Source organism: Aethalodelphis obliquidens, unplaced genomic scaffold, assembly GCF_003676395.1.
Source record: "Aethalodelphis obliquidens isolate GAN/ISIS:26980383/991018 unplaced genomic scaffold, ASM367639v1 scaffold4, whole genome shotgun sequence".
Taxonomy (NCBI): Eukaryota; Metazoa; Chordata; class Mammalia; order Artiodactyla; family Delphinidae; genus Aethalodelphis; species Aethalodelphis obliquidens.
Window position 1 is genome coordinate 68,996,689 of NW_020837948.1, and position 72,089 is coordinate 69,068,777.

Consider the following 72,089-nt stretch of genomic DNA (forward strand, 5'->3'; position numbering starts at 1 on the left):
TTGACTCAGGTGTGCGGGGCACGGGGGGAAAAAGAGGTGAAGGCCCTGCAGCTGGACCGCCTCAGAGCTGCAGAGATCAGGAAAGGCCATAAGTAATTTACTAAAAGAGCAAATTTTAAGAGGGGAAATTTGAGACAGTAATAGCAGCAGCATCTGGGGGAACCGCAGGGGGGGGAAAAAGTTGTGAATCAGACTTTTGCACAGGGACTCAGATTTTGCAATAGGCGCTTAATTAAAAATAAAATATATTGACGCGGTAGGCAAGTCGTGTTCCCGGGAAGGTAAAAATACAGTTGACTCGCCCCACACCCCAGATGCTCCACCTGCCTGCTGTAATTACAGGGCTTCAGAGAGGAGGGGAATAAAACACGAACAGAGAGAAATCTGCTTGCATATTTTTCTTCTATTGTGGTGGACTCATTTGAATTATAATGTGTTGCAGGCCACAGTAGGAAATTTTGTGCCTTGAATAATGAATCCCCCTGGAGCCCACGGTACCTGTACTTCTCTTTAGTGTCCTCTGAGAATAACGTGTTCGACATTCAAGTGACAACAGTGGAAAGGATTTCAAAGCCCTGGAGCCCCAGAACGCTGTACACCCTGACGGCTCTTCTGCCTGCCCTGTCTTTGGCTTCCAAATACAGCAGGTTCTTTCTTTACTTTAAATATGTTCATCTTTTACACGGGTCTTGGCTGTCCACAGAAATACAGTCCAGATGAGTAGGCTCTTCTAAATCTGAGCTAGCCCTGCCTGTACAAAGCTTCGAAGGTGCTAAGGCCCCAGGATACTGCCTAGATTTTTTTTAATGGAAAAACTGGGGACCAGAGAGGTACAATGTCTTGTCCCAAGCCAAAACAGGCTTTTCTGATGTTGATATTATTTGACTGGCTCAAGCTGGCTTTCCATAAGAAAAAAATAGTAAACATTCAGTACTTTAATAAGACAGACGCAGTTTAGGTTGCAAGCAGTATCCAAACCTTTGGGACACTCCATGGTTCTGAATAACTATTTTATAGAGGTTTGAAGTTAACGGGCAAATGCAGGGAAAAAATACAAAAATCTCAGTAAGATGAGAGAATAAAAGCTTTACAAAATGATAGAAGCGAATGCCTAAACTTTCAGTTTTGTTTTGTTTTTGTTTTTAGTTGAGCATTCTTTCTGGTTTTAGATTGAGAAGCCTTTTTAAAAACAAGTTATTTTTGACCAAATAATATTAAGTATATCCATATGATAACATGGAACCAATTGTTTAAAAGTTCTTAAATGATATGGAAGGATTTCTAACATACATTACTGAGTAGAAAGCAAATATACTACTATTTGAATGGGATGAAAAGATCAAAGGAAAGTGTATATGCGTTATTTGTTTATAGAGCAATAGACTATCTCTGGACCGATATTGCTTTTTGGGATGGGGTGGGAGGACAGGGAGAGGGGACTGTGGCCTCTGTATCTAAATCCTCTTGTCAGTTTGTTTTTAAACAATGTAAACGGATTGCTTGTTTAAAAAATAAATAAAATTTGATAAATATTAAAGTCGTTCAAGCTGTAATACAGCCTGGTCAAGACATGGTGATGGAGGGAGGGATGGGTAATTGTTAATCCTGATTTTTGTGGGGTTTTTTTTTTGTTTTTTTTTTTTGCGTTACGCGGGCCTCTTGCTGTTGTGGCCTCTCCCGTAGCGGAGCACAGGCTCCGGACGCGCAGGCTCAGCAGCCATGGCTCACGGGCCCAGCCACTCCGCGGCATGTGGGATCTTCCCGGACCGAGGCACAAACCCGTGTCCCCTGCATCGGCAGGCGGACTCTCAACCACTGCGCCACCAGGGAAGCCCCTGATTTTTTAAAGGTAATTTTATTCATTACTTCCTCAAGTTTTCATCGAGTTTCTTAATAACTTGCCAAAGAAAGCTGATACGGAGTTTTCTTCTCTGCCTGCTGCTTCTCTCTAACCAAGGCACAGACAGGCAAGGAAATAACCTGAAAATGGGATATAGGAAGGAAGAGAATAAAGAAGCAAAGACCAGGTTTAATCAGCAAGTTAACAAAGGACAGCTGACTACACTCGCTTACTTTCTGAGCTAGGACATTTCCTCTGTGTCCTGAGAACTATTTCAGGACTTTGTAAGTCCCCACTTATTAACATTCTAAGAGCTTTGAGCTGAAAAGCAGAGAACCCCAAAGCCTGGAAAAGGCAAAAACTCTGCCAGACCTTTGGGTCTGGCTGAACCATCTTGAAATAGCTCTTTAGAGTCTGCTGTACCACTTCCAGCAGCCGCAAAGAGCAGAGAAACTCAGAGGGCATCCCCATGGTGTGAGATGTTCCCCCAAAGAGCTCTCAGTCCTACTTGTAGATGTTTGACCCTGCAGTCCAGCTGATTCTCAGGATGCAGAGAGTGAGCCCAGTTGCACCCCAACATGGGAACATCCTCCCCAAAGACAAAAGTGGAAACTTCCTCTGTGATAGGTTCTTCCTATTCAAACAAAACAAGCAAACCAAAACAAACACGCACAAAAACCCTTCTCTTTTCTACCTGCTCTCTGATTCCCTTTCTCAGAGCCCAAATCCTCCTTTCTCCACGTAAAGCAGGGTTTCTAAACCTTGGCACTATTGACATTTTGCACCAGATAATTCTTAGTTATCAGAGGGCTGCACTGTGCATTGCAAGATGTTGAGCAGCAATCCTGCCCTCTGTCTACTGTCTAGCGCCATTCCCCAGGTGAGGGTATACGTATATATACATATTTGTTAGGAGTCAGAGAGAAGGTAGAAGGCAGGTGACATTAAGATGTTGTGCTAGATACTTTCCATTTACCTCTCCAAATCCACTCTCCACCCTTTTCCACCCTGCTCTGTGCCTCAGGGTGTTGACTCTTACAGAAGGCACTGATAACTTCATCAACATGCTGTCTCTCTGGCTTTTGCTTGGGTTTGGCCATTGGGGGGAACTGGCCAGTGGGGGTGTGGGAAGAGTGTGAGATTGATTAGATTGATTACTCTGAATCCCCCTTGGCTAGATCATGGTTGGTTGACTGCTTCCCTCTTCCACAGGCCAAAGCTCTGTCAGGAGGCTGTCTCAAAGAGCTACAGCTCTCTCTGGCATGCAGTAACTGCTCGCTCCCCTCGGCCTTCAGGCCTAAAAGTGGTAACAGTTTCCTGCTGTTGCTAGCTCCAGGGTAATGCACCATCCCTCAGTGGTTTCCCTCAACCTTGCCCACATTTTTATAAGTCATCCCTTTATTAAAATCTCCTCAAATTAGTTTGAGTACGCCATCTGTTTCCTGCTGGACCCTGACGGATACAGATGATATGGGAAAGCATTGGATGGTGGGGTTATTGGTCTGAGACAGGATTTAGAAATTCCTGGATTCTTTGACCAAACACCCAATAGGTTCAAGTGCCTTGAACCAAAGTGATCGTGGTACCCTTTCTTTATATATTTCTCCCCCAATAACCAAACCCGGGCCTGAGATCTCCCGTTTGCAGCATGAGGAAGCATTTGCCCTCATACCAAGAGTAGAAGCTGTCCAGGTCACACGTGGCCTTCTCAGAACAGACATGATTGAGGACTGAAAAACAGCAACGAGAGAGAAGAGATAGCAAGCTCTTCCCCCAAGAGAGCAAGCTCTGTCCCTTTTATCACTTAAGCCACACGAAAGGAAGAGGAAAACATTGACACGTTAACCCCTTTGTAAGTGCATTATCTGGAAAATGAGAGCAAATGAGTGTCTTCCAATTTAACATGGGACTTTCTTCATAGTCATTGAATGTCTCCATCTTAATTCTAATGTATCCAGGAGAAGTAAAATATGTAGGCCATGTGGGAGAAGGGGCATCCTCTTCACTGGCCCCTGGGCTGTCTGGGTTGGACAGAGGGAGGTTGTCCCGGGCCTCAGCTGCCAGGAGGTGGGAAGGAACAGAGCTCCTGTATGGCTCTGACCCACGAGCACCCAATGATAAGGAGGGCAGGTGCGGCAAGGATGAGCCCAGGGAGCCAGCTCTGCATCTGGCAGTGGTGCCTCTGGGCCAGGCCAGGACAACAACCTCGATTGTCCCTCCCAACAGTAGCCCTGCTGATCCCGGAGAAAAGAAAGCCATGGGGCCATTTGGATCAGGCCTCCACAGGAAGAATGCTGCCCTTTCTCTACAGCTCTGGGTCCCAGAGTCATGGAATCAACAGCTCAGAAGCTGGCAGCCCCCTCGGAGGCCTGGGCAGCCTCCCCCATGATCACATGGCCCAAGACACTCTGTTCTTTGTGACAGCAGCTTGGCTGGGTGGGCTGAGGACCTCTGCAGGAAAAGATGCTTCAGGTGCCCCCTGAAATCCCTGGAAATTGATGAAAGAGCCTCTCTCCTCTGGTCTGTGCCCCCAGCCTGCCCAGCTCACCTGGTCTCTGAGCGCCCGCACAACCAGATGCTTGACTTATTCACAGCAGAAACAGCTCCTCAGCCAGTGCCAGAAACAGCCTCAGACTCAGAGAGCACAAGGGCAGCACAGACACCTTCAGGGCCTTTGCCTCATGCGGCTAACGTCAGAGATGTTTTATTAAATGAGATTTGAGGTCACATTGCTTCCTGGATAAAAGGAATTTTGCTTCAAAGAAATTTACTTGCTAAACAACGCTAGGAAAATTGCCAGACTATCAGTAGGCACAGCCAGCCACTTTTGAGCTGCCCAGTGTTTCCAGAACTGCCAAGCAAACCACTCACATTAGGTCGAGGCTCCAGAGAGCTAATCACGGAACCTTGTGGACCCTCAGTTTCCCCCTCTGTAAGAACACAGCGGCTGGACTAAATGAACCTCTAAGCTATTTCCAGCTCTACACTCCATTCATACTTGGGAACATCCTGTCTCTTGGCACCTACTAAGGAGAAGTTAGCCAAGAAGGAAAAGGAGGCGGCACAACTCCGGAGCCAGACCGCCTAGGTTCAAATCCCAGCTCTACTACTACCATCTGGATAACGCTGGGAAAGTTGTTTCATCTCTCTCTCCCTCAGCTTCCTTATCTGAAAAGTGGGGATAACTTTAGCACCTGCTTCATGGGGTTGTCATGAGGCTTAAATATAATAACATCTGCAATGCACAGAACACACCTAGTACAGAGTAGGCACACTGTAAGCATTTGCTATTTTCATTGCTCTCTTTACTTTCACAGAATGCCATCTGAGTCTTTTCCTGTCACTAGTTCAGCCTTGCTAAAAGCAATTTGGCAAATGGGCTCTCAGAGGGCAGAGAATGGTATTTTTCTGGGGGAACTGAAAATAATGCCAACTTTATTCCCTCCGCAGCTAGCATTCTCTTGAGCTGGGAAGGAGGCTTGGTGAGGGGGCTGCAGTGCCTTACAAACTTTGGCAGGATGCCATTTCTTCCAGATTGGAGACAAAAGTGAAGCACAGAGAGGGGCCCCGTCCAGAGCCTCCATGCAGCTCACGGAGAAGCTCTGAGCCTTCTGTCTGATCCTGAGCCTGCAGCAGCCTCCTTAGCCCACCACCCACTCCGCAGCTCCTACTTAGAGGGATTCCCGCCAAGTCCCAGGTCTGTGCTCAGGGCACTCCCTACACAGCTGATCAGCTGGGCCATGCCAGTGAGTCATCTTGTACCATTTCCAGAGGCCCAGAAGCCTGCTGTAGGAGCCAAAATGCGGGGCAATGACTGCAGTTGGATGGAAGCTGAGGAATCCCTGGCCCCTTGGACCAGGAAAACCACCAGAGAAAGAAGGGCAAGTCTGCAGTTCCACCATGGTTAACTCCCAGGCAACACAGGGTAAGAATGGACCAAGACCTTGGAATTCCAGCCCACGCAGGGCCCAGGAGGCCCCATTAGCCAGCCAGTGCCTACACAGCCCATTAACAAATAGGCGTCAGATGAGGCACTGGGTATGTCCACTTCACTTCTCAAGATCCCACTTCCTTCCCTAGCCTGCTCTGCCCTTTGTAGAAAGTACCTCTGGCTTCTGGCTGGGTTTGGCTATAGGAGGCAGCACCAGGAGAATTGAGGGCAAAACTCAAGTGAGTTCATGGCATTCAGTTCTCTGGTCCCCACTCCCACTCCATCCTGGATCCCTTTACCTAAAGCCATAACTACCCCACTTAAGCATGCCCTCTGTGTCCTACAGGACCCTGATATAGGCCAAATGTTGGCCCAAGGGCCCTTCACCCCATCAGCTTTGTCTTCTTTTTCTTTTTCCATATTTGTACCATAAAAGAATACCTATGACATGTATGCAAGATATGAAGTCACAACCCAACTTAAAAATACGAGTATCAATGCTTTTAAAACGTTGTGTGTTTCACAGCCACAGTTCCATCACCAGACATGCACACATGAGCACACACGCATGCACACAGTTCACCATAGGAAAAGACTGGGGAAAACCAATTATGTTATTTTTCCACTTGTCAGCTCAGGGTTCACATCCCAGCTGGCACATCTGAGCCAAGAGACCATGTACTGGAAGTGTCATGGAGTGGGATAGCCACACAAAGTCAGATCCTCAATAGGTAGAACCCCAGGGAACACTGGAGTAAGTCCAACAGTCCCTTATGCTTCCTAATGGGGAAAGAGGACAGACTGCCACACAGCCAGGACTTTGGGGCAGCCTTCCTTCCTTCCTGCCGCGATAATCATGACTGTATGCAGCCCAGCAATTCGGCGCCTCAGCAGCCAGACTCCGGGTAGGTGCCTGGGCCTGACCATTATGGGGGATATTATCATCATGATTACAGGATGGCTGAGCCGTCCAGCAAAGTGACCGGTAATTTGCAATCTAATGGCCATTCGGTGGTGGGTAATATTATGGACCTTACCCTGCAATTGTAAAACAACCATCCCTCTCTAATGTAGCAGTTGTCCCATCAAAAGCCCAGCCTTTGCTTTTGATTTCTGGCTAATCAGTAGCTGTGCCAGCTTTGGTTTTAGCTTTGGAGAAGCTAAACAAGGGAGCGTGAAATGATACACTTCTCTGAGGGCCCCTGCATGAGAAGTTTAGGCAGCTCTGTCAAGTGGAGGAAAAACAAGTGAAAGACGCATCTGGAAGGCAATTTCATTTCTTAAAAGAGCAACAGAAGCTGGCCCCCAAAGCTGTGCAGAATGTACCAAGTGTTGCCTGGGGATCTGGAAGACCAACACAGGCCCAGCTGGGTGCATACCCGCAGCCCATGCCCATGTGAGTGGGTAAACACCCACTCACGTACCTGCACACACAGGAGAATACAGTTCCTTCCACCCCAGGTGGCTTACTGATGACTCCCGAAATAGGCGTTGAGGGTCTCTCCTGCATGCTGTGCACAATTCTGCTTGTGGGCACAACTCAGTTCCATCTGCCTTGATGCCAGCGGGCACTGTTAGGAGAGAATGCCGTCTGATTAGAGGCCCAGGTCAAACGTGGGTCACAGTCCACTGGGACACTTCAATTTTATGCCACTCCTCAGGACTATATAGCACAGCAGGCGGGAACTGCTGGGCACTCATGAGTTCAAATCCATCACTAATGACCAGTGTAATGTTCAGCAGTCAGCTTAGCCAAGAATATTCTGCACGACAAGTTAATGGCTTGGTTTTACTGAAGCTCAGTTTCCTCAGCTATGAAACAGGGATGATATAGTACCTCCCCTATCTCACAGAGGATGTTCTGTGAACCAACTGATCTCTTGTCTGTGTAAGTGTTTTGAAAATAAACTAGGACTCACAGAAGCTAGGCAGCACTGAGTACTGGCCTGCTGGGGGAATTAACAGCCCGTTCTGCCTCAGCCCTTCCCCCTTATCCTGGCTCTTACGAGGAACCCCCTGGTTAGTGGTTTGGGAAACATCACCTGCATTCCATGGCGGCAGGTGCCTGCAGAGTGGCTCTCCAGCTGTGTATTGCCCATACTGTATAGCACCAACTGCCAGGAGAAGTCCAGAATGGAAGGAAGGGAGGGAGGGAGGGAGGGAGGGAGGAAGGGAGGAAGGGAGGAAGGAAGGAAGGGAGGAAGGAAGGAAGGAAACGGAGGGCAGGGGAGGGCAGGGGAGGGGAGAAAGGTAACAGGACTCATTTGTCTCAACCCATAGCCATGATATTAGAGGTGGAGAGTAGTGACTTTCCAACACACATAGTGGGGTCTTATCTTTCCAATTCCTGCCTTCTTCTCTTGACAGAAAGGACAATTTGCCATGTCCCCCATGATTGCAAGCCATTCCCAACAGAGCAAAGCTTCATGAGCACAGAATCTATACTTTTCTCTCTAGAACCTGCACCAGGTAACTCCCAGAGCAAGGAGGTAGTAGGAGCAGGCAGTTGACCAATTAGTACATAGTAGTGGGACTGGAAATGATGGTACCTTCCAGTTCTGGTTATAAGCAATCCATGTGGTCAGAATATAAAGGAAGGCAGAAAGGGATCATGACCTGTGAGCCCTCACCCGACCCTGAGATTCAGCCTGAGCCTGGTTCTGCCCCTCCTCTGACCTGCCTCACTGCTGCGTATCTCACCCAGGGACATGGGACAATAGTATGTCTACTCCAATGGAATGGGAACATGGGAACCAGAGTCCAGCAGGTAGATGGATCAGGCCAAGAGAGACAATGGGCGAGATGTGATTCCTATTGTCCCTGGCCTCGAGTCTAGATTTGGAGTGCCTACTTGCAATAAATTCAGAGGGGGCTTACCATGGAACTGGAGGGTGAAAAGAGAGGTAACTGATAAATAGCTAAATAGAAAGAGATTGAGCCAGCAAGAAAGCAGATAGATTGTACTACCAAGAAAGGAAATAGATTACACTAGAAACCATGGTGGACATTGGGTTGCCTCTTCCAAATCCATTCGACTATATGATTAATATAAGCCAATCTAGTAATCCCACTGAACAAGCAACTGAACTTGAGCCTATGAGACACAGGGTGAAATTTCCTCCCTCTTAAGAGAAAGCCCTAGAAAGGGAAAGTCCTTCTTCTTCCTTCAGATATTATCACATTCGCAATGTGATGTCTGGAACAGCTGTAACCACCTTGCTACCAGCAAGATGATGAAGTTAATATCAAAAATGGCAGAAGGGAGAAGCACAAAGAATATGGGTCCTTGATGACATCACTAATCTAAGAAACAGCCAAGCCTGGCATCTATCCAGCCTGGATCTTCAAGTCATATAAGATAATACATGTCCTTTATTTGAGCCAGCCTCAGTGGGGTTTTCTGTTAATTGCCTCTTAGACTAGCACCTTAATTGATATAAGAACGCAAGCCAGGGTAAACCGGGACACTAAGGCCACACTGGACCCACAGTCACACTCAACACTGAACTGACGAGGGCTCTTTGTAACCCCTCCCTGTAAACCCAGGATCAGTCCCAGCATAGCCTGGAGCCAGCTGACTCTACAGGTGTGGAATTCCCAGCTTCAGCTGCCAGTCAAAGAGCTGAGAGGGCACAGAGCCAGGCGGCCCATTATAAAAACCCACTCCAGGGCTTCTGGAACACAAATGTCCAGGCCAGTTGGGCACTTCCCCTTCCCTCTAGGGGCCCCCCTCAGCCTCCTGGTCAGTCAGGTCCCACAGGTGCCAAGCACAGATGCTGACTCTTAAGTGGGGAACAGTGCTCCACGAAGCCCCTCTCAAAACGGTATATCCCCTGAACAGCTGGGGCTTTGGGGGCACTTGTCCCCTGCGAAACTCCTCATTCCAGAGCAGTGGAAGCACACATTGAAAGGCATTCTCTCTCAGACCCTCTGCGTGGCGTACTGGGGTGGCAAGAAGGTTGAGTTGCACATGTTTCAGATGGAAATCAGTGTTTCTGACTCTTGGTGTAAACGCCTTCTGAGTTTTAATGCTGTTAGTGACTAGTTCTCTTCCAACAGGACAGGCAGGCCAGCGAACATCAGTGTTGACTTAATTATCCTTCAGAGATGCACAGGATGCCCAGAGTAGAAAAGCACATCAGAAAGTACATATCTCAGTTTTAGGATGAGGAAAACAGAGTATGGGTCCTTGATGAAGTCTAGAAAGTTGAGAGGCGTCCGTGGTACCACACAATCAGCAACTGAGGCAGGGCAAGGATCCAGGTCTTTTCACTCACGGTCCCTGTTTTTTCTCTCCTCAGCTGTGACAAAGGTCTAGGTGGGGGTATCCGGAACAGGTGGCTAATGCTTCCAAATTAACAGTGCCACTTCACAGGGCTCTCTGGGGATAAGGCGGCTTTTACACCGAACAATTTTTTTTATCATGAATCAGGAGCAACAGTGTTGGAGCAACATGCTGCTCAGTGGCCACAGAGAACAGATGCAAGTGCTGGTCACACCTCGTAACCTGAGAGAGAGGAAAGGGGTTGTTTGCCACGCGCATGGAATCCAGGCTGCATGAGTGCTGTGTCAGCAGATGATGTGGGCACAGAGCTAGTGAAGGGCATCCCAGTCTGCAGCAGTCCCCTAAGAACAGGCAGAGTCCCAGAGTTGACCCCATTCTGTTGTCTGGCCGCCCTGAGGGTACCCTTGTGTCACAGCCATGTTCACATCCATGGGGGGCTGGGCCAGCTCCTCAAAGTCTAGAAAGCTATAGCCCACCTTGCCCCCAAGAGGATCACAGCCCCCAGCGTAACCTCCTACCTCCTGTCCCCTAAGAGTGGGTGAAATTCGGACATTTGAATTTTTGTCATCCAGCGTGGTGTCACAGGACACCATGGGAGAAGGGGGAAGAAAGACCCACAAAATGGGGAGTTCACCCCTCGGTGCAGCCCCCCACTCTCCCCTTCCCCCAACCTTCTGCGGAGCTAACACAGAGGGCAGCATGGTTTGTAGACTATTCTGAATCCTCAGATTTTAGAACTGGAGAGGATCTCAAAGAAGACGCTGGTAGTTCCAGTGCAGGACTCAAGGGCAGGATACCTAAGTGTTAGGGACAATATTAAAAATTCAGGTTTTCAAGCCCAGGCTCCAGGGATTCTTATTCAGAAGGCCCAGAAATCTGCATGTTTCAGAAGCTCTCAGGTGATTTCCCAACCACTGTAGCGAGTCAGTCCTCCCTCTACAAGAAGAACCTGTGGTCCAGAGGTCCAGGTCACTCAGCTTGGGAGGGCACAGCATGGGAGAGGTGATAGACCACAGACACAAATCCTTCCAGTGGAGTGGAATATTAGCTCTGCAACCCACTGGCTGGGAGACACTGGCAAGTCTCTTAAACCCTCTGACCCAGAAATTCCACTATTAGAAATTCTCAAGAGGCCACGGGGTCCTGTCAGCATGATTTATAATAGTAAAAGACTGGAACCAATGTAATTTTCCATCAAGAAGAGACCAGTTGTATGAATTACAACACAACCGTGCTATGGAACACCATGAAGATTCTAAAAGGAAAATAGCAAAACAGCAGCTCTGTATGTGCTACTACTATAAGAAGTGATAAAAGCAAGGTGTGGTCCAAGGCTAATATCTTTACCTCTGTCCTCTCCTGCCCCCTCAATAGCCTCTTCCTTCTCCCTCAACCCTCACATCCAACAGAAGGACCTTAGTCTGGTGGATTCCATCTTACAAATGCCTCTAAATCCATGTACTTCCATCCGTGCCGCACCATCTCCCTGTGGATTCCTGCAACATGTTCCCAACCCAGCCTCCATGATGCATCCTTACATGCAGACTGACCACTCCACTCCCTTCAGTGTTCACATTGCCAACTCCTCAGCAGGGCCCAGAAATTCATTCCTGACCCCTGCTTCCTTCTCCAGCCCCATCTGTTGCAACTTCCAATTCTTCCACCATAAATTTTTAAGTCTTAAAATGCATCACATCTTCCCTCTTACCTCCATATCTGATGCACGCTTCCTCCCTGCTCCCCTACACACACTCCTTATTTAGCTAAGGTGTTGCCTCCTTCACAACTTTTCCTTGACCCCTGCCCCCGCCATACCAAGTCCAGGTGCTCCCATGATATCCCCTTGCCTCGCCCATCATAGCATGTTTCTTGCCACACTGTCACTGCATGATTCCTTCTCCATACATTTCAGGGCAACTTAAGCCCTGGGAGAGGAGAAACTGAGTCTGTTTCACTCCTATGTCTTCAGGGCTCAGCACCAACATGATGCAGATGGTTAATCTGATGAATAAATAATAGTACTCACCACAATATATTAAAAATTATCTGAGCTAATCAATGGTAAACTCTGTGTGGCAGGTGCTAAGGATAGAAAGATAAATTAGACAGTGTTTGAGACATAGGGTAATTTTTTTAATGCCAAATAAGTACAGGAAGGATCTTTTCCTCCTGTTGTACATTTGACCATCCCAAGTTCTAACCCGTACTGGAGAGACACAGAACATCACACAGTAGTAACTCAAAATCAGTGAAATGGGGTAGAGGAAACACATCATGGAGGTCAAAGAACTTCCTTAATAATCAAATTCTCCTTCAGAAATACACAGACCACTTTGAAAGTTGATTCATTTTTTTCAAGCTATGAAGAACATACCCTAAGAAAAATATTATTTGGAGAAGAATACTAACCTATGTATCATTTATTAGTGTTGAAGATCAGTGTTTTTCTAAACATATTTAGATTCCATACAAGAATATAAGCATCCTCCTTTTTTTACTTTTTTCTTCTTTTTTCCAGCTTTATTGAGATACAACTGACATATAACCTTGTATTAGTTTAAGGTGTAAAACATAATGACTTGACACAAGTGTATATTACAAAATGATTACCACAGTAAATGCAGTTAACATCCATCACCTCACATGGTTACAACTTTTTTTCTTGTGATGATTCATCTTTTTCTGTAGTGCACTCCTCACAATTTGCAAAAGTATATTTAGTTGAGCATTTATTTGTTGAATATTTAACTCTGCCGCTTGCCCTTAAGCTACGGTAAGGGTAAGAATAATGACTGTTTTATAACCCCAGAACCTAGCACAGTATCCTAGCACTTGTTAGGTGTTCAGTAAATATTTGTTGTCTGAATGAATGAATACATGACTGAATGCATGAATGAGTGAACAGAGAATACAGCATGGGATTTCACTCATCCTTGGAAAAATACTGAGCATGAGATAGGAAAAGGTCATCATGAAACCACTCTGATGAAAGACAAGAAAAATGAAGAGCGGGGATGAGCCAAGGTCACAAACCAATCAGTTTTTTTTAAATGGAGAAACAACCAAAAATATGGAACCAAGAAGAGAGACGCTATAATAAACCACTGACTGATACCTTCAGAGTATTGTTATACCACTGAGCTGTGAATAAAATCCTGCTTACCTAAACAGAGCTGGTGAGTTTATGCATTGTTTGTGTTTTGCTTAGATGAGAACACCACGACTGCCCCATCAGCCTCCATGTTCAACTGTCCCAATCAACTGCTGGCTGTAATTAGGGAGCGCTGGAGAAAGGGCATTGGAGAGGAATCAGCGTGCATATTTTGTCTTCCATTGTGGCTGGCTCATTTGAATGATAATGTATTGCAGTCTGGGGTGTAACACAGACAGTGTAGAGTAATGAGGCAGCTCTGGACTCCCGGTACCTGAGTGGCCGGTTAGTGGCCGGCGACAAGACAGGAATAGCATCTTTGGGCAATAAAAAGATGATCTCAGTGTGGCAGTAGACAGATGCTGGGAAATTCCCCATTGCAGGCACCATCAGGAGCTTCCATCATTGAGAGCTTCATTTATTTTATTCATAGCCATTTTTCCAGCCGAGAGACTTAAAAGCATCTGGCTGGTGGCATCCTGAGGTGATGAAACACGGTGGGTGGAAGGCCAGAGGAGGTGCAGAATCCCCATCCCCAGGGGATGCTTAACACCCATGAGCCTGTTCTTTGTTTTCAAGGAGTCAGAGGAAATCTTGGCTCAACTCAGGGGACAGAGTCAGATGACAGCTGGAAGGCCCTGCCAGTTTGGGGATTTTCAAATATCACTTTATTTTTGTTAACATGGATATCCCTTGTAATACGCCCACATGTGTGTAGACACCTGGTCCTGGAAACCTGAAGCTAGGTACCAGAAGCAACGTGGTAGATGATTAGGTGACAGGTGTGGTTTCTGGATCCAGACTGCCTGGGTTTGAAGCCTGGTCTGCCATTTATCAGCTCTGGGAGAGTTGTGTGCCTCAATTTCCCCATGTATGAAATGGAAAGATGGCAAAAATAGTATTTACCTCATACAAAAGTTTGCTGTAAGGTTTAATTGTGTAACTCAGTTAAAGCACTTAAAACAGTGCCTCGTACATATTCAATGCCTGATAAATGTTAGTTATTATCAGTATACCTCTGTGCAAATGCCAGGAGACACCTGACCTCCAGGTGACACAGCATGACTTAACAGGATTGGCACAGGCTCTGAATCAGACTGATCTGGGCACCACTCAACTACCTACGAGCTGGGTCACCTTGGAAAAGTTGCTTAACATCCTGAGCCTCAGCATCCTCATATGTAAATAAGAATCCTACTAGTAACTACTTCATAGTGTTGTTGTGAGGGACTGATTCATAATACACGCACTGAAAAGAGTGCCTGGCACACAGTACACACTCAATAAATGCTGGGTAGTAATAATGCTAGTATTATGCTGCTATCATTATCATCACCACCGCAAACCACCATAAGGAGTTTAGTTTTTAGCTAATAGGCAATGGGATGTCATGAAATGTTCATTTAAGGAATTATCTGTCCAAACCTGTGTGCTTGAAATCTCACTCTGGTGGCAAATTAGCAAGTGGACTAGAGAGGGTAAGTGCTGGGAGAAAGACCAGTTAAGCCTTCTGCAATGATCAAGGCAGAAGACGGTAATTGCAAAGTCAACCTTTGAAATTCCTTAACTAGGACCTACACACTGCAGTTAACTTTATTTCTGTTTGTTTTTGCTGTGCCATCCCTTTTCCTGCGGGGTACTGATGGACAAGGTCTAGTTGACTTGAAAAACAGGGATGAAGTAAGTGAATAAATCTCCTCTCTACACACACACACACACACACACACACACACACACACACACACAGCCGCCACATAAATTGTTTAATTTATCTCAACTTAAATATGCCGCCCAACTCTATTAATAATCAATATATCACACCAAGACTTCCTAAAACCTTTCTGGAACAAGACATGTTATTAATACACAGATAAATCATGTGTGGGACTTGGGGTTGGAGGAGTAGGGGAGGGAGTGACAAGGGGCAAAGATATTTTGAATCTGTACCTAGATACCTATGCTGATACAGGCACCCCGGGTACCAATCCCATAAGCCTTCTGGGTCCCGAGTCTCAGAAGACTCACAGGACACAATGAGACTGCAGGTGCTCCCCGCCCCCATCTTTGGTGCTCGCCCCCCCCCCCATTTTCATTCAGTCGACTGTCATTTCTAAACGCTCTTTCATACAGCAGTTGGGGCCCACCCCACTGGCTCCCTACCCTCCCAGTGACAGGACACACCTTCTCCCTCATCTCGCCAGGCTTGCCAGTTGAGCCCAGATACATAAGTGGCAAAGCATGCCGAACTGGAGCCCATCATCCTGTCACCAGGACAAAGGAAGGAAATTCCATTATGTCACCTTCCACAAGCGAGAGACAGTGACAATTTCCCCATAAACACTCCACTGACACTGTTATGATGTATCTCAAGCACTTCTAATCAGTATGGAAGTGGAGAGACTGAGGAAGCTCTTCAGTCTCAAAGACGCCATTCAGCTGGAATTGCAGTCTCCAATTGTTGTTATTGAAATGACCCGGCTAAGAGCATCTACCACTCTCTGTATCACATCAAATGTGAACATGTGTATATATATATACACGTGTGTGTGTGTGTATAGCATTTTCTATCTTTGCAAAGTACATTCACAAAGTTTTGTTACTCTGGGTGAGCACCAGATGTCAGGAATATTTAAATTCAGTCACCACATTTTCACCTGTGTTTACTCATTGCCCTCTCTGTATTACTCATTGCCCTCTCTGTATTTCTTCCTCTCCAAATTATCAAAAGGGACAAGGTTTATATTTCTCCAATTTTGAACAGGAAAAACTGCTTTTATTTTTCAAGTTTTGAAGAGAGAGAAGACTTTTCTTTTTATAGCTTCTTGCCAACAGCAGCAATGGGATTAAGTTTCTAAAGGTTTGGTCAATATTATCCAACAATAAAAATGTTTTTAGTTTAAAACTGGCTTGTTCTCTCTCTACGAATTGCTTATTAATTAAAGACCACCTTAACCATGTGATCAAACTTAACATCACCAATAATGGGACAAACTGATATCATGTACTTCCTAATATGATGTACTCAGAAAGACAGAACACCACTTATGCGATATTCCTGCCAAAACAGTCATAACCTGAGTTGAATCATGAGGAAATATAAGACAAACCCAAATTGAGGGAAATCTATAAGACAACTAGGCTCTACTCTTCAGAAATGTCTATGTCATGGAAAAAAGTACCCAGACTGAGGAATTGTTCTCGATTGAAGGAGACTAAAGAGAACTGTATGATAGATTGCAGTACTGGATCAATGTTAAATTTCAAAAATTTGATGATTGTATTATGGTTTTATAAGAGACTGTTTTTGTTCTTAGGAGATACATGCTGAAGTATTCGGGGAGTAAAGTCTGCAACTTACTCTCAAATGGTTTAGCAAATAGTAATAAAAATGTGTATATGTATATATAAGGACAGATACAGAGAGAGAGAGAAAACGAATGTGGCAAAATATTAACAGTCGATGGGCCCACCTGAAGGATAAATGAGTGTCTGCTGCACTATTCTTGCAACTTTTCTTTAAGTTTGAAATTTTCAAAATAACAGGCTGGGGGTGGGGGCATTATGAGAGTTTGTTGACCAAGTGAAGATAGACTATCAAAGAAAATACAGAAGAATATCTTTCTAACATTAAAGGTAGGAAAGCATTTCTTAACTAGATCACTAAACACACTAACCATAAAAGAAGTGTTAGTAAATTATATTACACTGTAATTAGGAATTTTTTCATCAAATGAAACTTTAAAAAGTGAAAAGTCAAGCAAAAATCCAGGAAAGATATTTGCAACATACAAAACCTACAATGTTATGGTATCCAGAATATGTAAAGAATACTTTTTATACTAAGTCAAGAGAAAACTGGGCAAAAGACATAAACAAGTATTTCAGATTAGAGGAAACACTCGGCTTATAAATATAAGAAAAACTGTTCAACCTCAATGGTGATCAGGGAGATGAAAATGAAGCCCAGAATAAGGTAACAATTTACACCAAGAATGGCAAAACTTTAGAGGTTAATAGTACATGGTGGAAAACATTTAGATCAACAAAACCATTATATCCTACTAAATAGGAGTGTAAATTAGTATGGTCACTTTGGAAAACAATTTGGCATTGTTGTTCACTAGCTACTCACCAAATCCACTTCGTATGCCTCCTTGATACATAGAAAGGCTACATTTCCCAGCCTTCATTGCACTTAGGTGTGGCTATGTGACTGAGTTCCGGCCAACGGAATGTAGGCAGAAATGACTGTAGGCCACTTCCCTGACTTGCCAATAAAACTTCCTTTGTGATCCTCCAGTGTCTCACTTCGCCATCTGTTAGCTATTTGCACACTCCCAGGATGATTTTGGACACCTCATTTTCAAGATGGGGAGATTTCATCATCCTGGATTCCTGAATGACCGGGTGGAATGGAGCACACCTCCACGCCCAGCTCCCATCCCATCTGCAGATAGACTTTACATGAGTAAGATTCCTTCTATTGTGTGAAGCCCCTGATATTTTATTTGCTTTCTGTGACAGCAGCTAGTGGTACTTTTTCAATAAATGCTTTAAGTTGAACATCTGCATATGTTACAACGCAGGAATTCAGTTCTAAGTAAATGCCCTAGAGAAATTCGTGCACATATACACAAAGAGACATATATAAGAATGTCCTTAGCAGCACAGGTTGATATAGAAATAAATTGGGAAAAAGTCCCATTGAAGTAGAATGGATAAGTAATTCAAGGTTTAAAAAATATCATGCAGGGCTTCCCTGGTGGCGCAGTGGTTGAGAATCTGCCTGCTAATGCAGGGGACACGGGTTCGAGCCCTGGTCTGGGAGGATCCCACCTGCCACGAAGCAACTAGGCCCATGAGCCACAACTACTGAGCCTGCGCGTCTGGAGCCTGTGCTCTGCAGCAAGAGAGGCCGCGATAGTGAGAGGCCCACGCACCGTGATGAAGAGTGGCCCCTGCCTGCCACAACTAGAGAAAGCCCTCGCACAGAAACGAAGACCCAACACAGCAAAAATTAATTAATTAATTAATAAACTCCTACCCCCAACATCTTCAAAAAGATAGATAGATAGATAGATAGATAGATAGATAGATATCATGCAATGGAATATTATACAGCAGTTAAAATAACCAAAGTTCAGGGCTTCCCTGGTGGCACAGTGGTTAAGAATCCACCTGCCAATGCAGGGGACACAACTACTGAGCCCATGTGCCACAACTACTGAAGCCCGCGCACCTAGAGCCTGTGCTCCGCAACAAGAGAAGCCACTGCAATGAGAAGACTGTGCACTGCAACGAAGGGTAGCCTCCTGTCGCAACTAGAGAAAGCCTGCGTGCAGCAATGAAGACCCAACGCAGCCAAAAATAAATTTTAAAAAATTTAAAGAAAAACAATGTTCAGCTACACACAACAATATGGACAAACTATAAAAATATAAACTTGAGGGGAAAAGATAAGCCCCAGAAGACTATATCAAAGCTGTCATACTGGATAAAAAGTTTAAAAACAAGCAAAACTAAACAATTATTGTCTAAGCATTCATTATTTGTATTAAAACCACTTTTTTTAAGATAGGGGAAAGATACACACAAAATTCAGGAGTGTGGTTACATCTAGATGTAGCTGATATTCAAAATGAAATTGTTGGCACCAACCAATCAAAATGGTCACAGCTGGAACCAGCTGTGCTGCCTGTACAGAGGGGAGGGGGCAGGCCAAGGAGGGGATGGGGAGACACATAAAAGAAGGTGCAAATGATTAGTAATTTTCTAGTTCCTGAAATGGGTGGTGGGTTTATGAACTCCATTCTATCACTCTTTAAAATGCCCATCAATGTTACATATATTTTTTTTAAATAAGTGGATTAATTAACCTTTGTCCTCACATATTCCCCTGCTCTTATCAAATTCCAGGCTCCCTTCTTAGCAGGAAGGGGAGCCGCCTATGGGTGACCGCACATGCACAGCACAAGGGAACTTCATCCAAGATGGCGCCACGGCAGCCATATATTCATTTATATGAGAGTGTGTGCGCGGCACGGAGATGTGGCTTTAGGGCAGGGAGGGCCCTGGAGCAGCCGGCACACCTCACCCTAACATCTCCCAACACCTCACCCCTTCATCCTTCAAACCACACTCAGGGAAGTGACCAGGCACACTTCCCTGGCACACACCCTCCACTCATTCCCTGTGTTATTTCTCTCACTTGCTAACCCATCTTGAAGATCTGCCCCTCCCCCTGCCAATTCTAAATGTCAAATGGAGGGGGGAAGGGGAGGGAATGGGAACTGATAATGGACACATTGCCACAGGCACAGGGACCCCGCCTCGGCAGATGGTGGGCAGGCAAGAGTGAGGTCCATGTGTGCACACAGCCAAGGACTAGAGTCCCTGGGCAGAGCCAGGGACAGGTCACTGCATATGATTAGTCAGCTTATGCAGTAATATTCTAACCTAATTTTTATGTTTGTTATTGTTTTGCTTGCTTGATTTTTCTTGAGACTAAGCACTGGAGCTACAAGGATAAGCAGAGAGCTCTAATCTTTCAAACCAAGTCCTTGACATCCTTAAAACATACGGTGGTGTGTGCCCTCCCCTCGGGCTTCTTGGTCTGATATTCCAAACTGCTCTGGTGTGTTCATAGGGGCCAAGGGCTTGATGCTTATTACTCTCAGAAAGTATTTCGACTAGAGGATTCTGAAAACAAGCCCTTTACTCAAGAGAACGTTGCAAATAGCAGGGATGCTGAGCAGCAGGGCCGGCCCACAACGGAGCTATTCCTTATCAGAGTTCCTTTGCAACCTTTCCTGGTTCACACACTTTAGAGGCAGGGGCCAGCTCTGCTCCTTCAAAAGATGGCCCTGGGGTTAGAAAGATTGGGCAAAGTTGTGAGATTCCCCAAAACTTCCCAATAATAATAAATGAGTCCTCTTACATCTCACGCACTCTCCCCTGAGATGGAGTAGGAAGCGTAAGTTTGCTCCTGGAGCTGCTGTTCCCTCTCTGCCTGTGACCTTGGGCAAATCGCTGGCCCTCTCTGCCACTCGTTTTCCTCTTCTGTCCAGTGGGGGTAATAACAGTGCGCTCCTCACAAAATTCTCTTGAGAATCAGATGAACATACTGTGCATAAATGGCTTACCACGTTTCCTGGCACGCACTAGACAATAAATAAATGCCGTCTACTTTTACCACCAACCTTAAATATAAAGCTCTCGATTTTTACATGGCAAAGAACTCATATTTGAATTCTTCATGGGGTGTCCCTGTTTCCTCATTCCTCCTACTCATCTTCCCATTTTCAGTCTCTTATCTAATGCAAAAGCCACCAAGCATCAAAGCAAGCTGGACTCCAGGGTTGGACTGCCAAGGTTCAAGTCTGAGCTCTGATACTCCCCAACTGGGTCACTTTGGGAAATATGCTTAACCTCTTGGTTCCTCAGTTTCCCCATCTGCACAAAGAAGGTAACAATAATATACAGCCCTTCGGAACGTCATGGAGATTAATTGAGATAATACATGGAAAGCATCTAGAACAGTGCCTTGTGCATAATAAAGGCTCAGTCATCTTGGGAGGACTAATTCTTACAAATAGAGGTTGGAGAATTACAACACTAATTGAAAGGAACTGTTTTTAGTTTTGATTGGCTTGAATGGAAAGACACCAATGATAAGATTTCTTAGAGTCCTCCCATCCCTTGTTTTGTGAAGCCTCGGATATATTCCTTAAAGTGAGATTCTGTCACCAGTTATTCCTGTGACCAGTTATTCATCTCACTATAAACTAGGTATAATTAAGTATAATCCATAAAACTAAGGTTGTGCCATGCTACCTGCATTACTCAGGGTTCTCCAGTGAAACAGAACCAACAGAAACCAATAAAAGTCTATATATATACAGTTGACCCTTGAACAATGTAGGGTTGGGGCACCAACCTGCAAGCAGTCAAAAATCCACGTATGGCGGCTTCCCTGGTGGCGCAGCGGTTAAGAATCCACCTGCCAATGCAGGGGACACAGGTTCGAGCCCTGGTCTGGGAAGATCCCACATGCCGCAGAGCAACTAAGCCTGTGTGCCACAACTACTGAGCCTGTGCTCTAGAGCCTGTATGCCACAACTACTGAAGCCCACGTGCCTAGAGCCCGTGCTCCACAACAAGAGAAGCCACCACAATGAGAAGCCCACGCACCGCCACAAAGAGTATCTCCCACTCACCTCACCTAGAGAAAGCCCGCATGCAGCAACGAAGACCCAACGCAGCCAAAAATAAATAAATTAAATAAAATTTTTTTTAAAATCCACGTATGACTATACAGTCAGCTTTTTGTACCCACAGTTCCTCCATATCTGTAGTTCCACATCCATAAATCCAATCAACGTTGGGTTGTGCAATATGGTAGTATGTATTTATTGAAAAACTCCTGTGTGTAAGTGGACCTATGCAATTTAAACTGATGTTGTTCAAGAGTCAACTGTATGGTATCCTGATTTAAATGTTAAACCCATCCAAAACATACCTTCACAGAAACATCTAGAATAGTGTTTGACCAAATATCTGGGTACTGTGGCCTAGCCAAGTTGACACATAAAACTAACCATCACAATATCAGACAACACACTACTCTTTATACCATCTATCCCAATGACCCTTGTTTCCACACAATTCATAACCCTGCCTCTACACCAGACCCTCAAGAAGGGCCAAGGACTTTGGCCCTCAAGCCTTCTCTCCCCTCTGCCTCCAGACTCTGATGTGGACCAAGGTCCCAGTGCCTTTTAGACCCACATCTAAGGAATGTCCAAGCACAGCCTGAATTGCTCTCACGCCACTTTTTGGTTAAGTTGCTAGCTCCACACACATTAATTCACAGATGTTCTTTAAGTTCTTACATTTTTTATTAAACGGATCATCAGTCTGAAGAATACTACTCAGCACCATTCTCAAGCAATCATTCTTTAAGCCAGAACTCTCATTCCCACTTGCCCTATGCATCAACAAACATCTATTTTCCCTCAGGATTCTGGTAAAGGGGAGCAAGAGAGGATGTCAACAAAGCCATTTGCCATGAAAGTTTCAGGGAGATCAGGAAAAATCCCCCAAGGAAAGGAGGGCCTAGCCTGAAGGCAAAGGGTGAGCTAGAATCCAGTAGATGAAAAGCAGCTGAGAGAAGAAGGGCCTTGTGAAGGGGAGGGGGCTCTATGCGGGCCTCACCTAAATCCCCTGGCCCACCCCAGAGGACACCTGCAGACCAGCCAGGGACACAGTGTTTTCCAGGTCCTCCACCTGAGGGTACTGTCTGGCTACTGCAGCACTAACAGGTGGGAGGTGGAGGCCTCTTGGACTAAGGTGGTGGCAGGCATGGAGAGAAATGGAGAGATACAGATATCTATACAGGGAAGATGGACAGAACTTCATGATGCATGTGGAGGAAGGAGATGGAGATGTGGGGATGGATTCATTATGATGAACCACATATTCATATGAACTCAACTCCAGAGGTGATTCCCTCTGCCTCTCAAGTAGTTCTCTCTGCCTACTCACCCAGAGACATCCTGACTGCCACATCTGGCCAACCCAGAAATGAGACAGCGACAGACACATGCCCAGGAGTACAGGGTCTCCCAACCACAAAGTCACCAAACAGATGCCACCGCGAGTCTGACCAAGAACCAAGCGTGGAATGGTTCTGAGACCCTCCAGGCAGCCTGGGGAGCCCATTCAGTTTGGTAAGAAGGATAGAGTCCACAGGGTTGGGCTCTTGGCTAAAAAGCCTCCTTTCAGAATTTTCTTTTTCTTTTGCCATCCCATAGAGGATTATAGATAGCTGAAGTTTGTGAGTTGGATTACTTCCATCCATAAAAGAAAGAGTATAAAGTCTTTTCACCCGAATCAGAAAAAAAGTATCCTTTTGTCCCACTGTATTCATCAATATGTCATGTTTAACTGTTACAATTATTGACAGGTACATAAAACGTTTGGTGACAGTGAAAATAGCTTCCTATAAAGTGTTTATTCTTTTTTATTGATAATAAGTTGGCTTCCCTAGCCCTAGCAAGAGAATAGAGACCACTAACAAGATATCAAATCCATTTATATGGCTTTCTACAATCTTCCCTTTTACTCTGGAGCTCTGTTCTAGGCCCTGTCTTTTAAATTTCAGCATCTGAGGGAGCCTGGAGCCCTAAAACAGGATATTACTTCTGTAATATAAACTGATGTATAATTCTAATAGCATCATTTACTACAGCCTTTCATTTTTCGTCTTCAAGGCACACTGTGCTCCTGTGTGCCTATGACTTGAATCTTTAAAACAGAAAACTTTCAACTGTAGAGAAATATTAATCAAAGGATCTGTCTGCATGCAGTGCCAGGTGGGCACCATGCACAACAACAATAATATTGTATTAATAATAATTATAAATATAATAGCTACCTTGATTTAATGACTGTGTACCAGGCATTTAAGCAAAGCCACAATTTCCAGTTGTGCTTTCCACAAAGGTGTCTGGCTGAGTGGCAAGCGGAAACTGAAATCCACTTGCCAAACCCTCTGTCCTTGTGCAGGCTGAATCTCCTGAAGCCAGGGGTACCTTTTCATAATGTGCTATCATGTGGGCCAGGAGATGTCCTGCTTATATGCTATTTCTGATTCCTAGGACACTGATGCATTTCACGACAAGGAAATCCAAGTCTCAAAAACCTACGTTTTTAGAGACTCCACTCTTGGAGGGCACACACAAAGTAGTGTGCGCATCAGGACCCGGCGGAAGGAGCAGTGACCCCATAGGAAACTGAACCAGACCTACCTGCTAGTGTTGGAGGGTCTCCTGCAGAGGCAGTGGGTGGCTGTGGCTCACTGCAGGGACAAGGACACTGGCAGCAGAAGTTCCAGGAAGTACTCCTTGGCATGAGCCCTCCCAGAGTCCACCATTAGCCCCACCAAAGAGCCCATAGCCTGCAGTGCTGGGTCACCTCAGGTCAAACAACCGACAGGGAGGAAACTCAGTCCCACACATCAGCAGACAAGTGGATTAAAGTTTTACTGAGCTCTGCCCACCAGAGCAACACCCAGCTCTACCCACCACCAGTTCCTCCCATCAGGAAGCTTGCACAACCCTCTTAGATAGCCTCATCCACCAGAGGGCAGACAGCAGAAGCAAGAACTATAATCCTGCAACCTGTGGAATGCAAACCACATTCACAGAAAGACAGACAAAATGAAAAAGCAGAGGACTATGTACCAGATGAAGGAACAAGATAAAACCCCAGAAAAACAACTCAATGAAGTGGAGATAAGCAACCTTCCAGAAAAAGAATTCAGAATAATGATAGTGAAGATGATCCAGGACCTCAGAAAAAGAATGGAGGCAAAGATTGAGAAGATGCAAGAAATGTTTAACAAAGACCTAGAAAAATTAAAGAACAAACAAACGGAGATGGACAAGAGAATAACTGAAATGAAAAATACACTACAAGGACTCAATAGCAGAATAACTGAGGCAGAAGAACGGATAAGTGGCCTGGAAGACAGAATGGTGAAATTCACTGCTGCGGAACAGAATAAAGAAAACAGAATGAAAAGAAATGAAGACAGCCTAAGAGACCTCTGGGACAACATTAAATGCACCAACATTCGCATTATAGGGGTCCCAGAAGGAGAAGACAGAGAGAAAGGACCAGAGAAAATAGTTGAAGAGATTATAGTCTAAAACTTCCCTAACATGGAAAAGGAAATAGCCACCCAAGTCCAGGAAGTGCAGAGAGTTCCAGGCAGGATAAACCTAAGGAGAAACACGCCGAAACACATAGTAATCAAATTGACAAAAATTAAAGACAAAGAAAAATTACTAAAAGCAACAAGGGAAAAACGACGAATAACATACAAGGGAACTCCCATAAGGTTAACAGCTGATTTCTCAGCAAAAACCCTGCAAGGAAGAAGGGAGTGGCATGACATATTTAAAGTGATGAAAGGGAAGAACCTACAACCAAGATTACTCTACACAGCAAGGATCTCATTCAGATTCAACAGAGAAATTAAAATCTTTACAGACAAGCAAAAACTAAAAGAATTCAGCACCACCAAACCAGCTCTACAACAAATGCTAAAGGAACTTCTCTAAGTGGGAAACACAAGAGAAGAAAAGGACCTACAAAAACAAACCCAAAACAATTAAGAAAATGGTAATAGGAACATACATATCCATAATTACCTTAAATGTGAATGGATTAAATGCTCCAACCAAAAGACACAGGCTCGCTGAATGGATACAAAAACAAGACCCATATATATGCTGTAAACAAGAGACCTGCTTCAGACCTAGGGACACATACAGACTGAAAGTGAGGGGATGGAAAAAGATATTCCATGCAAATGGAAATCAAAAGAAAGCTGGAGTAGCAATACTCATATCAGATAAAATAGACTTTAAAATAAAGAATGTTATAAGAGACAAGGAAGGACACTACATAATGATCAAGGGATCAATCCAAGAAGAAGATATAACAATTATAAACAGATATGCACCCAACATAGGAGCACCTCAATACTTAAGGCAAATGCCAACGGCTATAAAAGAGGATATCAACAGTAACACAATAATAGTGGGGGACTTAACATCTCACTTACACCAATGGACAGATCATCCAGACAGAAAATTAAGAAGGAAACATAAGCTTTAAATGACACAACAGACCAGACAGATTTCATTGAAATTTATAGGACATTCCATCCAAAAACAGCAGATTACACTTTCTTCTAAAGTGCACACAGCACCTTCTCCAGGATAGATCACATCTTGGGTCACAAATCAAGCTTCAGTAAATTTAAGAAAATTGAAATCATATCAAGTATCTTTTCCGACCACAATGCTATGAGATTAGAAATGAATGTAAAAACCACAAATACATGGAGGCTAAACAATACATTACTAAACAACCAAAAGATCACTGAAGAAATCAAAGAGGAAATCAAAAAATACCTAGAGAAAAATGACAACAAAAACACAACGATCCAAAACCTATGGGATGCAGCAAAAGCAGTTCTGAGAGGGAAGTTTATAGCTATACAAGCCTACCTCAAGAAACAAGAAAAATCTCAAGTAAACAATCTAACCTTACACTTAAAGGAACTAGAGAAAGAAGAACAAACAAAACCCAAAGTTAGTACAAGGAAAGAAATCATAAAGATCAGAGCAGAAATAAATGAAATAGAAACAAAGAAAACAATAGCAAAGATCAACAAAACAAAAAAACTGGTTCTTTGAGAAGATAAACAAAATTGATAAACCTTTAGCCAGACTCATCAAGAAAGAGGGAGAGGGGGCTTCCCTGGTGGCACAGTGGTTGAGAGATCGCCTGCAGATGCAGGGGACACGGGTTCGTGCCCCGGTCCGGGAAGATCCCACATGCTGTGGAGCGGCTGGGCCCGTGAGCCATGGCCGCTGAGCCTGCGCGTCCAGAGCCTGTGCTCCGCAACGGGAGAGGCCACAACAGTAAGAAACCAAAAACAGCAAAAAAAAAAAAAAAAAAAAAAAAAAATAAAGAGTGGGAGGTCTCAAATCAATAAATTTAGAAATGAAAAAGCAGAAGTTACAACAGACACCGCAGAAGTACAAGGCATTATAAGAGACTACTACAAGCAACTCTATGCCAATAAAATGACAACCTAGAAGAAATGGACAAATTCTTAGAAAGGTAAAACCTTCTAAGACTGAACCAGTAAGAAATAGAAAATATGAACAGACCAATCACAAGTAATGAAATTGAAACTGTGATTAAAAATCTTCCAACAAACAAAAGTGCCGGACCAGACGGCTTCACAGGTGAATTCTATCAAACATTTAGAGAAGAGCTAACACCCATCCTTCTGAAACTCTTCCAAAAAACTGCAGGGAAGGAACACTCCCAAACTGATTCTATGAGGCCACCATCACCCTGATACCAAAACCAGACAAAGACACTGCAGAAAAAAAAGAAAATTACAGACCAGTATCACTGATGAATATAGATGCAAAAATCCTCAACAAAATCCTAGCAAACAGAATCCAAGAACACATTAAAAGGATCAAGTAGGATTTATCCCAGGGATGCAAGGATTCTTCAATATATGCAAATCAATCAGTGTGATACACCATATTAACAAATTGAAGAATAAAAACCATATGATCATCTCAATACATGCAGGAAAAATTTTTGATGAAATTCAACACCCATTTATGATAAAAACTCTCCAGAAAGTGGGCATAGAGGGAAACTACCTCAACACAATAAAGGCCACATATGACAAACCTACAGCAAACATCATTCTCAATCGTGAAAAACTGAAAGTATTTCCTCTAAGATCAGGAACAAGACAAGGATGTCCACTCTCACCACTATTATTCAACAGAGTTTTGGAAGTCCTAGTTATTCAACAGCAATCAGAGAAGAAGAAGAAATAAAAGGAATCCAAATTGGAAAAGAAGAAGTAAAACTGTCACTGTTTGCAGATGACAGGATACTATATGTAGATAATCCTAAAGATACCACCAGAAAACCACCAGAGCTAATCAATGAATTTGGTAAAGTAGCAGGATACAAAATTAATGCCTAGAAATCTCTTGCATTCCTATCCACTAACAACAAAAGATCAGAAAGAGAAACTAAGGAAACAATCCCATTCACCATTGCAACAAAAAGAATAAAATACCAGGAATAAACCTACCTCAGAAGGTAAAAGACCTGTACTCAGAAAACTATACAACACTGATGAAAGAAATCAAAGATGACACAAACAGTTGGAGAGATATACCATGTTCTTGGGTTGGAAGAATCAATATTGTGAAAATGATTATACTACCCAAAGCAATCTACAGATTCAATACAATCCCTATCAAATTACCAATGACATTTTTTACAGAACTAGAACAAAAAGTCTTAAAATTTGCATAGAGACACAAAAGAACCCAAATAGCCAAAGCAAACTTGAGGGAAAAAAAAACGGAGCTGGAGGAATCAGACTCCCTGACTTCAGACTATACTACAAAGCTACAGTACTCAAGACAATATGGTACTGGCACAAAAACAGAAATACAGATCAATGGAACAGGATAGAAAGCTCAGAGATAAACCCACGCACCTACGGTTAACTAATCTATAACAAAGGAGGCAAGGATATACAATGGAAAAAAGACAGTCTCTTCAATAAGTGGTGCTGGGAAAACTGGACAGCTACATGTAAAACAATGAAATTAGAACACTCCCTAACACCATACACAAAAATAAACTCAAAATGGATTCGAGACCTAAATGTAAGACTGGACACTATAACACTCTCAGAGGAAAACATAGGAAGAACACTCTTTGACATAAATCCCAGCAAGATCTTTTTTGACCCACCTCCTAGAGTAATGGAAATAAACAAATAGGACCTAATGAAATTTAAAACCTTTTGCACAGCAAAGGAAACTATAAATAAGATGAAAAGACAACCCTCAGAATGGGAGAAAATATTTGCAAATGAATCAACAAACAAAGGATTAATCTCCAAAATATATAAACAGCTCCTGTAGCTCACTATTAAAAAAACAAACAACCCAATCCAAAAATGGGCAGAAGACCTAAATAGACATGTCTCCAAAGAAGACATACAGATGGCCAAGAGGCACACGAAAAGCTGCTCAACATCACTAATTATTAGAGAAATGCAAATCAAAACTACAATGAGGTATCACCTCACACCCGTTAGAATGGGCATCATCAAAAAATCTACAAACAACAAATGCTGGAGAGGGTGTGGAGAAAAGGGAACCCTCTTGCACTTCTGGTGGGAATGTAAATTGATACAGCCACTATGGAGAACAGTATGGAGGTTCCTTAAAAAACTAAACATAGAACTACCATACGACCCAGCAATCCCACTACTGGGCGTATACCCAGAGAAAACCATAATTCAAAAAGACACATGCACCCCAATGTTCACTGCAGCACTATTTACAATAGCCAGGTCATAGAAGCAACCTAAATGCCCACTGACAGACGAATGGATAAAGAAGATGTGGTACATATATACAATGGAATATCACCCAGCCATAAAATGGAACAAATTGGGTCATTTGTAGAGATGTGGGTGGACCTAGAGACTGTCATACACAGTGAAGCAAGTCAGAAAGAGGAAAACAAATATTGTATATTAACACATATATGTGGAATCTAGAAAAATGGTACAGATGAACAGGTTTGCAAGGCAGAAACAGAGACACAGAGGTAGAGAACAAACGTATGGACACCAAGGGGGGGAAGCAGGGGGTGCGGGTTGTGGTGGTGGGATGAACTGGGAAATTGGGATTGACATATATGTGCTAATATGTATAAAACAGATAACTAATAAGACCCTGCTGTATAAAAAAAAATATTCAAAATCAAAAAACCTGTTTTTTCTCATGCAACATTTCCTTTCTACAGAAAGAGAATCTACAGACTGAATTCTTGTTATTTTCTTAATTCTAAGGGAATGTTGACCAGAAATTGAATTGATTTGTCCATTGGTTCCACAAATGCAAATTCATCTATTCACAAGATGAACTTCACCAGAGTCTGCAGAGACTATGAGGGTGGTCTCCAGGAGCTTATATTCTCATGAGAAAGACAAGCTGTCTGGGCAAATAATTACAGCCCTAAAGAGGATAGGAGTTCAAGAAAGGGAGAAGTTTCAGCTCTGAGATGCTGAAAGCATGTTCGAGGGGAACCTTGAAGGATGAGAAAATTAGGTATACAGAGATGGTGGTGGAATTCCAGGCAAAGGCAAGGAAACTGCCCCCGTACAATGAGACGGGCCTCCATTATCCCTGTTCCGGCCTTAGCCTCCTGGCCTCCATTATCGTGGAACCGGCTGGACCCTTTGTCTCCCGCCTTTTCCTTCCCAGCCCAGGCACCATGGCCCATCACTCGCACTCCATCGCACACACCCAACAACACCTGAAGCTTTGATGGAGGCCCCGTCTCCTTCTTTGCACCCACACTGGTCACTTGAGGCTTGTGAGAGAAAAGTCCCACAGCTGTGTTGATGGTGCCCCAACTTCAGGGCACCCTGTTCTGGACCCTGAACAGTGCCCCTCATTTCCTAGGAGCGCTCTTCACACTCACAGAACTGCTAAGTCAAAACTGCAGCCTCCCCGGCACTCACCTCCACTGCCCTCGCAAACAGCCTCATCAGCTCTTCCTCTGATGCCCTCACTGCCACCCAATAAGCCTGTGTCCCAGGTGTCCCCAGCTGACACTCCTAGCAAGGGGAAGGCTGGGCACTCCTGCAGCCATCACCCTGGACCTTATTTCTGACAGAGGTGTTACTGGGGTATGATCCCCTCTTGCCTCCTTCTCAACCTCTTCTTTCACTTTCCTTTAGTCTAACCAATGACGTATTGTTTCCTCCTTGCCCAGCACAGGAGGGAGAGAAGTGGGAGACAGCAGTGAACAGAGCAGACAACCGTGCATGCCCGCGTGGGCCAACAGTCTAGCCCCCTTGCCCCATGCCTCTTCCTCCTCAGCCCTGAACAGGATCCAGCCTCCACCTGAACTTCGAAACTTCCATTCCTCCATCTTGCTGCAGCCTTGCAGCCTTTGCCCCTGCACTTTCTTTGCCTGAATGTTTTTCCTACCCCATTCTTCCACTGCCCTCCTGCCTTCCACCCAGACTATTCAGATCTGGGACCCTCCCATATGCTCTGACCTGTCCTACAGCTATCATCACCCACTCGCTATAAGAAACACCAGATTAATTTTCTGTCTCCCTAACCACACTATAAGACTGCTATGGCCCCAAACTGCGGCCCGCTGGTCTCTGTATCCATGGCATTCAACAGAGAGCCTGGCCCACAGTCACTATTCCATGCATGTCAGTCGAAGTCCTACATTCTTAAATATTATAGTTATATTAATAGTTTTCATATACACTATGTGCCCAGCATAGTCTAAGCACATTTCTATAAACATCTTAGTTAATCTTCTCAACATTCAAGGTAAGTACTAAGGTGATCTCTATTCTACGGAGGAAGAAACAGAGGTTTCAAGAAACTAAACCACCACCTCGTTTCACACTGCTAAAAGCATGTAGAGCCTGAATTCTCTCACCTCAGTCTCTATGAGCACCAGCTCTTAGCAATCACTCACTAGGACCTTCCCACATATAACCATAACATAAAGTATGTTTTATAGATAAGTGAATAGTGAGGGAAAGAAACTAACACTCAAATGTCTACTGTGTGCCAGTACTTCAAATACATACTTTTAATTCCTACATCCCCTTCTGTACCACTTACCTATTTGGTATTACAGTATATTGCAATAATTTGACTGATTTGCCTGATGGCTCAGAGAAGTTAAGAAATTCACCCAAGATCACACAGCAAGTAAATGTGGTATCCACTGAATCCAAATGGGCCCTCTGATCAAAATGTGCTCCCCCTCCTTTCAGCATAGTATCCGGTGCTCCCTGGCAGGCACTGGGGTCTCCATACCTTCTGAGAATATGTGGGCTGGGCCCAGAACTTTAGAACAGTGGAAGTTTCTCTCAATTTCTGCAATATAATCAACTTCTTTCGAACTTCCTTTCACAGGGGAGAAAGGAGGATAAAGCTAGCCTAATTCTTCCCTTTTCCACATATAAAGGGTTGCGTTTTGCTTTGCTTTGCCTTTTGTGCCTCTAATTCTTACTGCTTTAAATACTAAAATTTGTACTAGACCTCACTGAGTTTTTAACATAGACTTCTGGTGTTCGAAACTCAAGCTATGGTTTCTTTACCTCTGGGAGGTATTGTTTTGCCTGCAAAGTGCCCTAATCATTACCCTCAAAAACACTGGGATGACGAAATGACCAGTTTCCCCACACCCAGACCTCACCTTAGAAAGAAGCAAGCAGAAGGATGAAGCAGCCTCTTGTCGGAGCTCAGACTTGAAAGAGATCAAACGTTTACCAGACAGAGACAATCTCAAGTATGCAGGGCAGAGGAAACACCAACTGACAGAATATGCTTCATCCCTGCTACCCAGAGGGGAGGAATGGGGTGCAAGAAATGATCGTGGGCTCACAAGGACATCAGGCTGATCATAGCAAATAAAGCAACTGCATTTTCTTGGGGGAGGGGAAAGGAGCTGAGCATTCCCCAACCTTCCGCCTTGGTTCAGTCGCAAATGCAGGATGAACTTGTCTGGGGTGTGGGAATTTGCTTCCCCACATACCCAAACAGTCCCACTCTAGCTCTCACATCCTCTCAACCCAATTCAGAGGGGCATTCAATCCCCTGGAACATGAGGCCCAGCTCTGCCTGGGACTTGGCAGAAGTCCTCTGCTCCAGGAAATGAATAGTTTTCCTCATTCCCACAAAGCAAAAAATGTCATGAGAAATGCAGGGGTTGCACTTGTTGAGGTGGGTCCGGTGATGATATTGACAAGTCCTGTTCTGAACAAGCAGGACCTCCCAGCAGCCTTGGGGACCCAGCCTGGGTGGACTCAAATCTGTTGGCTGGAGAGGGAACGGCAGGCTCTGCTGTGCTCAACAGCTGTAAATAAGCAGGCTGACCCGGGCTGCAGCAGTTCTGACTGCTGTGGTTCTCAGCAAGCATCAGAAGTACCTGGAGGGCTTGTTAAGACACAGATGCCTGGATTCCACCTCCAGAGACTGTGATTCAGCAGGGCTGGAGCAGGGCCCATGAATGTGCATTTCTAGCAAGTTCCCAGGGATGTTGCTGCTGCCGGTGGCGTGTGAAGAGCACTGCCTGACTGCTATACCCTGTCCCTTGGCTTAGAACTATGGGAACTTGCCAAAGGTCTCCCCTGTGTGGTTGCACAGTCTGTGCACTGCCCCAAAGCACCTGGGTGTAGGGGATGAGGGGCCTGGTAATGAGCACATGCTCCACTAGCCCAGCCGTGTGCTCTGCCAAGGGGCTGTGTTGACCTGGAGACTGGGACTCACACGTCCAGAGAGAGCACCTTTTCATCATTCATCCACCCAAAGGGGGTACCTTTTTATAATTTGCGCAAAAGCACGCCTAGGCGGTGGTGGCCCTAAAAAAATGCCCTTTAGCCACCAGTACACAGAGCAGGACATCAAATGCATACTCACTTGGGGACCCATGGGAGGGTCACAAGGATCCAGCGTGTGGTGGGGGAAAGAGGCGTGCTTTGGTACCTCCCACCCTCACTTCTCCCTCACGCTGAGGCTCTCCGATCACATGAGGGACAAGTCATTTCCATGACCTTAAGGACAATCAGGGCATGCGGTTCTGTCACTTCCTGCACAACCTCAGATGACTAAGCAGGGGAACTGCGGCCACAGAAGGCAAGTTCTACAGCTAACTCCTGTCTTGCCTGACAGCAGCCACCCCGTATGAACACCTTTTACGTCCCAGGCCGGGTTCTAGATGCTTGCAGAGATGTTCTCAAGCAGCTTCCCTCAACCACCTGCCCCAGCTGGCCAGTGCTCCCCTCCTTGCTGTAAAATCTTCTCTGCCGTCCACAGCAGGCTGACCCTCTCAGCTGGCAGGCTGTCGCTCTAGGACACCTGTACCATCTTCTGCCAGCTGAGCTGTGTGCTAACCAAGAGTCAGCTATGTGTGTTCCCACACCTACTGATGCCAGCTACATGTGTCACTGTGCTCAAGTAATTTAATTAACTATCTTGTAAACTGGGGAAATACAAAACAAAAGAGAACTTTTGTTTCCATGAAAATTAAGTTGATTGCTTTGGAAAAGCTCAATGAAGGCAAGTTTCCAAAAAAGATTACTGTCAAATTAGATAGCAGTGGAGGAGACAAATGTAAAAGATTGAGGAGGGGCATGTGCAAATCTAAGAATGCTGTACTCAGACTGCTTACCAAGCATTTCCGTCTAAAGACACTGAAGTTAGAACCACAGGCGAGGCATTGTGGGAATGCTCTACACAAGAGAGATGAGAGGGACTGGGAATCAGCGGAGCCTACACCCGAAAACAAGGCTGTGGCCCTAAATCAAAAGGATGGGGAATGAACGTACGTTCAGTCATTTTAATACATTTAAGTCAATATTGGTAGCAGAGATAGTGTTAGAAACAGTTAAATCAGCATGCCCAGGTCACTCTGCCCCTTTCCAGCTGGGTGACCTTGGAGGAATAACTGTTCTGAGACTCAGGATCCTCCCTGTTGAGAAGAAAACCGCGAGGAAGAAAGGAATGCTCGAATATTGGTGCTACCTTTTGTGTCTGCAGCCAGCACCCCTCCGCCTTCTGCGCAGTGACAGTGCTCCAATTTCTCTGTGGGAAAACCACCCTGCCCTTGCTCTCAGCCTGGGACCTTCCCGGGGCAGAACACCCAGCTCAGGATGGGCAATCTGCACACACCACCTACCCAGCCACTGGGATTGCTACAAGGATGGTACGTGGCTCAAGTCTGGGCAACTGGGAGTAGGAAGACTCCACTCTCCAAGGTTTTAAGTTATCAGGGAATTGGCCTTTCTCCTCCCCTGGCTTGGAGATGGTGATGATGTGAGCCTGAGGGCAGCTAGAAAAATTGGAGGATAGAGCCAAATCAGAGGAGACAGAGCCAAGAGCAGAGCTCGGGGGAGGCCGCGGACATCGCTGCAAACCTGACTCAAGCCAGTCCTGAAGCCAGATGTTCAGTTACACAAGCAAATACACTTCTTTTTTACCTTAAGACAGTTTGATTTGGGAGTCTTCATTTATTTTCCTCAGAAAGACAAAGACTCACCCACAAGGCATTTATGTGCGAGCCAACTGTAGGAAACACAGAAAGGAGAGTAGGGGAGTGAGGCAGAGAAGGGAAGAAAGCCAGTAACGTTATCTAGCAAGTGTCACTGTGGGCAGCTGAAACATAGTCCCATGGAGAAGCTCTGGAAACAATGCAAACACACCTCTCAGCGTTATCCCAGCCGAAAGGCCAAGGGCCAGGATACTTATACACGGGCTCCCCTTGTCAAGGTTGAGGTCTGCTCCAGTGTATGAATGAAAGGCATTCCCTCCCTGGCACGGCTGGCCCGACCTGAGAACAGGCAGAGTGGACCTCTGCTTTCAGAAAAGTCCCTCAGACAGAGCTGCAGGAGCTGGCAGCTGGAAGATGGGTTGGTGCTCATGAAAATGATGGGGCCAAGAGGATAGAGGCTGGTGCCAGCAGCCTCTGCTATAGCTAGGTTCTCTATTACTTGCAAAAGAAAGGCTTCACGGATACTTTAAGGGATTCAAGGCCATGCTTGGGACATAGCAAGCACTCAAAAATTACAATCACCATCAGTACTATTATTCTCGCTACTGACCAGTATTGAGCATTATGAAGACCCAGCTTGTGATATAATTACAATTGTCTTTGTAACCTAAGAACTCTTTAGGTAGACTAGGTAAAGAAGTGACATCTCAAAGGAAGTCCCTCCCCAGTCTCTCAGGCACTGGTGCCAACCACAGTTGAGGGTTCAGGGACGCCACCCATTGCTGGGCCCTCTCTGCCACAGAGGATACCTGAAGCCCTCAGCCAGCCTCAGCACAAATGGTCCCCTCAAGAGTCACTTGTCGCTGAGCTCCCTGAACAAGCACAGAGAAGATGGGGAAGCCCACTGGGAGGGGCTTGGTTATACAGGATGAGAAGATACATACAAAGAGACTTTCTATCCTTTTTGTTTTTCAATCTTGGTTGCAGTTCTTGGTTTTCTTCTTAAAGCCTGGATGGAGAAACTGATATAATGTTGAAGACTATGACTCATGAATAATTAATTGGTTGGAATAAATATACTTAAATATTTCAAAGGTTTGGCCAAGAGGTTTCACTACAGTCGTCCAAACATCTGTCAAGAAGAAAGATACAGCCTCACCGAGGTCACGCCCAGTTGATCTGTTTGGGCCTGGAGATGGCTTTGGGGCCCAGAGCCAGAGGAGCTGCATGGGTTTGGGCAGGGCCCACCCACTCCTGGGCTGGCTGGACAGGCTGCCCTCTTCCTGCATTCCAGCGGTTCCTGAGTCCTGGGTTCACATGTTCCAGGCATATTTGTAAGCACTTTACTGCCTGTGAGATAGCAACTTTTATTATCCCCATTTCACAGAAGCAGCAACTAAGGTAACAACAGAGCACACAGCTAATACATGGTAAAGCCAAGATTTGAACCCGAGCATTCTGGCTCCAGAGGTCACTGTGCTCTGTGCTTTCAAATATTACCCTTTGAACACACAGTTCATCCAAGCCCAGGATAGGGACAACCTTCTCCACCCAACCAGGAGATTAGAGATGTCTTCTCATAGCCCCTCTCTGCTGACAGCCTTCTTCTGTCCCCATGCACACTGTGTCACATGCGGCCTGAATAAGGTAAATAGTAAATCTTGCTGGCTGACTCTCTGTGTCCTTTGTAGTGTCCTATTTGGGACGTTCTTCAGGGGGCCACCATTCTCGCAGTTTTTTCTTACAAGCCCCACATAAGTAGGACAGTGCTATTTCCTTAGCCTCATGAACTGCATACGCTGCAGAAAAGTTATACGTCCCATTTGTGAAGAGTCAAGACAAAACTTTTTAAAGGAAGTCGGGGAGGGAGAAACGGCATTACTAGCAACTCTAAAAGTAACAGAGAGGCTTGTGGCTTTGAGCACATGTACAATCGGCCAGACAGGAATTCAAATGGCAGCTCTCGTCAGTGACATTGGGAGAGTGACCATCCTTTCAGAGCCTCATATTTTCCCATCTGTAAAATGCAGAAAACAGTTCCCATTTGACAGGATGTTGCAAGATTTCAATGAAAGAACCTAGGCAAGGCTGGTGCCAAACACAGGCAGACAGTAAGCTTCCAATAAATGCTCATTCCCTTCTTCTCTCTTGGTAAAGGAAAAAAACATGGCACGTGGGAGGTTAATTTCCCTCCAATTCCAGGAATCATGGAAATGGTTTTGCTGATGTCATGGGAAGAAGAGCCCCACTTGGGAATGGATGCTGTCTGGGGAAGAAAACTCTGCTCAGCGTCTATACATTGTGCGGGGGTGACTTACCTCAAGGCTTCCAGCAAGTCATGGCTGTGAAATTATCGCAGTTGTTTATTTGGCCAGAGGAAAAGGGGAGGGGAAAGGATTCTCTGCTCGGGTCCCCGCGTCCTCAGCCCACACACACACCTCCTGGGACTGCAGCTTTGGACTGAACGTGAACCCTGCAGTTTGTGAGTTTGTTTGCTTTGGGCAAATAATGACTTCCTGTTTCTTAGAAGACAGAGCAAAGCTTCCCAAGGCTTCTCTGCCAGGCAGCAGTTTTTACCAAAGACACGAATGCTTGTGGGGTAAACAGAACGGAGACACAGGGATGAGGCCCGCCCACTGAGCAGCCCCAAGAAATGCAATTGGGGTTTGAGAAACAGGCAGAACATTTCAGCTTCCCCAAGCTCCCAAGTTTTGATCAAAGCCCAAGAGCAGTTTCTAGGACTCCTAGGCTCTTGCCCACACACGCTGCATCTGTGCTGTGAGGTTCTCACTGGACCCCCAGAAGTGGCACCATTTCCCTGTCTCCTGGGCCACTTGGCCGCTTTCCTACCCACTGGGCAGTCTAAATTCCTCTCTGTTCAAAAAGCATACCAACCTAATTCCCACCTCCAAGCCTCCGTAAGCTGTCCTATTTGCCTTCCCATCCATCACATATGCTCAGCACACACCTCACTTCTTACAGAAAATCCTCCTGAATTGCTCCTCTGCTCTTCCTTTTCACAGCCCTTGCCACTCAATACTGTTCTCTAAGGTTAGTCTCATTTCCATGGCCCCAAATTGTAAATTGTCTGAAGGCAAGGGTTTAAAGACTGGCTAAAGTGTGCTAAGAGCTTTGCAAGCTTGATTTTATTCAAACCTTCACAACCCTTATGAAGGAGGCACTTTCATTATCCCCATTTTACAAGTGAGGAAATTAAGGCTCAAGACATAACATACCCAAGATCACAGAGTTAGTGGCAGAGTTGGACAACGACCCAGCCCTGATTCTCGTGCCTGTCCTTGTGAGTACTACAGAATGTTGCCTCCTAGAAAAATGTTTAATTGGTTGTTGAACAGACAGACTGGTGGTTCTCAAAGGATTGCTCCCAGACTAGCAGCATCAGCAGCATCTGGGAACTGGTTAGAAATGGAAATGATTGGGCCCTACCCCAGACTTACTGAATCAGAAACTCCAGGGGTGGGACCCAGAAGTCTGTGTTTTTAAAAGCCCTGCAGGTTTCTGGATGTTTGCTAGTGTTTCAGACTACTTGGCCAGACCAAGGACTGGCAAACTTTCTGTTAAGGGCTAGATAGTAGAGATTTTAGACTTTGCAGGCCTAGAGGTAATACTGAAGCTATAACACATATTTTCATAACAAGATAGAAAAAAAATCTCCAGGAATTTTTTACTTGATGAAATTCAAAACATGATCATCGAGTATGATTTTTTTGTAATAAAGATCTAATAATGAGAAAAGTGAGATTCATTGGGGGTGGGGGACAATATTTTACTTACTTGGGATTCAAAGTCAGTGCTCCCTATCATCAAATCAATTGCAGATGTTCATTTGTAAAGGCAATTCTTAGCTCCCTGTACACACCAGGCAGTGGGCCGGGCCTGGCCAGCAGGGTCTAGTAAGCCGACCCCTGGAACAGACCATCCCAGCTGAACCAGTAACTGTGGGTGCCCTTGGGTCAACACTTGTCTAAACTGAGCAGTCACTATGTCCTGGCTATTGTAAATAGTGCTGCAATGAACGTTGGGGTGCATGTGTCTTTTTGAATTGTGGTTTTCTCTGGGTATGTGCCCAGGAGTGGGGTTGCTGGGTCATATGGTAATTCTATTTTAGTTTTTTAAGGAATCTCCATACTGTTTTCCATAGTGGCTGTATCAATTTAGATTCCCACCAACAGTGCAAGAGGGTACACCCTCTCCAGCATTTATTGTTTGTAGATTTTGTGATGATGGCCTTTCTGACCGGTGTGAGGTGATATCTTATTGTAGTTTTGATTTGCATTTCTCTAATAATTAGTGATGTTCAGCATTTTTTCATGCGTTTGTTGGCCATCTGTGTGTCTTCTTTGGAGAAATGTCTATTTAGGTCTTCGGCCCATTTTTTGATTGGGTTATTTGTTTTTTGTTTTTTGATATTGAGCTGCATGAGCTGTTTGTGTATTTTGGAGATTAATCCTTTGTCAGTTGCTTTGTTTGCAAATATTTTCTCCCATTCTGAGGGTTGTCTTTTCCACATGTTTATGGTTTCCTTTGCTGTGCAAAAGATTTTGAGGAATGGATAAAGAAGATGTGGTACGTATATACAATGGAATATTACTCAGCCATGAAAAGGAATGAAATTGGGTCATTTGTAGAGATGTGGATGGACCTAGAGACTGCCATACAGAGTGAAGTAAGTCAGAAAAGAGAAAAACAAATACTTTACATTAATGCATATATGTGGAATCTGAAAAAACTGGTATAGACAATCTTATTTACAAAGCAGAAATAGAGATACAGACATAGAGAACAAACGTATGGATGCCAAGGGAGAAAGGAGGGGGGGAATGAATTGGGAGATTGGGATTGACATATATACACTATTGATATTATGTATAAAATAGATAACTACCTGGAGGGGTGGGATAGGGAGGGTGGGAGGGAGGGAGACGCAAGAGGGAAGACATATGGGAACATATGTTTATGTATGACTGATTCACTTTGTTATAAAGCAGAAACTAACACACCACTGTAAAGCAATTATACCCCAATAAAGATGTTAAAAAAAAAATAGATAACTAATGAGAACCTATGTATAGCACAGGGAACTCTGCTCAATGCTCTGTGGTGAACTAAATGGGAAGGAAATCCAACAAAGGGGATATACGTATACGTATAGCTGATTCACTTTGCTGTACAGTAGAAACTAACACAACATTGTAAAGCAAGAAAAAAAATTTTTTTTTAGAAGAAACAAAACAAAACATAAATAAATAAATAAACTGAACAGCCACTATAAACAATCATTTTGGTGATTCCATGCCCCCAACCCCACTCCTCCATCCCCCAAAACAGTTGCTTAACAGAATTGACAGACCTGACCAGGCATTCTCGCATCACGTAACTCCCGGAGAGGCTGTGATAAGCCAGGCAGGCCCTGCCTTACACAGCTCTCTGCTCGGCAGAACAGCTGTCCAGCCAGGTGGCCAAGCAGCTGCAGGAAGCCCTGCTCCCACCACCTGTGGCTTCCCTCCCTACCTCAGCCCACCCCTCCTGGACTTCCCAGGCAGACACCCTGCTTGCTCCAGGGAAGGTGGGTGTCTGGAAAAGACAGAAATTAACACTTTGCCCCAGTTTTATCCTCTGCCTGGCTTTCTCAGCACCTGTCTGAACTCACGGAAGGATGGGAAAGCATAGGGAGATAAAACATAGAAGTATCGAGAAGAGCTAAACCTTTACTGGTCCCTTTAAAAGACAGGTGGAAGTAACAACTGGCTGATGTACTTGGTTGAATTGTGTCCCTCAAAACAATATGTTCAAGTCTTAACTCTTAGTACCTGTGAATGTGACCTTATTTTAAAATACGGTCTTTGCAGATATAATCAAGTTAAGATGAGGTCATGCTGGATCAGAGAGGACCTTATAAGAAGAGGGAAGTTTGGACACAGAGACATGCAGAGACACAAAACCATGTGAAGATGGAGACAAATATTAGAGTAATGTGTCTATAAGCCAAGGGACACCAGAAGCTAGAGGCAACTTCCAGAAGCTAGAGAAGAGCATGGAACAGATTCTCCCTCTGAGCCTCCAGAAGGAACCAACCATGCCTCCATCTTGGTTGCAGACTCCTAACCTCTAGAACTGTGAGAGAATAGATTTCTGTTGTCTTAAGCCACCCAGTCTGTGGTACTTTGTTCAGGCAGCCTGAGGAAACCAATACAGCTGATAATAAGGGAATGCTAAAATACAGTGAGATACATCAGAATGACCAAAGAGAACAAATTATTATACTTTCAAAAATCCCTAGCATTTGAAGGACTTCCCTGGTGGTCCAGTGGTTAAGACTGCACTTCCAATGCGGGGGTTACCGGTTTGACCCCCTAGTCAGGGAACTAAGATCCTACATGCCACGGCGCAGCCCAGAATTTTTTAAATAAATAAATAAAAAAGATCCATTCTCTTAGCAACTTTCAAATATGCAATACAGTATTGACTATAGTCACCATGTTGTACACTACACCCGAATGCATAATTAAAAAAAAATTTTTTTTAATCCCTAGCATTTGAGACTGTGCTTAGGACATAAAGTTGAGCAAAAGAAGCAGATTTCAAAACTAACTTTGCAATTTTAAAACTTACATTTATAAACACATGATACACAGACAAAAGTATAGACAAAAATGTAATATAATATTTGCATTATTTATGTCTGTGTGGGGAATAAAATAAACATGGGTTCTTAAAATCAGGGAAAATGGTAATTAGAAAAATAAAAGCAATTAAATATAAGTAATAATCCACATTTACTCTGATCAAAAAAACAAAAACAAGAAGTATGAAAGAAAAAGGACAACTATCTGGAATCAGAGCCGTTTTGAAGTGGATGTGAAATAAGCCTGAAAACTAGATTGCTGAGAGAGGTGCCTGAGAAGCTCCTGCAAGAACAGGTAAAACAAAATCAGACACCAAGATTGCTTCTCAGCCCCAGCTGCACATTAGATTTATCCAGGGAGCTTTCCAAACAAACCAGGTCCCACCCAAGGCCAACTGAATAAACCAGGAGAGGTCACCTAGGACCACATGAAATTTAAATTTCATTTTAATCAGTCTTTGCCTAGAGAAGATTCTATATGAGAAAACCTAAACTTGGCCTCATCAGTGAGGGGAGATGACAAAGTTAGTAATAAGTAACATTTTGAATATCTGTTGCATAATTCTAAATTATTTACATGGATTATCTCCCTTAAACATCATAATAGCATCATAATCATAGTTGCCACAATTATACCCATTTTAGAGACAAGAGAACCGAGGCTCAGCAATATCAAGTATCATGGCCGGAGTCACACAGTTTGAAAGTGGCAGATCTAGAATCCAAAATAAGGAAGGTTAGTTCTTCAACCAACGCATTACATTCCATCTTTGAAGCTTGAGACATGATTATCCAAGCCGGGAATTTGGTAAGGAAGACTGCCGCTCAAATCCAGATGGATACCTGGAGCCCTACTTTTCCCAGTTTTACACCTTCTTTAAACTTCAGAATCTCCTGAGAGGTTTTTAAAAATCCTGATGTCCAGGCCACACCCCAGACCAATGGCATCAGGACCTCAGGATGGAATCAGGCATTGGTTCTTGAAAGTTCCTCAGCAGGTAATAAGCAGCTAAATGTGTTCCCCAATTCTTCCTGGAAAAATATGGGTCAATAGATAAATAATAATAAAGCCCTAGGCCATTTCAATTTTCAAACAACTAACTTACAATCACTACAAGCATGAATGTTTTTTTTTTTTTTTATGGTCCCCTTGCTCTTCAACCTCAAAGCCCTTGTCTTAACAAGGGCAGCCACAGAATTCTGCTTCTTCTGTTTCTCTGAGTGCCCCCTCTTCTGCTCTCCCCCAAGCCAAGCCACCTGCCTCTTCTCATTCAGAAATCTCCTCCCACCCTCCATAGTCAGGGACCCCCCTCCCAGCATGTTCCAACCTCTGTGCTTCCACCAAGGACTTGAAGAGCAAACCCCAAATCACAGCAAACCACTCTTCTGTAATTTGCTGAGCTGCCAACCTAAAAAGAGACTAAATAGTCCCTCTTTTTTGTTGTTTAAATGAACTGTGAAACAAACCAAAGATGTGGTTTTGTTTTCCAGAAACAATTAAGAAAACCAGTTTAATGCAGAAGCAAAGACAATATACCCATAAAACTACTGAATGCAAAAAATTCTCCAAAGGTACCTAACATATTCAGTTTGAATGAATCCAATACAACATACGGGGCAAGGGGTGTCAAGCCCAAGCTTCAGGAGGCCTGATCATTGAAAAGCACATAACAGGAGAGCCCCTGAAGACAGAGCACACATGTTATCTGCAGAGTCAGGGCAACAGTACAGTGCAAAACTTCTTATAAATATTAAGCTGCCATCTACCCTCATCAGAAACCATTGCCATTCTTCACGCCCTTGGCCTTCTCTTACTGCGTTGAGCATGTGGGACTGTGGCTGGCGAGACAGTGTCCGAAAAGACATGGAGATGGAATGGGAGCCCTGGGGTTCAGAGGTCCCACTGCTGTGCTCCTCGAAAAGGCGGTCAGGATGGGTTGTAGCTGGGGGTCAAACCACAGACCTGGTCTGATATCTGACTTAGCTGTGGACCCTGAGGCAACTCCCTCCCCACCTCTGAGTCTCAGTCTGCTGCTCAGTAAGATACAGGGTTCTCTAAGGCCTGGTATCAAAAGCAACAAGCTGTAGGAGCCAAGTCATGTAGCTGGCTCAAGATCCTGGGTGGGCTCAACTCCCCAGGATTTGAGGAAAGGCTGCACCCCTTTCACATCTGGAACCTAGAATGGCTGCCCTCTGGTTTGTATGAAGGGACATCCTTGTATAAAGTAGGGCCATGGGAAATCACTGCAACAAAAAAAGACAGCCAGGAGAGGGGCCAGCTCACCAGAGGGTTCTATATTCTCCAAATGACCACGAAGTCATGAGGTGTTACGCACAGAGCATGGGCTTAAACACACAGACACACACACACACAGAATTTTTATAAGAATACCACATTTAGAGTCAGCAAACCTGTGACCCAATCCAATTCAGTTCTGGCACTAGACCACTTCAAGTAGATTAATTTTGTGTAAAAAATGTCAAACGAGACTCATAATACCTACTGCAGTAGATTAAAGATGGCCCCCAATTCTCTGCTACTCTTCCCACTGAGAGGTTCAGTCTAATTTCCCTCCCCTTGAATCTGAGCTGGCCTCAACAACTTGCTTGACCAAGAGAATGCAAGGGAAATGAGCCTGTGCTGCCGAGGCTAGATCATACGGAGTCATGGGCTTCCACTCCGGTCTCTTAGAGCACTCACTTTCAGGATGCTCCCTTTCCAGACCCAGCTGTCATGTCCTGAGAAGCCCAAGCCACCTGGAGAGGCCTCCTGTAAACATCTGAACAACCAACAGTTGTCCCAGCCAACAGGCCACACCCCCACCTCCACTACCAGCCGTGTGATTGCTCCATTCTAGACGCATCGGCATTAAGTTTGGGGGAGTTTGTTATGTAGCAATGGGTAACTGGATACACCTAACTTGCAGACCAAGTGACTACCATGTGAGAGTAACTGTAAAGATGATGCAAAACCACCTTGTAAATCATAAAGTGTTCCACGAACGTAAAGGGTCAGTGTTAATATTATGAGTTCCTGTATTGCCCTTCCCGTCCTGGCCCAAAGAGAGACTCTTGGCCTGTGTTCTAGCCCATGGCAATTTTGTGACTTAGCTCTGTGCCTGTGCTTTTGAACTTTTCAGGTGAGCTTTTTAAAAGAGGCCAAGATCACAGAGAGGAACCCCTGGGGTTGTTTACCTGAGGTTCCTGACCTGTACGCCTGCACTCTCATCCCTGTACCCTGGGTTTCCTAATACCTAAATGTTTCCCAAAGCGCCTCTGTCCACTTGTGCCTTCAGAACTGGATGCTCCAAACCAGCAGTCCCCAACCTTTCTGGCACCAGGGACCGGTCAAGCGCTTTACATTTACTGTGCACTTTATTTCTATTATTACATTGTAATATATAATTAAATAATTAGACAACTCACCATAATGCAGAATCAATGGGAGCCCTGAGCTTGTTTTCCTGCAACTAGGTGGTCCCACCTGGGGGTGGTGGGAGACAGTGACCCAAAGTGTGTTGCTTACATCCAGTCTACTCCATAATCTCGTTTTGGTTGCTGTCACTGCAGAAAACCCTGCTTCACAAAGACAGGATGTTGGAAATGGAAGCAGGCTTTTCAGTGCTTTTGTGGCAATCTCAGGATATTCCACCTCCACTTTAATCCAGAACGTATGGAGATTTGAAGTTGTCTCAAACATACTTTTAAGGCCACCGTCATTTGCGATCTCAAGCAGTTGATCCTCTTCTAGCATGGACAAAGTCGATTCACCTGGCTTATTCACAAATGGGTCGCGGATCCATTCCTTCCCAGTTCAGGGGTCTTTCGTGGTTGGGAAGTAATGCTCAAACTCTTTTCAAAGCTGAGACAGGTGATCACGCACCAGCTGGGAGAAAGAAGGCCCTGGCTCAGTCTCTTTCAAAATCTCTGCTAATGTTTGAAACATGTCAAAAATCCCAATGTTCACTCGTCGCCCCCATAATTCCAGTTTGGCTTTGAATGCAGTCACTTTATCCGTCGACTTGAACACAGCTGTTGTTCTCCCTGAAGTGACAGGCTGAGTTCGTTGAGCAGGTTGAATATGTCACACAAGTAAGCAAGTATTGTGACCCATTCTGTGTCACTGAAATGTACTGCCAATGGTGACTGTTCTTCTAAAAGAAATCTCTGGAATGGCTTTCATAACTCAAAAACTCTGGCCAGCGATCTACCTTTAGAAAGCCATCTTACTTCTGTGTTAAGAGAAGATGTGGACTTCCCTGGTGGCGCAGTGGTTAAGAATCTGTCTGCAAATGCAAGGGTCGCGGGTTCGATCCCTGGTCCGGGAAGATCCCACATGCCACGGAGCAACTAAGCCCATGCACTGCAACTACTGAGGCTGCGCTCTAGAGCCTGCATGCCACAACTACTGAAGCGCACGCTCCTAGAGCCCATGCTCTGCAACAAAGAGTAGCCCCGGCTAGCCACAACTAGAGAAAGTCCACACAGCAATGAAGACCCAACACAGCCAAAAATTAAAAATAAATAAATAAATATATCGACTTAAACCAAAAAAGTGAACTTATATATAAAAAAAAAAAAAAAAGACGTGTGCTCTGCGTCCATCTCCTCACAGAGCTGCACAAACTGCTGTGTATGTTACTTTAATGTGGTTAATAATTTTAATCACATCCTGCAAAACGTTGTTAAGTTCAGGTGACATTTTTCGGCTAGCCAGCATTTCTCTATGGATGACACGGTGCATAGACTCACATTCAGAAGCGACCTCTTTGACCTGAGTAGTGAAACCAGAAAGCCGTCCATTCATGGCAGCCACTCTGTCCGTGCATGTACCGACACAAAATGACCAATTCAGTTTTCCTGATATGTAATCATTCAAAGACTTGAATAAACATCACTACAGAAGTGGTGGGATTGAAAGGCTGAGCAGGAGGGAGGGAAGGAGAGAGAAAAGGAAAGAGGCAAGGGGATTTTTTTTTTTTTTTTTTTTTAGTGTAAAATGAGCTGGTTTCTGTTAGGCACTTCCACATTCTTTCTTTCATTCCAGAGAGAGAAAGAGAAGAGTGTAGGTGCTGGAGGACAGAAAGGACAAAAAGGGGCTCCCCACTGGTTTCTCCAGTGTGTTTGTGACTGTGATACAGACTCCTCATTGCTCCACGTTCTCTGCTGGACAACTGCAGTTGTTCTACAAGTAGGACACAAAAATGATAACCCAATTGTTCCTTGGAATGACATTTCAAAGATTTCTTTTAAATCCCTCAGCAAAGCAAAAGTAAAAAATTCTAAGTGTCTTAAGAGTAAAATATACCTTAAGTATTTTAAAATGGAAAAAAAACAAAAACAGAAACAAAGACTTGAATAGTTCTGCAGCTGTGGTGTTAGCTGGCAACAAAAGTGCATATAACATATCCTCATGCACATCCTCCTGAAAAATATATCGCACAAAAACAAGCATTGTTGCCTTGTTGTCAACATCGGTAGACTCATCAACCTGGATTGCGTACCACGGTGACTCATTAATCCTCTCCAACAATTGTGCCTCAATATCCTCTGCTATTTCATCAATTCCTCTAGTTATGGTGCTAGCCAGAAGAGGAACACATGCCACCTTATGAACTGCAGCCTCTCCTAAAAGTTCATGACAAATGTCCTTAGCAGCAGGCAGGATTAACTCTTCACCAATAGTAAAGGGTTTCTTAGCTTTAGCAATGTGGTTAGCCACTAAGAATGATGCTCTCAGTGCAGACGCATTTGATGAAGTTGTGACCTTCAATAATTGCTTCTGTTCTTCCTGTCCATTTTTTTCTTCTGAAAAACTCCAAAGTCCTGTCTTTTAATGCAGGGTGCTTGGTCTCCATGTGGTAAAGCAGTTTTGAAGGTTTCATGGCTTTGTTGGATAGCCAGTGGCCACGTATTACCCAAAGCAGGCTTGGAGAGTGTAAATCACCTGTTGCAATGAACCCGTGATTTAAGTAGCACTCTTGGTATTTTCTTTTAAATGCAGCTTTCTTTTTGTGGGCAGTCTTAGATTCTTCTCCTGTCTCATCACTGCGTCTTTCCCCCTCTTCAAAAAAGCTCTCCAGTGACATTTGTTTTTTACTTATTTTGGCTAGGGTCAGCTTGTGGGCTTACCAAAACTGTGACTGAGACAAGTGCGCAGTGCGGGAAAGAGGCGAGGATGGAAGTGGTAAATAGAATAACGGGCGGGCCACGCGCAGGCTAAAATAAGTGTTGGATTCTGACCTAACGCCTGCCACCAGCTGTAGCTGTACAACTGAAGTACATCAACTCACTTGCCACTGTAAAGCCTGCCACCAGATGCACCCTAATTGTCACTTGCCACTCACTGATAGGGTTTTGATCTGAGTCTGCAAGTAATTGATCATGGTCTCTGTGCAGTCAAACCTCTCTGCTAATGATAATCTGTGTTTGCAGCCACTCCCTAGCTCTAACATCACTACCTCAGCTCCACCTCAGATCATCAGGCATTAGATTCTCATAAGGAGCATGCAACCTAGATCCCTCACATGCACAGTTCACAGTGGGATTCATGCTCTTATGAGAATCTAATGTCACCACTGATCTGACAGGAGGTGGAGCTCAGGCAGTAATGTGAGCGATGGGGAGCGGCTGTAAATACAGATGAAGCTTTGCTCACTCGCCTGCTGCTCGCCTCCTGCTGTGCAGCCTGGTGCCAGTACTGGTCCGTGGCCCGAGGGTTGGGGACCCCTGCTCTAAACTGTCCCTAAGGTTAATGTTTCTCTAGCCAGAATCTGTGCATATCCCTTCTATGGACAAGTATTCACTGTCATGGTGAACCAGAGTCTTACATTCAAACAGAGGTCACAAGCTGACATTACAGAGGAAATATGACCATAATCAACTTACTATGATTTCTTCTCCAATGGCCTTATCAAATGCACTACTAGAGAATTGTTTGACTGTTCTTCAAGAGGTTTGTTCACTGAGACAGATCCTTTGTCCTTATTTTCCTCTATACTCTCAAATGACATCACACATGAGACAGTGTTCACAGAAGACATCTTTAAAAATCAATTCAAGTGTTGAAATTTAGTTCTACTCTCATCATCTAGGGTAGAACTAAATGAAGGGATCTCTTGATCTAGAAGCTAGCTCTTTGGATATACAACTAACAGAATTATTTCTGGATTTCCCATTATGTTAGTATTGGGTGGGCCAAAAAATGCCTTCGGTTTTTTAAGTAAAAATAAAAGACACATTTTCACCAAGAACTTTATTGAACAACGTATTCACCCTTTTGTTCCACTACCTTCTGTGATTTTTCAGGCAACTTCATAACTCCATCTTTGCAAAACTTTTTATCATTTTGAGCAAAGAACCATTCCAAGTGCCTTTTATAGTCTTCCAGGGAATTGAATTTTTTTCCATTAAGAGAATTTTGTAAAGACCGAAATAAATGGAAATCTGAAGGTGCGATGTCTGGTGAATACGGCAGATGAATCAGAGCTTCCCAGCCAAGCTGTTACAGTTTTTGCCTGGTCATCAAAGAAACCTGCGGTCTTGCGTTATTCTGATGGAAGATTATGCGTTTTCTGTTGACTAATTCCAGACGCTTTTCATTGACTGCCACTTTCAGTTGGTCTAATTGGGAGCAGTACTTGTTGGAATTAATCCTTTGGTTTCTAGAAGGAGCTCATAATAGAGGACGCCCTTCCGATCCCACCATATACACAACATCACCTTCTTTGGATGAAGACCGGCCCTTGGTGTGGTTGGTGGTGGTTCATTTCACTTGCCCCACCATCTCTTCCGTCCCACACTGTTATACAATATCCACTTTTCATCGCCCGTCACAATTTGTTTTAAAAACAGAATGTTTTCATTATGCTTCAGTAGAGAATCGCATGCAGAAACATGCTCAAGAAGGGTTTTTTTGCTTAACTTATGTGGAACCCAAACACCAAAGCGATTCACATAACCAGGCTGGTGCAAATGATTTTCAATGCTTGATTTGGATATTTTGAGTATGTAGGCTATCTCCCGCGTGGTACAACATTGATTTTCTCAATTATTGTTTTGACTTGATCGCTATCAACTTCAACTGGTCTACCCGACCACGGAGCATCGTCCAGCTAGAAATCTCCAGCACGAAACTTCGCAAACCACTTTTGACACATTCGATCAGTCACGGCACCTTCTCCACACACTGCACAAATCGTTTTTAGCGTTTCAGTTGTGTTTTTACCTTTCTTGAAATAACAAAGCATAATATTCCAAAAATGTTTTTTTCTTCTATCGTCAATATTAAAATGGCTACACAAAAATTCACCAATTTTGATGTCTTTTTTTAAATGCACACTGATATGACAGCTGTCACATACAATCTAACAAAATTGTTTCGAATGAAGTTAAAGACAACTAAGTGCTACTAGAGTCATCTTACAGAAAAAAACCAAATGAACCTTTTGGTCTACCCAATAATTGAAGTTGGGTTACTCTTGTCACCTGACTCTCCATTTCCTCAACCAGTCAGTGCAGACAGAAGACAGTGCACACCCATGCTACCTCACAAACCTGATGGCATCAACTCTCACCTCTTCCCACCACTGCAGGAGGTTGATGCCTGTGTCATCATTTGTCTCATGCCATTCTGGCCATCTGTGCTCCTTGCTATTTCACAGGGGCTGGAAGCCCGCAAACAACATTACAACATTTCTCAGGTCCATTCCCTCTCCGCTAGGTTCTGCCAGTGGCAGGCACTGGAGGAGACTAAAAGGAGGGAAGAAGGGAAAAGGTATCTTTTTGTTCTTTCTGCTTCTGGTATCATCAGTGAAGTAGAAGTAACAGGCAAGGGGTAACTCCTGCGTTCCTGGGCAGTAGTGGCAGCAGCTTTGGCAGCTCAGTGCCCATGAGCTCTGGCCCTGCAGCAGCACTGTCAGGGTGGAGATATTCAGGTTCCCAAGCTCCTGGGGTATAAGTGAGAGCACAGGCTGCTGACATCCTGAAAGAGGTCAGCAGCAGCAGATATACCAGCAGTCTGGTAGTCCAGCAATCCTAAATTTGGGGTAACATCATATTCCTTCCTACAGCTATAGCCTAGGGGCAGTAATGACTTCCTACAATTCCTAATGCCTGGGTAACCTGATTTTCCCCTTTCTTTCCCTCCTTTGGCCCTTCTGACACTTCTTGTCAAACAACCAAATACCTGCATTGAATTTCTTCTGTTTGCCATAGCTAGAGTAGTTATTTTCCTTAATAGACACTGCTACTCAGTAGTCTAAGCACCTACCAAAAACACTGTTCATTGCCTATAAACTGCCCATTCCCCATCTTCTTATAAATGGAAACAATTTTGATCAGATCAGCAAGGTTCCCAGATAAACACCCACTTTCCCAGTCTCCTTTGTAGCAAGGGGTGACCATGTGACCATGGTTCATTTTAACCAATGAAATATAAGAAGTCTTCTGGGAACTCAGAGAAGGTTTTTGCTTTCCTGATAAAATGAAATAGATGGGACCAATGCTACCTCTTCCACCCTCCTTCCTGCTTGGAGTATAGATGTGATGTTTGGACCTGCAGCAGTCCTCTTGCACCCATGAATCAACAAACATGAGGACAAAAGGCAATTCTCTAGGGATGATGTAGTAGAAAGATAGAAAAAGCCTGAGTCCATGGCATTGCAAGCAGCTAAATCAACTCCAGCAGCCACTGTTAAAAGCCCTAGAGTTCATGCGCTAGCCCCATCCTATGACAATCTTGAGTTCTGGAACTTTCTTTGTAAGTGCCAGTTCTTTTCAATAACTTCTGCTTTAATTTGACCACATAGGAACACTGGAAAAAAGAGTTTCCAGCTCCTGCTTAGCTCAGTTTGCATATACACTCAAACGGGGCCTCTTCAAATAGGAAAAGGGGGAAGATTCAGAAAACAAAAAACTAGCATTCCCACAAACGGGAGCAAGTGAGAAGGTGAGCCTGGGCAGAAATCTGCCAGGAGCAGCCCACGCAGTATTTGACCTTCCTCGTCTCATTTGGAATTGCCCTTTATAAAAGCTCACCACACAATTCTCATTAGAGTCTCTGAGATAAGCTGGAGTAGGTCAGAGGCAGATTATTTGGGTCATGGCCAATAATACAGTATCACAAATCTTTTCCTCTCACCCTACTATTTTCCTTTTCTTTTTTACCCAAATTGGCTCTGAAGCCCATCTTCCTGGAGAGGCGAGCTGGTGATCCCTTCTGACCACGGTTTCTATTGGCAGCAGGTCTAGTTTGGTCAGTACCCAGTACTGCTGAGTCTCTCTCCCTGGGAGATGCCCGCTGCCTGGCCATGCTTTAATTAAGTGGACATCTCATTCCTGTGGACATTGTGCAGCTGCTGTATTTTGCTAGTATCTTGGAGCCAAATTAGAATTTTTTAAATGCTTAGCTTTTATTTGATGACTTCCCTGATCTCTTGTAAGAACTGTACCCCTTATCCCCCTTTCACAGCCCCACTAGCCATAGGTCTTTAGGAAGGGTGCCAAGGGCAAGGGGGAGGGGTCCCTCCCTTGAACTGGCCCCGTCATGTGCATACGCCTTGTTAATGAGCACCCTATTTGTGAAGAAAGGGAGGGAATGAGGAGAAACCTTGTTTCTCTCCTTCAGTTTGTTTTTTAATCAAATCAAATTCTTAATTACATTGGGCTGGAATGAAATTATGCCTCTGAAGAGCTTCCAGATGGAACTAGGAAAGTGACTTCAGCTGAACTCTGCAGCCATTTTGGTCAGTAAAAAATGTTTGCTCCTGAAGGGGCTGCCAGGCTGGTGGTTCTGCTCTGAGGGACAACGGGCACTTCTGTTTGCTCTCCCCTTCCAGGTATTGCTTAGGGACTTCTCACCTGGCTGGGGTAGGAGACTTCTAAGCTCGGGGGTTTCCTAACAGGTCCACTGGATGGGGACTCAGAAATATCATCAGACAGGCAGGGGGACCAAATGCTGACCTCCCCTCACTGGCTATGTGATACTAGGCAGTGCACCACCTCTCTGAGCCTCAGTTTCCTCAAGAGACCTCTCTTATCTCACAAGATCATTGTGAAGATTGTCATATGGTTTGTGCATAGCGTTTATTTCCTTCTCTTTCCTTGTCCTCCACCTATTTCCTCAGAGAAAGGCTGCCCAACACAACTGAAGTCTAAGATGCTTCTTTTCATAAGGAACCTCTGGTTCATGAGTCATTGTTTTCAGGAATGCATGAAATGGGCGGACACACAAGAAGGCCAGTTATCCTTCAGAGAAAAAGAGATCAGATTTGTGCTCACCAGACTTGGAAGGTGGGGGGAAGGGGAATTGGATGAAGGTAGGCAAAAGGTACAAACTTCCAGTTACAACATAAATAAGTACTAGGGATGTAATGTACAGCATGATAAATATAATTCACACTGCTGTATGTTATAAATGAAAGCTGTTGAGAGAGTAAATCCTAACAGTTCTCATCACAAGAAAGAAAATGTTATTTCTTTTACTTTGTATGAGAAGATGGATGTTCACTGAATTTACTGTGCCGATCACTTCATCCTGCTGTACACCTTAAATTTATACAGTGCTATATGTCAATTGTATCTCAACAAAACTGGAAGGAAAAATAACGTGTACAACTCAAAAAAAAGAATGCCAATTATCTTAATGAAATTCAGCTCTTCATTCCCAACCTGGCCCCAACGCCACAAGTCCGGGAGTTCTCCTCTCCGTAACCTTATGATGGGGCTTCTATCATCTGAGCGTTCTGTCTCCTCCCTCTGGATGCACTGTCTTTGTCTATCCAACACCATCTCCCAGAATTTCACTTTTAATTAAGAATTTAATTTAAATTAAGCAAACCCAATCCACCTAAAGGAAGACAGCCGACAACGTAGCCTTTGGGGACACAGGAATGATGCTCAGGAATTTCTCCCGGCCCTGTCCTGAGCCCACCGGGCAGGTGGAGGGGAGAGAAGGCAGGAGGAGAGCAGACCTGGTCATGCGGGGCAGAGAAAACTCATATTTTAACCACTGGCTCTCTGGATGTGATGAATTAACCCCCTAATCCAAAGTGGAGAACGTGTGGCCCAGCTACATGATCAGGTCCACCCAACACGCAACGGAGATCAGCAAGCAGGGAAGATGGCCCGCCACCTGTTGCTGAAACCTGCAGAGCAGAGCAGCAAATGCACTGGCACTCAAATAGGTCATTCTGTTTCCACAGGACATGCCACCAGGAAGCCTATTTAGCACTCCTAGAGGGGACTTGCATTGGGATAAACTTTTATGACTGCTCCTTTTAGATTTTTCCCAGGGGCTTAAACCAAACTACCCTGAAGTGAAGTGGCTCAACTGTTCCTCAGGCCAGGGGTTGTCACCAAGAGGAGGCAGCTCCATTTTCTCAGGAAAAACAAGACATTCAGCTCTTTCCCTTTTTCCACCATCTTCTTCACTCTCCAGCTCTGAGTGGAAATGAAACATTATGAAATATGCTTCTTAATCAAACATTATGAAAATTCCTGTTGCGATACCATTGTACGCAGAGTGGAGCTGCTCTTTGGGCAGCTATTAATTTGGGGGGTTAATTCACTGATATTAAAAAACAGTGTGTATGTATAAGTTCTTGCATTTCAAAAATTCCAAAATTGTTTCCAGAGTGTTGCAGCAGATACTGCAGAATGGCTTACTTGATACTCAATCCCAACTACCTTTTTTCTTACCTTTCTCTAACATACAGACTGAAAAGCTGAATACTCCATTTTCCTAGCCATCTTCCAGCCAGGAAAGGCCATGTCCTGGCCAAGGAGATATAGGTGGAAACCACAGGGAAGCACTTCCCTTACCAAACAAAATGATAATGTCTCTCAGGAAGACCACTTTTGGCATTCCCCCTTCTTCCTGCCTGGAAGCAGTCTTGCAAACAGGAAGCTCAAAGCCACATGCTAAGAATGATGGGACCAAAAGAGACAAAGGAACTGACAGCATTCTGGAGCAGCTATACCAGCCCTGGGCTGCCCACCTCCAACTTATTATATGAAGGTAAAACAGCCCAACTCAGTAGCTGAAGCCTCTCAGAGTTGAGTTTTCTGTAGTTTGTAACAAAACTGATTTCTAAATTATACAAGTATGATCCTACAGAGATAAGAAAGATTCACCATACTTCTTTTTTTTTGACCCCAAGTAATCACAGATTAAAGGGTTTGCACTTGTTTTGGTGAGATGGAGAAAGGAGCAAAGAGGAAAAGTTCAAAATCACCCACTGGCTCTCAAACCGGTGTTAGAACAGCTGATGCTGTGTTGCTTGAGTTACAGACCTCCTGTTACTTTGTATTGGGGGATTTCTCAAAATTTGATATTTAGAAGACTGGATGAGACTCAAGTCTCCTGACATCAAAACATAAATGGTTTCACTTCTCAAACATTTCAGTTGAATGTTTGCCAAAGTTTTTATCTCAGGGAAACTATTTGCTAAGGTTCAAATATTATGTAAAATACTGAAGCAAGGCTTCCCCCAGGGGATTATATTACTATTTAGTTTTATATTTCTTCTGATGCCTCCAATAAATCATGAACTTCTTCAGAGATGTCAGAGGGCAGGCGGTCTCTCCGACTGCAAATGACAAGCCATGAATAATGCACACAGGTCTCGCAGAAAGGCTCCCAAAGCCACAGCCCGTTGCCTTTGGGCTCTGGTCAGACGATCCACTTCAGTGGAGCCTGGTTTCTGCCTGGTGTCAGGTGAGCTATGCACTGGCCAATCACTAGGAATCCCTGGCCATGGGCCACAGCTCGGAGTCCATGATTCCTGGGGTCAGGCAAACCACTGGGGAATCTGGAGTACCAAGAGGGAGCTGCAACTCCCAAAAGAACAAAACTAGAAAACTCCAGGGAAAGCAGCCAGTGTTCTGATCTTCTCAACTAGACGAAAAGCTCCTCGAGGGCAGTCCTGGTTCCCTACAATGCCTAAAGTAGTGCCTGGATCTTAAGGGTGACCTAATAAATATTGTATGGAAGGATGGACATATGGATGTATAGACAGATAGATGGATGGACTACCATAGGAAAATTGGCAGAAATAAGACAACCAGTACGTAAAATCATATAGACAGTGATAAATAAAACCTTGTTCATCAAATATCAGGGCAGGAGGAACTTCATGACAATGGCGAGTGGAGAAGGGAGCAAGTATGACATTATTTACATTGCAAAGAAGAAAGCTTCGAGAGCCCACACACTGGAAGGTGGGGCAGGCTGTATATATAAGTGACTTATTACCTGCTCCCATGTTCCCTATGCTAGTAATTTCATCATCCCTGCTCCCTCCTCCTTTTCCACTGAATTCCCAAAGGAACAGTGTTTACTTGCCATCTACACAAATAAATCTGGTTTTCCTCTTAGCCAGCCTTCTGAATCTGCTTTCAAGTATCTCATTAACAGTCTCCAAATTGCAGTATCCAATATCTTTGTCTAATTCATCATCTTCCCCGACTATGTGGAGTTTTGACCCTTCTGACCATTCTTTATATTCCCCTGCATTCTCCTTTCTTGATTTCTGAATCTCTGTACTCTCTTACTCCTTGATGGACCCAATCCTTATTCTGAATTTCTTCTTCTTTTTCTGCTGCCTCCTCTGAGCTCACTCTTTCCTAACCAGTAAGTTTTTGTCACATTCTGTCTTTATCCTCTTCTCATGCTACCCTCTCCAGGTGACCACATTCTCACCTATGACTTCAAGTGTCCTCTGTTGGTAAATGACCCCCATGTGATGTCTTTGGCCCTATGACTAGACTGGACATCTCCATCCACCCATTAATTCATTAATCAAACATTTATAAAGACCTTGTCATGTATAAAGTTTGCTGCATGGGCTTCCCTGGTGGCTCAGTGGTTGAGAGTCCGCCTGCCAATGCAGGGGACACGGGTTCGTGCCCCAGTCAGGGAAAATCCCACATGCCGCGGAGCGGCTGGGCCTGTGAGCCATGGCCGCTGAGCCTGTGCTCCGCAACAAGAGAGGCCACAACAGTGAGAGGCCCGCGTACTGCAAAAAAAAAAAGTTTGCTTCACAAACTGGGGATACCAAGAAGAATATGACTTCCTTTAAGGGTATCAAAGTTTACAGGAGGAGACAGAAAATGATAATAAGTTGGGTTAATAATTGCCATCAAAGAGAAGGGTCACCTAGGAGACCTCCACGAGAAGGCTAAGTGGGGGTCAGCCCAGTGCATGTGATGGCAAAGGACATCCTAAGAGAGCAGGGCAAGGTATGAAGACTCATGAAAGCACACACTGGTCGACTAACACTTACTGGCTTCCTATCAAATGCCAGACACTGTGCTAGGTATTTTCACAAAATAATATTACCTCACATTACACAATGATTATTAAGTAACAAGCACTTTGCTAAGTGCTTTTCAAACAATATATCATTTAATCTTCAAAGAACCATAAAAGATAAATGTTATTACCTTCATTTTACAGATGAAGGAGCTGAAACCCATCTGTAACTTGAGCTCAGTGACTTGGGTAAGGCTTACAACTAGTAAGCAGCAGAGCCAGGGGCTTAGGGATGAATGGTTTAGCTCCATGAACAGAAACTCTTCCAGTTAGCTTAAGTAAAAGCAGACTTATTATGAGGTAGCTGGGATGTCTCCAAGAACCCTAGGATGAAGGCTACAGTCAGCCTCACAAAGAGCTGGAACTGGGCCTGGAGAACCATCAGATCAAGGCAGCTACTTTCTCTCTCCTTCCTTCATCAGCCTGTCTCTGCTCCACCCATTGCTGCTCCTCTCTCACTGACTGCTGCACCATCCTGCCCCTCTCTGCATTTACAGACTGGCTCTCTCTTCTTGCTCATCATGGCCCATGGTACCATCACCGAGGCTCCAAAGTGGCATCTTTATGCCCCCTGACTACAGCGTCTACAGGTCCAGTACCCACGAAGACTCATCATAGTCATGTCTATTAATTCCAAATTCTCATGAAAGAGATTCTGATTAGCTCAGGTTATATAGGGTAACCACTCCCGACCACATCAGCTGTAGCATGTAGAATAGGAAGTAGATTAGAAGAGGTACCAGACATGGCTGCAGAAGAGGTAATTCACAGAGAAAGGGGCATAGACTGGGCAGGCACACTCAAGAGTTGTCTTTTACAGGTGACATTCCATCCCAGGTGTTCTGACTTCAAGTCATGTTTTTAAACATGTGAGATAAAGCACTGTCCCACCCTGTTTTATCTCAAACAACACATATCCCAAATCAAGGTATACCCTTTAAATAAGCTCCTATTTCCTTATCTCAGTTAATGACTTAACAGCAGCCTATTCCCCAGGCTTAACATTTCACAGTTAACCTCAATATCTCTCTTTCTTTGATACCCTACCCCTAACACTCTACCCTTACTATAATCAAACAGTCTCCTGGGTTGGTCCATTTTCCATGCCAAAGGATCAGCCACTGTGGTTCAAAATACAACAGTGATACAAAGTCCAAGAGTAAAGCTGGTTGATGAGAGACTAAGTTATTTTGAACTGAATCAAGAAAACTGTCGGAACAATTGCTATTACTAGTGTAAAAAAAAAGAAAACTATTAGCAGACACAGAACAATCCGATAAGTAACTTTTGTAAGGTCAAGAGAAGGCATTGGATTTGGTCTATTCGTTAAACCTGAACTGATTAAACAACCGGCAAGGAGATGAAAGGAAAGAGTGGTGCCTGCTGGTAGAGGATAACTAGCTGAAGGCATGGTGAGCAGATGGAAAGGAACAAACCAAGATCAATTAGGCGTTCAACAAAACAAAAATGGCCGATTTTTTTTTTTTAGTTGAGATATAGGTGATGTATAACATTATATAAGTTATAGGTATACAACAGTGATTCAGGTTATACTCCATTTATAGTTATTATAAAATATTGGCTATATTCCCTGTGTTGTACAATATATCCTTGTAGCTTATTTTATTTTATACATAATAGTTTGTTCTTCTTATTTCTCTACCTACTATCTTGCCCCACCTTCCCTCTCCCCACTGGTAACTGCTAGTTGTTCTCTATATCTGTGAGCCTGTTTCCTTTTTGTTATATTCACTAGTTTTATTTTTAGATTCCACATAAAAGTGATATCACACAGTATGTGTCTTTCTCTGTCTGACTTATTTCACTTTACATAATGCCCTCCAAGTCTATCCATGTTGTTGCAAATGGCAAAATTTCATTCTTTTTTATGGATGGGTAGTATCCCATTGGGTATATGTATACCGCATCTTTATCTATTCATCTGTTGATGGACACTTAGGTTGCTTCCATATCTTGGCTGTAAATAATGCTGCTATAAACATTGGGGTGCATCTTTTCAAATTAGTGTTTTCTTTTTTTTTTTGCATATACATCCAGGAATGGAATTCCTAGGTCATATGGTAATTCTATTTTTAGGTTTTTGAAAAACCTCCATACTGTTTTCCACAGTAGCTGTACCAAAAAACGGTCAATCTTGATTGATGTCTCCAGCAGTGTTCTGGTAAACGTTTATAACTCCTGGCATTCAGGAGGAAAAAGCCCTAAATTTACGCCAATTTCTGTGGTATAAATACTCCCACTGTGGCCAATTTCAAAATACCAACCAAATCTCACCGAATGAGGAATTAGAAAGAGATGCTTTCAACTGATTCTCATGAGGCAGTAAGACCTGGTTCCAGCACACCACTGGATGTCTCCAACCTTCTTGATTTTCAGAATGTCTTAGAATTGGGGGAGCTTCAATTCACCCATATAAGAACCCCTTGGAATGAAGGGGTTCACTTCACTTCAGCCAAATAAACTGACCCTACAGTCTATTAGTTTAAAAACAAACAAACAAAAAGCCACCCTATTCAAGGATCAAGCATCTTTCCAAGCTTGCCATAAATCAATTTGTAATCTAGTATACATTATAGGAAACATATAAGACAGACTTTGAAAAGGGTTCTTGAAGAACAGAGGAACAGAGGAAAAGAAATCCTTGTTGGCACAAGAGTTGGAATTTGATCTGAATTTGGTAGATGGGTAGCACAGGAGGAGAAGAGGCAATTCCAGGCAGCAGGATTAGATTGAGACTTAGGTGGGGAGGAAAGGTGTGTTTGGGAACAGTATCGTCAGAAATAGCAGATGGAATGGAAGGAGAGCAATAGACTTAAGAGACCTCAGTGATGTAAAGTGGTAACTGATAAAGATTATAATGGGGGATTAAAAAAACTGCAAACATTTATAGTAGAAGTGATTATCCATGTGGGGTACAGGCAGGAGCTTGACAGAATGGGACAGAGGTGGGAGCAAAAATATGTGCCACATCATTTTTTATGTTGCTGCATTCTGAACAATATAAATGTATTTCATTTTCTAAAATTAAATTTAAAATTCAAAATAAATTTACAAAGATAAAGTGTAAGCAGAAATGTCTAATCAAGTGTTCCGTGATGATTCAAAAGAGCTGAAGATGGATCTGAAACATCTCCACATGTGGAACTTCCCCACACCCTGAATCATCAAGGCCAGGGCTGGCCTCTTTGATTAGGTTGCAATGACTATGAAATGCAATGAATATGTGCAGGAGTTAGGGATGGGGCAGGGGAAGAAGCAGTGTGGGTGTGCATCTGTGAATAAAGCTTCTTGACTCATCTATTGAAAATCAGAATTTGGGGTCCAAGAGTACTTACTTCTTAACCTTCCTCCAAAGGTCTTGCATCTGCAGGAATAATATTTACCTCTTTATTTGACCAAAGTCTCTTGAGTCTACTGCTTATTTCAATTGCCCCCTGCCACCTCCCTTAAATCTTAGGTCTCATGAGCGTGCAATGTTTTCTTTATTGTCTCTTTGCTAAATCTCATCAATTTCACCCTCACCACTTCACCAACACACTGTGCACGTGCACACACACACACCCATAGCCCTGCCACCCCATCCAAAGACTAAACACACTGCTTCCAGAGTAATCGCCATCAAGTGCAACTCTGACAACATCCCTTTGTAGCTGTAAAAGCACGGGCGGCCCACCCCAGACTGACCCAGCGGACTTTATAGGAGCTCACCCCTCCTCACCTACCTACGCTACCTGCTACCTGACTCTGCTATTCCCAAACACACCTTTCCACCCCACCTCAGCATCTCAATCTAGTTCCTCGGCCCAGAATTGCCTCTTCTCCTGAATTCCAACTCTTCATGCCAACAGAGATGTCCTTTCCTCTGTTCTCCTTCTCAAAGTCTGCCTCGTACTTTTCTTAGAAAGAATACCAGGCTGTAGGAAATGCATCTAATGTGAGGAGTGGACCCCATCTTGTTTCTCCTGATTCAGCACCTAGCATCTTGCATAATGAACATGCAAGACAGAAATTGCTATTTCTGTCTTTAGTCTCTGACTCTAACATCCAGTCTCTGTTTCTGTCTTCCAGTAACAGAAGGACTGCTTTTTAGCTACACACACGGCCACCTAGAATAAAGATTACATGTCCTAGCCTCTGCTACGTTACCTGTGACCCTGTGCCTAAGTTCTGGCCAAAGGGGAGTGCACCAAAGGGCATGCACAGCTTAAGGGTTTGCCCTTCAAAGGAAGGAGGGTGTCCTCCTGCTCCTCTGCCCTCCTTTCCTGTGGCTGGAATGCAGATGTGCTGGCCAGCCATGTTGGTCCATGTAGATGTGAACAAAGCACCCTAGTAACAGGAGAGAAGAAGGATAGAAAGAGCTCAGAGCTCGTCTGGACTTCACAGAGCCACCTTCCTAGCCAGCTGAGCTGCTATGCACAGGCAGTTACACAGAGAAATACTTTCCGACCACATTTAAGCCAATGTGTTATTTTGGGTCTGCTTAGAACAGCACATTCATATTCTAAATAATACAAGGTGCTTAATTCAAGTTTACTGAATTAAATTCATGGATGTTGGATTCTAGGTTTGTACAGAAAATAAGAAAATTGAGGGGAATCTTGCTTCATGTGTTTAGATTGAAGTTTTAGGCAACCGGGCCTCACAGGCCCATCCCACGATACCTGTCAAACAGGACACTGATGAGAAACTGAGCTAACCCTGTACTTACTTCATTGATTAAAAGAACTTATCCCCGGGAATTCCCTGGTGGCACAGTGGTTAAGAATCCGCCTGCCAATCAGGAGACACGGGTTTGATCCCCGGTCCGGGAAGATCCCACATGCCGCAGAGCAACTAAGTCTGTGCGCCACAACTCCTGAGCCTGTGCGCCACAACTACTGAGCCCACGGGCCACAACTACTGAAGCCCATGCAGCCTAGAGCCCAAGTGCCGCAACTACTGAGCCCACGGGCCACAACTACTGAAGCCCACACACCTAGAGCCCGTGCTCCACAATGAGAAGCCGCCTCAATGAGAAGCCTGCGCACCACAATGAAGAGTAGCCACCACCTGCTGCAACTAGAGAAAGTCTGTGCACAGCAACGAAGACCCAACACAGCCAAAAATTTTAAAAAATTAAAAGTAGAAGAGAAAAAAAGAACTTATCCCAATGGGGGGTAAGGGGAGGATAAATTGGAAGATTGGGGCTGACATATACACACTAGTATATATATAAAACAGATAACTAATAAGGACCTACTGTATAGCACAGGGAACTCTACTCAGTACTCTGTAATGGCCCATATGGGAGAAGGATCTTAAGAAGCGTGGATATATGTGTAACAGATTCACTTTGCCGTACACCTGAAACTAACACAACATTGTAAATTTATACCCCAATAAAAATTATAAAAAAAAAAAAGAACTTATCTCAAGATCAAACACACCCAAGATGGGCCAGAAACCACCTTCACTGGAGGCCAGGCTGAGTGTGGTGATCCTCTTTGCCTAGAGGCCCTGCCACATGGAGGGAAGTCGGATAAGGAATATAAAGAATAGACCTTCACCAGGACAGTGTGGTCTGGTGTGGCTGCTTTCAGGCCCCCATAACCAGTCTCGCAAAAACTCCTAAAACACAGAATGTCCTTTGACTTTCTTCTGTTTTTAATCAAATTTTCTAAGGAGACAGAATCCCAAGAAATAGGAGCTTCTCACTGATAAAGAGACTTTTCCTCATTGATGAATTCCACTGCTGGTAACCCACCCCCATCCTGGAGCTGATCCTCCAAGATGCTCACAAACCCACAGGCAAGCTCCCAGCCAAAGCTGCTCTTGGGCATAGGACAGGACACGCCCTGTCACTTAGAAGTCACCTAGGCCTCCTTGAACTGCCACCTCCCTAACTGCCAGGCTTGCATCATGAGCTACTTACAGGAATCCTGGACCACATGTCGAGTGAAATAGGAGATACAGGAAATGAGCCAGATTCCTGGGCTTGAGGGAGGGCTCATTGTTAACCAGAAGGGACAGAACAAGAGCAGCCACACATGGCATTCCAAGCCCTTGGCAAACTACACAAAGGAAGGCTGTATCCACCCCTTCTAAAGACAGTGGAGGGCTTGCATTCTAGAGAGATAACTTTTCTTTTTCCCTAGGCAAGAAACGTTGAAAATTCAAAATTGTTTCTGCATATGTGTATGTGTATATGTGTGTGTGCATTTAAACATCACTGTGGATCAAACAGTCTGAGGGTTCTGTAGACACTTAGGAGACAAAGTGGGCTCACAGCAGACGAAGCCAATTCCAGAAAGAAGTCCATACGCAAGGCTTGGGAAGAGCCCCTGACTCAGTGACTCAAACCACGTCTCCAGCCCTGCCCTTCTGGAGCCCCGTTTGTGGCATTTAAAATTGGGGTGACAGGATCCCCAAGGAGTCTGAGCCTTGCGTTTGGGGGTTATACATAACCTCATCCTCTCCATCCTCCTCCCCAAAGCTGAATCACTCCCCCCATGAGTCCAACTGACTGAAAATTGCTTATTTTCTTCAGTGGTTTCTTTATGGCTCTCATTGCTCTTTCGTTTTCTTTTTCACCCAAAACCATGTGCATGCAGAGACTCAGCTTCTCTAACTAGATTTTAGCCTCCTGGAGGCAGTGCCTTTACCATCTCTTTCGTCTCTTCCTCCATTGAGTGCTGTACGTTGCAACCCAGGCTACTTAAATATTTGATCACTTGGTTTTCTGTGAAAGGGCTCCCTTTTTCTGCACGTCACAAGGTAATAATAGTGTCCAGTCACCTGCACTACCAGATCCTCAGAAGGCACTTGCTAAGTATTAAGCCCCTTGTCCTCAGTTGTGAGAAGACGAAGCAGAGAGGAGCACACTGCCTTCCCCTCCTCCTCTCTGAATCTCCTCTCCTGGGAGGAAGCCAGTGAACAACTCAGTGCGTGTTACTGACTTGTAACAATTAGAAGGGAAGTTAAATGATATAAATTACTTCTGCACCGTTGCTGGTGGAGGCTCAAGCACTGGAACACCGTCATTACCAAGTGCAATAGACAGAGGTGGATTCCTCGGAGTAGACTGAGCCAGGCCCTCTACCTCTCACAGGAGACCCATCTTCCCCGGATAGGCTGGAGGGGGACCTTGAGGGGACAGGGACTTCTTCCTGCAGAGGGAAAACCCAGCTCTGCACAGATGGCTTCCACTCGGCGTCTAGGACCAGGCAGCTTCGCCTGGTGAGCCCGGAGCAACACTGACTTTGCTTTTCCCCGGCAGGCAGACTCCATCAACTGCCCCAGATAGTTCCTGACGCCCAAGCTGAGCCACAGATCTAGCAATAGGAGGTGAGCAACCTGTTTCCTGCGGTGTTCCTGCCAGCACAGGTGTCATCTGTAGAGGGGGCACCGGGGCTTGCACTGTGCAGACTGGGGAAACAGATTTTCATCATCTCCCTCCCCGCTCTGGCTCGCTCATGACACTCCAGTCACGACAGGCTCCCATGGGTGCTCAAACATGCCAGGCATGTCCCAGCCTCAGGGCCTTTGCACTTGTCCCCCTGTGCTGGGAATACTCTTTTCTGGGTGTCCTCACAGCACCCCCTCTTCTCCTTCAGGTTTGCTTAAATATAACCTCAGAGAGCTCCTTCCTGCAAATGGCTCCCCACATACCCCCAGCTTTCTAGTTCTATTTCTCTCTGTGTCACTTTTCACTGCCCAACACAGTATCACTTTACTTGCACTTTTGCTTGCTGCCTCCTTTCCCCCGTTAGAACCTAAGTTTCCTGAGAGCTGTTTTGTTCTCTGCTGTGTCCTCAGCACCTAGAACAGTGTCAGGTAAATAGCAGATGTTCAAATGTACTAAAAGCAGATATTAAATAAATGAAACAATTATCTTAACTGTTATTATTACCAGATAGGTTATAGGTCACCTTTGGCATCAGTAGGGAGCACACTCCTCGCAGGAGCCGCCCCTCCCAGAGGGGAGTGTTTGTGCAAGACCCCGCAAGGTTGAGCAGTGGGATACACTCAATCACTTTGCTAGCGTGCTGGGGCTGTCATAACATAGCGCCACCAACTGGGTGGCTTCAACAACAGAAATTTCTTGTCTTACAGTGTGGAGGCTGGAAGTCTGAGGTCAAGGTGTGGGTAGGGTTATTTCTCTATGAGGACTGTGAGGGAGACTCTGTTAGCTTCTGGAGGCTTTCTGGCAATCTTTAGTGTTCCTTGACTTGCAGATGCATCACCTCAATCTCTGCCTTCATCTTCACATGGCCTTCTCCCTGCCTGCATGTCTGGATCCAAAATTCCCCTTCTTATAAGGACTCCTGTCATACTGAATTAGGGCCCACCCTAATGACCTCATCTTAACTAATAATGTCTGCAACAACCCTATTTCCAAATAAAGCCACATGCTGGGGTACTGGGAGTTAGGACTTCATATGTGAATTTTGAGGGAGGGGGACACAATTCAGCCTATAACTGCCCTCGTCTTGTATGGAGACAGAAAGGTTGCCTAATGGGAAACATCCTCTCATCCTGCTCCTTTCACTGCTTCTCAAGGGAAGGAACATGGATGTCAGATGGGGTTGGCCCAAGACCAGCCTAAGAGCCGGCATCCACCTTCCTAAGCCTTTCCCATAAGATGACCACTGTCCAAACAGCATAGACCTCCCAGCATCCTGCAGGCCCACTGATTATTCAGTCCCTCAGCTGGACCTAAACAGGGTCACCAGGAAAGACAACTGAAGGTGGACTCAAAAAGCATGCACCACGACCTGCACGTGGGGATGGGCCAGGAAGAATGTCCTGAGAGCCTGGGGGAGGAAGAGTTGCCAGCACCTAAAGAGGGCCCCATGCATAGAGTTGCTGATACAAATTTGAGAGACAGAAATGACAGATTTATGCCAAGTGGCCACAAAAGAGGACACAGGTCTTTGAAAACATCGGTGGGGTGGATTACAGAGCTGCCCGTTAGCATCAGCACAGGAATACTGTTGTCCCTGTCTCCATCATGAGCCCAGTTCTTGGTGTTTCATAACCCACAATAAACTGGTGGGGCGGGCCCTCCGAGACCTTTACCCAGGTTTTAATCCACATGCATCTGCCCCCAGAAAGAGCATTACAGAACACAGGGATGCTTTAGTTTTTCCAATCTATGACATTCTGATTTACCAGAACTAAAAGTGGAATAATGAAACGCACTGGGGAGAACTTAGGTGTGAGATCTCGGTAAAACCTGAGCTCCAACTTCCTGGAACTGCCTCCCAAATAATACTTCCTTCACTGCCATGGTGAGGATTAGATAACTTTGTGCCCTGCACATAGTAGGTACTCACTAAATGAAAAGAGACTCAGCTGAAGAAGGAAAATCTTGCAGCAGCCAGAAGCCCTGTGCACTGCAGCCTGTTTTTGCCTCCCTGTTGCCAGGGATGTCTGCTGCAACCAGAAGCAAGGACCAGGAAGAGTTGGGGAGCTCCAGCATTCGCAGGCAGCAGGCACCCTTCCTCCTGCCCAGATTTAAACTGAAGTACAAAATTTGCATTCAGTCCCCTCAGGGCCTGGCTCAGTGACCTCAGCCTCAGGTTTGAAATACTTTTGCTCCGGGTAACTGCAGGTTCAAATCCCAGGAGGGTTTCTGCTAGGCCTGGCATCTTTCTGAGACAGATTATTTGAATAAATGCAATTTAGTGAAAGCAGACCTCTCAGAGGAGGCCTCTGGAAAGGAGAGATGGAGCTGCTGTGGGAGGGGAGGAAGGGTCAGAATTTTATCCAGGTTTTCCCGGTGTCCTTGCCAGATGTCAAGCATGCTTAAAACTTTGGGGAAACCAGAGGAAGCTCACAGAGGATCCCTGTGCCAGGACCTAGCCCTCTAGCTGTCTCTATTGTGGAGCCTCTGTCACTTGATTTCTTCCCACCTCTCTCTGCCCTGTGAGTGGGTGTATTTTAAGAATGGGAGTGCTTCTGCCTGAGACTCTTCCTGTTCTGGAGATGGGTCTAGTCCCCTCCAAGCCACAGCTGATAGGAGGACAGTTTAATTCAGTGGGTACAGATGTAGACCCCAGATCAGATGACCTGTGTGTAAATCCCAGCTTTTCCGAGTCTTACCTGTATGGCATCTTCTATGGCCCACACCAAAAAGTATACTGGTCTTTGCATTTCGAAAACTATGCCACAGTACCCGCTGCCCTGAGCTTGGGGACTCACAGGATAAAGGAATCTTCAAGAAAGCTCTCCAACAACACCAAGAAGAGGCAGCAAGGAGACATCAGAGTGATCTAAGGCTTCATCACTTTCGAGACATACACGCAAAAGCCACTTCAATTATATCCCCTAAATTTCATAGCTCCCCACAGTCCAGTGAGAATTCATATGGCTTTTTAGGAGTCACTGCTCTCAGGGCTCTGATCTCCACGAGCAAAGTATAAGGGGTTACGGAGAGACACTAATACGTGAGCAAGAGAGGGGGTCCTGTCTCAAGCTGGGGTCCTCAAGAAGGACAGATATAGATTAGTGTGCAGGATGGTTATTAGGGAGTGCTCTTGGATCAACACCTGTAGAAGGAGACAGAGGGAGAAGTTGAGCTGTGATACAATCTCAAGGAGGCCTCGGCTGGCCACACAGGGAGCTGGAGTAGCCCACAGAGTTGTCCCAAGTCAGGGAGGGGAGCCAGGCCTTTGCACCTCCCACGTGGATCAGTCATTAGACGTGGCTGCTCTGGGAAGGGGCCTGGCTCTGGGAAAGGTGGCTCTCCCAGCAGAGGCAATCGCCATGGAATGCCAACAGCTGCAGGTTCTCTTCCCACAGCAGCCCCGAAGGGTCCCGAAGGGGGTTACGGCGGCATGTCACAGTGTCCACCACAAACCCTCACCAGAACAACCTCTTTCTTCGTGAGTAGAAATATCACTCACACATTTGGGGGGGCAGAGATCTTGCACAATTAGTACAATGAAAAGAGGGGATTTCATTGTGGCCAGGGGTACTCCCAGGCCTAACTCTGCCACTAAATCTAAGACTCAATTTATCAGTAAACAGTGGGACTATTTCAAACTGCAGAGTCCTTGAGTTAGAAAGGAACAAAAGCCACCCGACGGAACTCCCACCCAAGGCAAAGACCCCAACTGCATCCCAGCAGATGGTCTTCAAGCCTCTGCCTAACCATTCTAATGCCTGGGCTGGGGTGGGTGCTCCCTTTACCACAGGCCTGACACCCCTATTTATTAAGTTTTTTCTAATGTACGGTTACTATCAACCTCCCAGGAGAGCTCACTCATAACTCACCGAGTCATTGCTCATTCACAGATCATCCTTCAGCTATTTGAGGACAAATAAATAATCTGGTTCTTTCCATGGGTACCAACCATATGCATACCAAACATTTGTTCACTCAGTTGACACATGCATTTGTGCCTTCTGCCAAGCCCTTACATGAACACTGGGCTATTCCATCTTCATAAGACTCTCATAGAGATAAAAACTGCCAGCATTATTATCCTTGCTTCTTGCCCTGAGAAATCAGGGAAGGTTTCACAGAAAAGGGAAGCATTGGATGGGATCTGGAAGAATGAATAGGAAGTCCCTTATCCCAGAGGGGGTGGCATTTCCGGCTGGGGGAGTAGGACTTACAAAGACCTAGGGCATCAAAGAGCTTAACATATTTGGGGAAAACTTATAATATGGCTAGAGTGGTGGTTCTCAGGTGAGGACAGTTGCTCCCCAGGGGACATATGGCAACATCTAGAGACATTATTGTCACAACTAGGGGCGGGTACTACTGGCATCTAGTGGGTTGAGGTCAGAGATGCTGCTAAACACCCTACAATGCACAGGATGGCCCCCACAATAACAATCATATAGCCAAAAATTTCAATAGTGCTGAGGTTGAGAAAATGTGGGCTAGAGCCTGGGGAGAGGGCAGGGATGGTGAATGGGTAAACTGGAACTAGATTCCGAAGGGTTGAGTTAAGAGGTTTAATTACTTCCTGTTGCCTGCAAGATTTCAGAGCCTAGATTTGGTAAGAAAACTGAAGAATGATCTAGAGTGGTCCAAGTCTGAGATCAGGGAGACTGACTAGAGACTGTTGAGACTGCCCATTCATTCCTTCTTTCACTCATCATTTATTAAAGACTTAATGAGCATCTGTTATGTACTACACTCTACGCTAGTCCCTAGGATGTAATGATGAGTAAAACAGACTCAGACCCTGCCCTTGGGAGTTTTACAGTCTAAATAAAGGAGAGAGACATTGTTTGAATAATTGCACCAATGTGGAAGCACACACTAGCAGGTACAATGAAGCAACAGTAAGGGAGCTCCCAGCATAAATGACAATGAGGACTGATCAAGGAAGCTTCCAAGGAGGGATGTCCCCTGCCAAGCCCACTGGGGTCCTTAGCAAAAATAAGATGTAGTCTAGGTGATAAGGCCTAGCCTCTTGTTTTGCGCTTAGTCTAGTTTCACTTGCATATAAGATGTCGTATGCAGAGGCCTTGCACCTAACACGTCAGATTAGCGTTCCCAGCATAGAACTGCTGCACCCAACACCCCAACTTGGCGTGCCATGTGCAGAAACGCTGCACCCAGCACTTCACTCTGGAGCTCTGCAAGCAACACGACTGCCCCTGCCCCATGAGGACTCTGCCCCTCAGGCTGTCCACAGAGAAGAACCCTATAAGGCAGCCCCACCAATGGCTTGCTCCAGAGATTCTGTACTTCAGAGCTCAAGCTCACACCTCTCCATTCTTTCATCAAAGAATAAAACTTTCCTCTGCTTCTGAACCAAACTTGCTCTCATTCTAGTGGCTCAAATGACAACAAGCAGGAGGAGCCTTGTTGGCGCCCGACTCTAAAGGGTTAGTAACAAATTTTGGTGACCATGAAGGAACAGACCATGGCCTTTTTGCCTGCACCTACCCACTAGGCTCCAGGCTCGCCCCGGCTCCACTGGGAGGATGGCGGAAGCTTTGGGAGGTTCACATGAGGATGACTGACTCTGATCTCTGAGTACACTCTGATGGGGTAGAACGGCAGCAGCCTCCAGCTGAATTCAGAGCAACTCCGCCCAGCAACCCAGTACCTGGGTGTGGTGCACACACAGTATAGCCTGCAGCAGCATCTGGACCACAACCTCCTAAGGGAATCCTACTGTGGCATCACTGCGGATCAGAGACTGAAACTCACACACATCTGTCCGCTGCCTCTGGCTGGACTTCCTGCAGTGTCTGACGTCCAGGGACCGTAAGGATGTGTGGACGAGAGGGAGCCACAGCAGTCTTGCCCACTGTCTCACCAGTAGTGCTGCCCTGTGGACCCCTGTGCAAGGCAGTAGTGGCCGCACCAGGGATTCTGTCCTCCTTGCCCACCTCCGGGGCTCAGCAGTAGCATTCTCCACAGTCACTTTTGGTTTGGTGAAGGAAACTGGACAGTCCTGTGAGCCAAGAGGCAAGACCAGGAAAAGGTCCAGGTAACGCGGGCCACCTGACAAATTAGAACAAGGATGCTCCGCCCAAGTTCAGGAAAAGGCACCAAGGTTGCCTGAGTATGAAATGGTCCCAAGGTAAATACGTGACCGGTGACTTGACCTCTTCCTGTCAGAGCTAGTTTCTCTGAAGTGGGCTGGGGAGCCCCGTGATTATCAGGAATCCCTGTGAGCTGCTGGCAAGAACAGGAAACACAACACCCACCATCTGACCTCTCCTCCCCGCTCCGCTTGTGAGGCAAAGCTTGGGTGATTCTTGATTGACTGAGGTTCCACGGGCTCTCCTCCAGGTAACAGCACAGCATTCCAGCTGCCCTGGTGATCTGGGGAGCGCGTGGGAGTCTTGTTTTCAGCCCTTTACCGGGAAGTCTGAAAACTTCTCCTTTCTGGCTGAATGGAGAAAAGAGAAGACTTCCGCCTCGGCCAAGCTGCTCTGGCCTGGAGGCAGTCCCGTCTAGCCTCCTGCGGGACATCCTGACTGAGGAAGGACTGACTAGTTCAAGCACAGGCCGTTAATAAATTCAAGGGAAATCCCCAACTGTATCAGAGCCCAGGCCTATTTGGGTCTCGTGAGGAATCCATTAAGAGTTTGGTGCTGGTTCCAAATTTCCCAAACTGGAAATCTTATTTGGGTCAAATCTTATGGCATTTTCATACCAAAAAAATCACTCCAACCGCCCCCTTGGTAGTTGGGAAAATGTCATTGTAAGGGATTGAGGGACGATCCAGAGGGGTCCTGAATCTGATTAGGGGGGTCATTCAGACCCACGGCCCCACCTGGGCTGACATCCAGAGCCTCCTCAATGTACTCCTAGCAGGGGAAGAAAAGGCCACAGTCTTTTTAAAAGCCCAAGAGGAAGCAGACAAAGAGAACAGAAACAATGCAGGTCACGCTATTTTCAGACTGGGGACTCAAGCGGTCCCAGATAACGAATCCAACTGGGACCGCCAAGACAATGGAGCAGGGAGTGGAAGACAGAGGCTGACCCATTATAAAAATACGATCCTAAAGGGAATCCAGGCAGCAGGAAAGACATCTGTCAATGGGAGTAAGATAAAGGAAATTAGTCAGGAGCCAAAGGAAAATGCTTCGGCATTCCTAGAGTGTCTCAGGGAATGCCTCTGAATCTATACTACCCATGACCCTGAGTCATTGGAAGGGGTTGCAATCCTGAGGTTGTATTTCATTTCCCAAAGTGCCCCTGACATTAGGCTTCAACTTCAGAAATTAAAAATATCGGGTTGGCCAAAAAGTTCGTTCGGGTTTTTCCGTAACATCCTGAGTGAACTTTCTGACCAACCCAATAGAACCAGATACCCATCTCTCTCACCTGGTCAAGCAAGGTTCCCTACCACAACCTTTAATAACTGAGGAGAAGGAGGAGGAGGAGAAGGAGGAGTATAAAAAGACCTGGAAGCAAGCCCACCTACTGGCTATTGCCCTCTAGTAGCAACTGGTTGGCATGGGAAGATGGACTAACTGCCCACAGAGGCTCTCAACTTTGATGAGGACTCTTAGCCCCCATCCAGGGGTAGCCAGCCAAGGAAACTAGGACCCAATCAGTGTGCCGTAAGTAACCAAGAGGGACACTGGAAGAGTCCCAAAGGGGTATGGGAATGGCAGATCCCAGCCACTACCCTCAAAGGCAGATGGTCCAAATTAATGGAAAATGATAGGATCAGGGGGCTCCCAAGCTGGTACTCCAATTTACTCCTCAGGAACCCTGTCTGACACTGGACACAGGGGGAAGCCCGTTGAATTCTTAGTCGACACCA